This window comes from Daucus carota, chromosome 7 (genome assembly GCF_001625215.2).
Source record: "Daucus carota subsp. sativus chromosome 7, DH1 v3.0, whole genome shotgun sequence".
In the NCBI taxonomy this organism is placed as follows: Eukaryota; Viridiplantae; Streptophyta; class Magnoliopsida; order Apiales; family Apiaceae; genus Daucus; species Daucus carota.
In genome coordinates, this window is record NC_030387.2 from 2026583 (window position 1) to 2097068 (window position 70486).

Consider the following 70486-nt stretch of genomic DNA (forward strand, 5'->3'; position numbering starts at 1 on the left):
ATACACAAGATAATGATGAGATTCTTGAATGTAAGTTCTTTGACACTCGTCTGACTTTTCTGGGCTTTTGTGAAGGCAACCACTATCAGTATGATACCTTGCGTCGTGCTAAACATTCTTCAATGATGCTTCTCTACCATCTTCACAATCCAAATGTTCCAGAATTTGTTCCTCTATGTCAAGTCTGTCGTCTTAATATTGAAACGGGTCAAGGTTGGCACTGTGAGACATGTCCTGACTACAATATGTGCAGTGCTTGTTATAAAAAGGATGGGGAAAGTAATCATCCTCACAAATTGACTCAGTACTCCCCAACCGTGGATTTGGATGCACAGAAGAAAGAGGCTAAGCAACAAAAGGTTAGTCGTATGAGAAAGATGCATGATCTGCTTGTGCATGCTATTCAGTGTCAAAATTGCCCGAACCCTGGTTGTCACAAGATGAAAGGCCTTTTACAGCATGCTGCACAATGCATAACACATGAGACTGGTGGCTGTTTTGAGTGTAAAAGAATCTGGTATCTGTTTAAACTTCATGCTGCAGTTTGCCCAGTATCTCAATGTCATGTGCCCTACTGCAGAGGTCTAAAGGAACGCATGAGGAGGAAAAAGGAGCAGGCTGATTCTCGTGATACAGAGGGGATGAGACAACTGTCTGCTGAGGTTTCTGGCGTATGTTGATGTAAAACGTGGAAGATTGTTGATCGGCACAATTGTGTTTGCTGAAGTTCATCAAATGTATTGACAAGAATTGTAGCTTTTTCAATATGAATATGTTTATTTCTGGAAGACTCACTTCTGTAAATGTTGAATGAAATGATGCTTAATTCTTAAAATGTAGCTTTATGTTCTACTGTACTATTATCTAGTATCTATATGTGTGGAGATGCCTTATGCATAAAGCTGTGTTGCTCTACGTTATCTCGGCTCTTCATTTTGCTTCCACTCGGACACACTCTGACACTTATTTTAAGTCAAAACATGTAAAATGTTAAAAATAGAGCTTACTGCACTTTGCAACCCTCTACTTTGCTCGAAAAACACTTTGGTACATAGACTTCTAAACGTGTCAGTTCGCCGTCCAAACTTCTAATCCGTTAGCAGTTTGCCCCATGCCGTTAAATTTTCCGTTAACTTTGATGTTAAAAATAGTTTACAGCAGTTTGCACCCCTAACTTTATATTTCGTTTTAGTTTGCATCCTTGAAACATTTTTTCATTAAAATTAATCATATTTCGTTAAAAACAGAATCAAGTAGTATATTTTAATTTAATAGTTTGTATCTATAAAAAGAATTTTTATAATACAATAATATCAAAAAAAATAATATGCTTAAGTTTGCTAATTAACTAATTGAATAACTGAGCAAAATATTTGAAGTAAAAAATCGTCACTAAAAATACGAAATAAAGACTAAACTTTATTTTATTATATTATTTGACAATGCAGACTAAAATTTATCTGTTCTAATACTTTTCAGATGAGCCAGAGTCGAACCTGGGGTCTCCCGGGACAACAGATATTATAAAAATTATTATAGAAATTCTTTTTATAATTAGAACAGATAAATTTTAGTCTGCATTGTCAAATAATATAATAAAATAAAGTTTAGTCTTTATTTCGTACTTTTAGTGACGATTTTTTACTTCAAATATTTTGCTTAATTATTCAATTAGTTAATTAGCAAACTTAAGCATATTATTTTTTTGATATTATTGTATTATAAAAATTCTTTTTATAGATACAAACTATTAAATTAAAATATACTTGATTCTGTTTTTAACGAAATATGATTGATTTTAATGAAAAAATGTTTCAAGGATGCAAACTAAAACGAAATATAAAGTTAGGGGTGCAAACTGCTGTAAACTATTTTTAACATCAAAGTTAACGGAAAATTTAACGGCATGGGGCAAACTGCTAACGGATTAGAAGTTTGGACGGCGAACTGACACGTTTAGAAGTCTATGTACCAAAGTGTTTTTCGAGCAAAGTAAAAGGTTGCAAAGTGCAGTAAACTCTTAAAAATATTACCGAGTGCACGTATCCGTATCTGGTTTGGACACTTTCAGCCGAGTCCGGCTAACATAGGTGTTGCTGCAGTGGTTAACTAATGTTCATCCGAGAAAGTAGATAAATAGTGCACAAGTTAAAAAGAGTTGTAACATAATGAAAAAAGAAATTACCTTTTCACAAATAAACTTGAAATATGCTCTACAAATGCCTTGAAAAACCCACAATCCTAATAAGCCTACATATAACAATGATACCTTTAAAACAAGAAACTGGCTATGTCTAGGAGAACTATATGCCCAGACGTAAATCTAATTCTCATATGCTCAGATTATCATCCCTTGGTAAGCTCTGAACAGTGTCTGACCATCTCCCCGGAGAATGATCACTGCTATTAGAAGACACTTGTGCTTCTGCTCTTGCCTCTTTAATCATCCTCAAGACCTCCCTCATTTCGGGCCTGTTATCCGGTGTGAGTGCAACACAGGCCATTGCAATGTTCAAAAGAGCTGCAAGTTTCTCCTCTGATCCCTCATTGCTAGAGGCAGGGTCATCACCGGACTCGGTCTCTTCTTCTCGGACTGAACGAACCCAACGTGGAATGTCCTCGCCATGTTCTTGAACAAGGTCTTGGAACGGAGTTTTCCCTGTGAGGAGCTCGAGCAGGATGACCCCGAAGCTGTATACATCAGCCGGTTGAGTGAGGGGGCGACGTGTGTCACGATACTCAGGGGCTCTGTAGAAGAGTGCAGAGGCGCTAGATTCTTCAGCTGAATCATGATTTCGGAATGTGGTGAGACAGTAATCAGTGAGGCAGGACTCAAAGTCGGATCCTAATAGCACGTTGGAGGATTTGAGGTTTCCATGTGTCAGGCCTGGGTTTTGGTGAATGTAGTTTAGTCCGGTGGCTAAATCTTCTGCTATTTTCAGACACGAAGTCCAGTGAAGAGGCTTTCCCCCAGCTGAAGTTCTTGATCCTGCACAACATTAATTATACTACTGTTAACCTAAACCAAACATACTTGCTATGTCAAGGATACATGTTTTACATTTATTTTTTTTCCGATAAACAAGTACACAATACAGTGTTTTTCAAGATTAATGCTACACAACGCTTGATGTTGATGTCTTATATTGTACAAAAAGAGATTATATATTTAAATCAGGTAGCCGAATTCATTGATACAACTCAACTATGAGGTCCAGAGCTTTCAGATGATAAAGTTCATGGAACAGGAACCAAATCTAGGTAGTATATTTCAACCATATCTAGGTGAAGATGATAGCTTGATAATGAAAGCTGATAGAGAATAATTGAGCACATCACAGCCCTGGACCGACACTGCTTTAACCAAATTTTATGATTTACACATATAAAAGTTGTCCCACTTTTGATTACACAGTGTATATATCAATAGGGGCCCTTGTATAGTTATATGAAGTATTGATAGGAAATAATTTATATGTTTCATTTCGAGTATCTCGATTTGGCTAAATGCGTTGCACAGTCTACGCTACGCTGGGTCAGGACCTTGTAGCAGTACGATGAAAAACTCAACTACCAGTGTCATATTCCAGCATTCCTAGAATTCGTACTCAGGTATACAGATGTGAACAGATGCTTGATTATCGCGTCAAATACAACAACGGAAAAACTTGAATACTTAGAGACAAGCTTATGTGAGTTTCTAAATTAAGAAAAGTTGTTGCAGTGATTATTAGAGTAGAGAGGTCCACTCTTGACAAGTACATAAAGGTTTGAATAACAACTTGAAAGTTAGGTTGTGTGTGGTGCAGAATTACATCTGATATTAAATATATGAATCTTGATCATGCTGATTAGCTCTTGTACTGATTGCTTCAACTTAAAGCTAGTGCGGAGAATTTTTGAATAAATATTCATTTTATTTAATACCCCACCCCCATCAACTCATCTAATCATGTTCTGGAGAATTTTATAGTAATGTGACACACTACTGGAAATTCTGGGGATATACATTTACAGCAGAATGTAGACTTCGAAACTAGCAGTTCATCCGTGCATAGCTTGTGGCCAAGGTTAAAAAACGACGAAGCAGTCCAGTTTAATCTTTGGGTCTCCTCAGACCGATAGCATAACGAAGGAGTTTAAATCTTTTTCTCCATCTAGTTAGCTTGATAGCATAGCGAAAACTTCAGAATTCTACAAAGTTAAGTGTTCTGTGTACATCTGACACACTCGAGATAGGGTATAATGCGGATGCAATTAGTTCTAAGGAATGGCAGTTGAATCGTAACACCTAAACTTATTTTAATGTTTATTGAGCAACAAATTGTCTAAAAATAGACCCTTTAGAGTGAAAACAGTTTAATGCAAACCTGAATTGTATGCTTAACCATACTACATTTGCCGCGATAACCATTTGCACCGGAATATCAAATATTGTAATCGGAAATTATAAACTGACCAAAATGAACCAGGAGAAGCAAGAAAAACATACCATGAATGAGAGAAAAGAGACTGCCATTGGGGAAGTAATCAAATACCAGAAGCCTTTCTTCTTTAGCCTGGAAGTAAGCCCGGATAGGCACCAAATTTGGATGCCGGAGCTTCCCGATCACCTCCATATGCCGCCTGAACTCCTCCACTCTCGGATATCGAGCATCCTTCAACCTCTTCACCGTCACGATAAACCCGGATTCCATTACAGCCTTGTAAGTACTCCCCATTGTGCCTCTCCCTAATGTCTCTGCAGATGCTTTCAGCAAATCCTCTAAACTGTAATTCATTTGTTGATCACCTGGCCCACAAAACACTAGACTCCCAATTCCCCCATCTCCTTCCCAGCTAAACCCACCTCCCTTACCACCTGCACTACCGCCGGAGTCTTCCTCCGGTGCCGGAGCCGCCGTGTCACCGCCGGAAACAGCCTTGCTCCGGTCAACCCTTGTCTCATTTTTCCCCCTCTTTCTCATACAAAATAGTAATAACCCCACCAAAATACACAACAAAAGGACCCCACCAACACTTCCGGCCACAATCCATATTATTTTCTTGTTTTTCCGGTGCTTTTTCTCCGTAACTCCGGGGCTCAATGACGGCGGAGCACTGACCACACTCCCATTACAAGGGACACCAATTTGCTCCCCACATAACTCCACATTCCCGGAAAATGACGACAAATTGAACCTAACTAACGCCGGAGTCGCCGGAATCTCGCCGGAAAGTTGATTATTCGAAACATTCAAGTATCTAAGCCCTGTTTGATTAAACCCCGGAATGGGCCCTGTCAAGAGATTATCCTCCACATACAAAACATAAAGCCGCCTGATATTAACCACAGACGCCGGAATCTCGCCGGAAATTCTATTTTGCGACAGAACCACCACTTTAAGCCTGTGCAAGCCGGAAATAGTCGCCGGAAACTGGCCGGAAAACTTATTTTTATTCAAAAACAAAGATTTAAGATTTTGAAGACCGGAAAGACTCGGGATTTGACCCGAAAGCGAGTTATTCTTAAAACTAAGAACTCTAAGCTGATCCAACTTATTCAAACTCCTCTCATCCAAATTCCCACTTAAATTTAAGTGCTCTAACACAAGCTTTGTCACTCTCCCTCTCAAGCATTCCTTGACACCACTCCATTTACACACATTTTCACCACTCCATTGCAAAGAATTCAATGGATCAATCGATGATTTCAAGCCCAAAAGAGCTTCAATATCATCACTACTACTTGACCCATCAACAAAAACACAAGAAAAACTCAAGAAAATCAATGAGAAAATTGAAAAATGAGTGACCATTTTAGTCTAGTGATGAAAAATGAACAAAGATCAAAACTTTTCATTTGGGTCCAAAAAGTATTGACATTGACAAGAATCTTGGTGTGTGCTAAACAAATGTAACATTTTTTATTTTTGAAATTTTTGAAATTTTAGTTGTAAAAAGTGGGCTTATGACAAATCTCAAGATCTGTATATGCAAGTGATGATTGAGAGATGTGTGTGAAAATTATTTATATAGTATAAAATGAAGATGTAATAAAAGACAAAGGCGCCAATTAAGTTGTCATTATCATCATTTTACTAGCTCACAAGCATTTTGACTAGCTAGCTAATAAACGTGACATGATTAAACCAAATATACTTGATGCAGGTCAATGTAAATGTAGATCACTAGATCAGTGTGTGCACATCAGTGTAGTAAAAACTCTCAGTTAATCTAAGGTTAGATCACACAAGAAAATACTGACATTATGACCCCCTCTCTTTGGGAGGTGGTTTGGTTCATGTATGAATTTTGATCATTTCGTACTTACAAGTACATGTCTCAAATTTTTATTCCTCGAAAATCATATCTCAAATATACATGCATGAGATTTTCATATCTTAGGAAAAAGTGGGTATAAAAATATGGATGTGAGAAATTATTATTATTTTATTTATATTCACCACTGTTTATACTATTGCATGTAAATTACTAATATAAAATAAAATTGATGGAAAATTTTTTTATAAAATATTGACTAAAGAATATTTTAAATTAGTTACAAATAATCATAAAATATTTCAACTCAATCATATTCATCTCATATATAAAGATGAAACGTCAATCCTATATCACTTTAGCATGATTTCTATTTCGGATTAATTATCTAATTGGTCACTGAAATGGAATTAATATATCAAATTGGTCACTGAAGTGAAAACGGTATCAAGATGGTCATTAAAGTCATCATAAAAATCAAACAAGTACCTCGAAATATGAGTTCAAGCAGTAAAAATATTATTCATAGAATTTTACACATTATTCTTGAATGTTACCACAACCAAGTGAAAGGTTATGACTTCTAATATTTATGATAATATATTTAGATTTTTTTCAAGTTTATTTATTATTTATTTTTAATTAAATAAATAATGATTTTAGATCAATATATTTTATAAAAAACTTAAAATATACTCCCTCCGTCCCATTTAATTCTATACACTTTCCTTTTTTGGATGTCCCACTCAATTCTATACATTTCAAAACTTTCCCAAAATAGTAAAATTTTATAATATAAAAACCCCACCCACCCACTGCTTTCAACTACTTTTCCAAATCTATCACTTATATATTGATGGGTCCCACTACTTTACCCACTTTTCTTTCTCTTTCTTCTTACTTTACATTATTTTATACACTTTTTTTAGTCTCCGTGTCCAACCCATACGTATACCATTCAGAGGGACGGAGGGAGTATGTTAGAAAAATATAAAATCATGTAAAAATGAGTATGACATAAGGTAAAAATGATTGCCGTGTATTGTAGTGGTGCCCACGGAAGATGGTTTACCGGAAATAAGTAAAATAAATTCGTGCGGATTTCATCCTGCAGAAGAAATAAGGGTTTTTATAGTGTGTGTCCATGAGCACATGTTAAATACGGAATTTTATATGTTTAAGAGATTTTGATTGACGCGGTGGTGGTTGTATATGCAAGGGTCCATCATTACTAAAATATGAGAGTCAATAAAATAAATCAAACATATAAAATTCCGCACTCAGCATATGTATACGGGCGCACACTAAAAAAACCGAAAAAATAATAGGAATGGAGATGGTTTGTTGGGTGATATTGGGTAATGTGATAAGTCGAAGTAAAATGATCACAAAAATCACGGACACATGGCTGCTTTCCATTCACGTGAAATTTTCAGGCCCCCGAGTAATGTACTAGTCGCCATTTATTAGTTTTTGTTGCTTTTGTGATACACTCATTGTTCAGTTGAATCTACAATACATCTGGTATGACAATATCTAGGCTTCTGCATAGTCTACGGAAACAAACAAATTTACGTGTGAATACATTCCTCATAATTTCACATTCTTATGCATTGTATTGTGATACGAGGCATCGGTGTATTTGTTTTCGTATTAAGATTGATAAAAAGTTGAACGTGCATTTGAATATGCCGATAAAAAGGTGAACGATTTTTAGTGGTGAAAATTTTTGTGTAGGTTAGGAATCATCATTATTAATAAGATTAAAAAATAGGACACCTATATTAGTCAAATACTGAAAATTATATTTTTCAATAATTACTTAAAATTTATTCTGAACAAAAGAGAGATAAATTTTTGAAACATTTTTTTCCTCAAACATTTAAAATGGGACTGACAAATTACGATGATACTTCCTCCGTCTCAATTTATAGATCCATTTTGGAATAAACAACGCATATTAAGAAAAAAGTTGGTTAGATAGAATCTTATCTCATGTATCATTAATTAGTGCATTGAAAAGTGAGAATATAGTTGAGTTTCAAAAAATCACAATAAATATAGGGATTTAGTGCATTGAAAAGTGAGAATAATGTTGAGTTTCAAAAAAATCACAATTAATATGTAGATAAATTTGTATTGAAAAAAGAGAGGGACAAGTATTTCAGGACAATTTTTTTTTCCAAAATGGACCTATAAATTGAGACTGAGGGAGTAACATGATTTTAAACTGCGGTGATATTGAAAAGTGGGAAGACAGTAAAATAATGGGAGCGGATCAAAAAACAAATTTGTCAGCAATTCCTCGGAGTCTGGGAAAAACCTTGGATTCATCGGAATGCCCTGCAATATTGACCACTACTACTGCACCACTAGGCATGGGTAGGAGTACTAGTATTATTCTCCATTTTTAAATATTAACTGGTTAAATTAATCAGTTTATAAATAAATATAACCTCATTTTTATAAAAACTTTAAAAATCTAAAGTATATCTAATTTTTATGAATATTATTCTTTTAATATTTATAATATATAATAGATATGTGTAAATTGAATCTATTTAACTGATTAAAAGCGTAGATAACTATTTTGAGATGGAGAGAGTAGTATTTACGGCAGTATATTGCCGCATTTTGGTTGATCTGTAATTAATAGTGGCAGACTGGCAGTGTGTAAAGGAACAGTAGGACAGCAAAATTGTGAAAGAATGTAAGTGGAGGTGAAACAATTAAAGAGGGAGAGAAAATTGAAGGAGAGACAGGGAGAGCAGAAGAGGGGTTGTCTTAAATAAGGTGAGAGATGGGTCATGTCATCTTACTCCCATCTGATCCTCACTTTACAGCCTTTCTTTCTTACACAACAGCTGAGATTATTCAAGATGGTAGAGGACGAGTTAGTGTTCCACTTGATTTCTCAATTTTATCTTGTTATTATTGTCTTCTTATTAAATGGAGTGCTGTACTGTGCAACTCCACTCTGCCTTTGCATTTATGCATACATTAATTTCTACTAGTAAATTTCTTTACTATTATGAGAATTTGTATATGTATTACTAAAATAATTCACATAAGAGAGTATTGGAAACAAATTCAACTAGTTGTTAAATTTATATGATTTTATTTTATCCTTTGTCATCCCGAAACAGCTGAATTCGACTCTTGCTCATCTAGAGAAGAGAAATATTAGAATATGTACTCATTTCTAAGATGTATAAGTCTAAATTGTGAGACAACTTTTCAGTTCAATAACTTTTAGCTTAGAGCATCTCCAAGAGGCTCTTCATTTAGGCTCCTAACTTGAGATTTGAGGAGGGAGAAGCAAAATGTTGCTCCAAGAGACTCTTAAGTGGCTCTTAAATCTTAAGAGTCTCTTGTTTCTCTCTCCTCTCTCCTCAAAGTTAAGAGCCACCACATGGCTCCTAACTTATTTTTTCACAATAAAAAAATCCTTCCCTCCAATCAATCTCCATCTTTCCCTCTCTTTTGTTATAGTGGAGCCCAATATATGAATAAAATATGAAATAGAGAAGAGATATAGAGAGTATTGTTGGAGTTTACACTCTTAACTTTGTCCTAAATTACTAAGAGCCACATTTTTTATATTATATTTAGGAGCCAACAAGAAGGCTCTTGGAGATGCTCTTAGTAAAGTAAACAATTGTTCTACATATAAAAGTAAAAAGCAAATACAAATATAAATAGACCTTCAATGGCCTCGACCCTCATTACTGTAAAATATCATATATGATATATCACTATCACCATCGCCTCCATAATTTCAAGGCCAGTAGCAAATTTGGATGTATGAAAACACCGCAAAAGATGAAGGGGCTTCAGCAACTCTTTCCATTTCATTCAAAATTATACAGAAACGGTAGCAGACAACTGACATTGCCATGAGGTAAAAACCATCAAGGTGCCTGTGAAGCTTTGGCTCGAGCAGCAGCTCTCTCCAGGGCCTTTAACCTGTTAGCTTCTATGCGAGCTTTTAGCTCCTCTGAGATCTGATCTTCAGCCGAGTTACTTCCTGTGTTACCTGCTTCTTGATTTGGTGGCTCTTTTGGAGTAGATACAGCAGTAACTATGTCATCATGTAAAGCTTGAGATGGATCCTACACAGAGTTACATTAATGAGATGACTGTATTGGGATGCTCAAGCAAAAGGTTGAAAACTTCGAACTGGAACTGGCAAATTACCCTAACAGACTATGCATGATAGCTGAAAAACTTTAACCAGATATTTGTTTTTTTTGGACAAGAGAATTAGATATTAAAGACTTCATCAGGATGGATAACTACAGCATTAACAAGACTTCATGTCTGTGACAAGCTTGTAGTATTAATAGGCATATACTTAATCATGGAAAAATAGCACCAGTATTTATAAAACCACCAGTACAAGCAGCAATTTAACTAATAATATATCACTTTAAAGCTTAAAGTGAACTATTAAAAAATTGAAGTACGATTTTACCCAATCTTTTTTATGATGTCCATTATCAGCTACATGTAAGATTAGAATGAAGCGTTTTAGTCAAGTTAATTAAGAAAGATAAGCAAGTCATAAAGTGCAGAAATTGTTAGAAGTAATGTTACTGGTGCACTCCGACAACTAAAACAGGAAACAGGCAACTTTACTTCTTTAATAAAATTGTACATACTTCAGATGCTTTCTCGAACATATCATGAAGCATAGCATCCTGGAAATCATCAACATCCTGGACATCGTCAGCACCCTGGTTTTGCACAGAGCTATTTGGGAACGGACTTGGTTCCTCTATGTTTACAGTTTCTGCAGCAGCGAAAAAGTTTCATGACAAGTTGTAAATTGACCAATAACCAAATGCATCCTTGATAATCACAATGCACATATGCACACTACAGTAACTCACATATGACGTTGGAGCAAGAAGTCTACAGCATATAACACGAAATCCTTTATTTTTGTATAAACAAAATGCAGATAAATTTAAACATGCAGGCATACCCTCAAACTCCTTTATAGCCGGAAAATATAAACACCTTAGGTAGCAAACCACATCAAGGGGATATCCAATCCTAAACAAATCCATAATCACCTAAGCGCTCAGAATATTATCAGCACATATAATGATGGCTTCAGCTATCACCTAACTATCTTGTTGGGACTTAGGAGCTTCTGACAAACTGTTGTAAATGTTAAATAGAAGCAAAACCTAATAAGCAAGAACTAAAATTCTTAATAAATTAGAGAAGAGCCTTTACTGCCGAAATTTTCCTCTTTCAATAGCACCATCTATTTTTTTTTACAAAAATTAATGCACCGTTTTTTTGATCACACATCCTGCCACTGTAGGATTGTTGAGTCGTTGACATTTTCACAATAACTCGAAATGTAACTTTACCTCACCATTTAAAATCATACCAGACAACATTACAGATCTTTAAATTTATTTCTTACAAGCATTTAAAGGAACTTAGAGTATGCGGCCGAATTTATTTAATCTAAGGAATTATGGAAAAGATCTCAAAAATTTATCCAGTCTGGAAGGAAGATTTAAGCAGTTTTTACTACTGATCAAGATCTCAAGAAATGCTGCATTACTATTATTTGCAGGAAATTCTAGAAACACTTGATCACAAAATCCTCATCAGTAAAGTGATCCAATCTGAATCACACATTACAGCTTAGTGTTTACACATAACATATTATCTTGAAAACATTAGTCATATATAGTACTTGAATATTGAGCAAGTAAAGTGATATAATTGTATCAACAAAGATACTTTTGTGAACACTTGTTATTTAACTTTGCGAGCCAAATGATACCTTGTCCCTCATTCGAAATTTCATGTGTTTCCTGCTGATCTGGGTCTTCACGTAGTTTAGTGGGATCCCCTCCATGGGCAACTCTATCCCTCAAATCTCTAAGACATACCTATTACATAGTAGGGATCAGTTTAAGAATATATATAATCCTTGATATCAATTTGAAGAGGTATCAGATGGTGGTATTATAATCAGACTGAAGCATTGAATTAATTGCTGCAACAAATTCAAGTAGCAGTATGCTTTGCACAAAGCTAGATGAGTGTAACTAAAAAAGTACCAATTGCCCAGTTCAGATGGACAGTTAATTTACCTTTTCTGAAAATATATTAGACTATAGTGATTTGGGGAAACTTGTCCCAACAATCTGTATGACAAGATTATTGCAGCTATACGTAACCTGACAGCTGACAATAAAATCACATGATTTCAGTGCCTACAGTTATTTATAATGTTCAAGCTGCAACTTGATGCAAGATATGAGTTGAGCAATATAAGCATCTTTAGTTAAAAAGGTCTTTTGTGGAGACTGAACTATAATATTTAATCTTTTAGGCAACTAAATGACAAAATTTGAAATAGTAATTGAACATGACCTATGTGCATGTACATTATTCGTTAGAGTAATCAGGCAAACAAAAGACTTCATTTAAAGTGTATTCCAGGGAACAAAAAAGCACAAAATTAATTAAATACCTTAACACGTTTTGCCGAACCAACTTGTTCGACCTTATGAACAAACTGATCAAAGGTGTAGTAGGGAAGCATATGTGAATGCCATTCAGCATATAAGCCAAGTAGGTTCCCCAAGTCTTGAACCTGCAGATGAAATGCATAATCCCTAAAAAAAGTTCTGATAAATTCATGCAGGCATCATCATTCGAAAGGAGTTGTAAACACATAACAAATATGCCGGAGTTGTACAGACTCACTGTTCACAGGACAGTGAAAGAGAAAAAAGCGCATCGTCTTGTGCATACGCTATAGCAACAATCTAAACCAAGACCTTATATAACTATTCAAATCTTTTTAAAGAAAGTATTAAACCATCAAGCAATTGGTTTAAGGTTTAAAATCCTTGTCTGGAGAGAGTGCCCATTAGACAAAGCACATTCACCTCTCACAGTTTCACACATACTATCTGTTTATTATCTTAAAGAAAAGGCATGCATATTCCACATTTAATTACATTAAAAATGATGAAGCAGGTAAAACAGAACACATTAAACAGGAAGAACCACTAGAGCATATCAAAATAGTATCTCAAATTCGGTAGAAAAGCAATGGATTACATTTTAAGCTGACAATCGGAGTAAGGTATCACATATGTTTACTGCTTGGTTGATTGCTAAAGCTTAGACAAAACACTTCTCTCTTCCGTTTATCACACGATTAACAAAACATGTCTCTCACATTTCATACACAGGCTGCAATTAAATCTCAAACACAATAACATACTGCTTTTATATTAATCTTTAATAGCCTGCAAATTGCATTTCCCATTTTTTCATATTTCTCCACATAAAAAAAACCGAAGAGCAACTAAACTCAAAACAAATCCAGAATTTACTAAATTCAGATCACATCAAACAAATCTAACCGCAATAATCGAACAAAGTTCCATTTCACAAATCAAATCACACAAACAAATTTTATAAATTTACAAAACCTAAAAAGAATCTGATACACAATCACGAATCACGATTAACTACCTCATGACCACGTCCACGAAAAAAGCCTTAAAATTATGATAATATAATATATGATCCGTGTAAGCCCTCCTACTAACACCTTGAGCACATCTCCACATTTATTATGCTAAATGAAATAATGCAAGTGAAACAGAACACATTTACAGGAAAGACCCACTAGAGCACATCAAATTAGTATCACAAATTTAGTAAAAAAGCCAATAGTTTACAGCTTTAAGCTGACTACCTAAGTAAGGCATTAAATGTGTTTAGTGATTGGTTGATAGCTAAAGCTTAGACAAAAACCTTCTCTTCCATTTTTCACACGATTAACAAAAGATGCCTCTTACATTTCATACACAGGCTCCAATTACAGCTCAAACACAACACCGCACTGCTTACATATTATTCTTTATTTACCTATTACTTGAAAACAACATTTCCCGTTCCCTTTCTTATTTCTCCACATAATAAGCCACCAATTCCAAAGAGCAAATAACCTCAAAACAAATCAACAATTCACTATATTCAGATCACATCACACAAATCAAACTGCAACAATCATATAAATTACTACATTTTACAAATTCAATTTTTTACGAAAGCTATAAAAGATCGATACACCATTACAATAAACTACCTCATGACCGCGTCCGTGAAACTTAAAAGCCTTAGGAAAATGCTTCAGAACATATCCGATCCCATCGTTCGAAAGCAGGCTCTCCACAGTCAGTTTCGGCCTCGTTTTCGGCACTTTCTTCGGCTTCTCGCCCGATTTCACTTTACCAGAGCCCGAAGCATCTCCGCTCCCAGATTTAAAACCGAATTGCGTTGATTTCGAGGCGCTGTTGTTATTAGGGTTCGGATCAGTCGATGTAGCTGAGTTAGGGTTTGACGGACAGTCTCGGGACCAGTGACCTGGCCTGCCGCACTTGTAACAACCCGTCGGAGCTGCGCCGCCGCCGCCGCCGTGATCCATGGCTGTGAAATTGGGGGATTTGATGAGGTTGTTGAGTGATTGTGTGGGGTTTGATTTTTGTAGGGGGTTTTGGCGGGAAATAAAAGGGGGGAAATTGTGGATTGTTGTTGGGCTGGATTGGGTGTTGGTTTTGGGCTGGGAGTCCAGTATGGAATGATTTTGGAGTGAAATAGCTTTGATAAGTTTTTGAAAGTCTCAGATCATTTGATAAGCTTACAAAAGTCCATGATTTCATGAATTAGTGATAATATACATTTTTTCATAATATTATAATCGAATTCAAGCACGGTGGAAAAAGACTAAACAAGAAATTTATTATACTTTATTTTGTTTTAGCTCTTATTAACGATCACAATATGTTTTTACGACAAGAAATTAATTTAATGAAAAAAAGATATACAACATTTACAAACAATCAGATCAAATAAAAATAAATTAAATTATTAGTGTTCATGAAGAGGCGACAAGACGACTTGTCGAAGTTGTCAAAATTGATATATGTATATAAATTGAGCTATCGATTTTAATTAAAATTTCATACATAGAATCAAAATCTTGAATTGAGTAACATTGAATTAGATTAAAACACACAAAACTCATAAAAAATGGATAAATAACAAATAAATTGAGAATAAAATTTACCGACAACATATTTTATTAAAACAATCTAAAAGAGCACGATTGGATAGCACAAGTGGTGGGTTTATCCTCTGTTGTCTCCGGAGACCCGGGTTCGACTCTGACTCATCCGAATAGTATTAGAATTTAGAACAGATACTAATTTGTAAGTCATATAAGCCTCCATTGTCAAAAAAAAAAACAATCTAAAAAGAAGGAGATGACGAGTAACATTTAAAAGAAAATAAGAATAAATTTAAAAGAAAATAAGAACAAATTAAAAAGTTACTCCCTCCGTCCCTTTTTATCTGTCCATTTTGGAAAAAAAAACACATACCAAGGAATAATTGATTGTATAAATTTTTTATTAAATACCTCTAATTAATATCTTGAAAATGGTGGAATACCTCTCCTTTATGTCTTGAAAACATGAATTCAACCAAGTTTTAAATAAGTCAAGCCTTGAAAATTGAAATTATGGAGATATATTTGAAAAACTATCATTAAATTAGTTTTGAAAGTATAAATGGACAGATAAATAGGGACAAACTTTTACTTCCAAAGTGGATAGATAAATAGGGACGGAGGGAGTAATTCGGATGAAAAATTCCGACGACAAAAAGAAATGGAAAAAGAGAGGAGTGGGGTATCTTTTTGGAATTTTAACGTACACATTAAAATCATAGAATTCAAATCTTTGGAAGTTCGTTAACCAACTACAAAGTTGAAGAAGTTCCATAATATCGACTCTTATTTCCTTCATTACGAAGACATTTTTATGACTTTGAATTTTTCCAACTTTAATATCGGTTGTGACGTGCGTAGCTTTCTGTTTCTGTTGGGAGACTTTCTTAATCTTAGTTGCTCTAGCACATGCACGTACCTTGAAAATGTGAGAAATGGTTTTCTACGTTGCTAGGGTCTTAGGGTGGTTGTTAAAAATTGTTGTGCAGTTAGAAAAAAATGATGGTAAAAAAAATGTTGTCGTAAAAATCAGATAACTGTTTATTAATATTTATGATATTTACTTATTTTGAGTTATAATATAAAAAATAAATTTTTTGATGAGGTTTAGTAGTGAAATTTATAACAGATGTTGCTATTCAAAAAAATTATTTTTAGATTTATCAAACAGTTTTTCATCTGCTTTTCATTGCTGTTGTAATCCCAAACAGTATCTTAACGGGAAACTAGAGCAGCAGAAACTTATAAACCACGGATAAAATCAAGTAAAGTGGGTTTTAATCATATTTATAATTTCCAGAGAAATTAAGGATAAAGAACAAAATAATAATTAGAAAGTCAATCTATATCCTTTGTCGACTGATTCGTATCTTCCTGGCTGTATTTTATGTGTAGCAGTATTTTTAAAGCCGGGTCCCTGTTCTTGCAGCTATAATTGAATCTACATCGGCTGCTGCATGCAGGCTGCAGTTCATTTATTTGTTTATATATTTACTCAAGTCAATCGGACACAGGGTGTAGTTGGAATTTCGGGTAGTATTTGAATTTATAAAGGAATCGTCTCGGAAAAAATACATAAAAATTGCTTATAAAAGAAAGGAAATTGGATATATAATATTAATGAACCAAATTTTAATAACATAATGCGCTTGTTTGGCTATTTTTCAAATTTAAGGGCAAATTTTCTTTTGAAAAAAGTATCTCTTTGTAATATTTTTAGATATGAAAATCAAACATGTGTTTCATATTCATTATTTGACAAAGATAAGTGTCTGATCACGGGTGTAAAAGGTGAGAATAAAATTTAATCAATAGAATCACGTATCAAGAATTAATTAGATTGATCATAAATTAACTGAATGATTAATTAAATAATTAGATATTTAATCATTTCGATGAATTTTAGAATATATATAAATTAATGAGCGACTAATCATTAGAACAAAAGTTGTAATACAAATAAACACCGTAAAAATTTATGTAATGGATTAAATAAAGAATCGAGGTCTCTTTCATGTGACCAATCAACAGAGACACAAATATTAAACCATCGACAGTATATTTTTATTGATTAAAAGAACTGATATATTTAATTTAATAATATTATAGTGGTTGAAATTTCCGATGTCTAAACTAAAAAACATTCTACTAGGAGTATATGGGTAGCACTCCATAGCATACCCTCTTATCTTATATGGAGTTACGTAGCACACCATTACAAATATATACATAATATATATTCTATTATATTTTTTATGAAATATAATTGCAAATTTTGATTATTAAACCGAAAACGAAGTTATACAATTTTTTTATTCCAAAGATCATCTAAAATTATGCAATATCTCAACATGATTCTATAACAGAATAATAATCATCCAGAATTATTCTGTTGTAGAATCAGTTTCGAAAATATACTTTTTTTAATCAAATTTTAAGTGTTAAATTACTTAAAATAGATATATTTTATAGTATTCTATATTAGAATCACGTTTTATATGTATTCTATAACAGAATTTATAATAAAATTGATGATTTATAGTGGCGCGCTATGTAACTCCATATAAGGAGTCCCTCTCTGGAATGTTGGCCTATGTATGTATATGAAGGAATTACATGATCTGCTTCAATATCTGTTAAGAGTAATAAGACAATTATGTCAACTGCGCGTTCATGCGTAGGGTTTTCAAAATATGAATAAACAGGCGGCGCATTCAATAAACAAAATAAATTCGAGCATGACCTTTGCCAAAAAAAAACTCAATCCAGTTCAAGTTTTTTTTGAGAAATCAAACCAGTTCAAGTTAACACAAAAGAATAGAAAATCCACCTACATTTCTTACACTAATGTGTAACTCCAATTATGTGGATAAAATACCATTTTGAAGCTCGTTCTATTCTCCTAAAAATCTCCTATTTGTCCGACTTGTACTCATCCAATTGACCTCCGCTTCATCCTCTCAATCGATTCGATATTTTAAATTTTATTAATCGCCGCAAATAAGTCTAGGATGACACTCATTTCTTCACAAACTTTTTACATTATTTAACAACACGTATTTGTAAGGTTATAAAACGTATTTGTCAAAAAAAAAACACGCATGTTAAGATATATACTCTCTCGATCTCGATCTCGATCTCATATTATGTGTCTTGTTTTGACTATTGAAGAGTGAAATTGACAAGACTTTGACCGCAAATTACATATATTATCCGATTTTAAAAAATTAAAAAACTTATTTTATTAGAAAATATAGCTAATCCCTTTATAATCTAATTTTTAGATTTTTAAAATAATTAATAACATTTTTTTAATTAGTGATCAAATTTTGGTCAAATTAACAATCTAATAGTCAAAAGAAGACACATAATATGAGACGGAGGGAATAATATAATTTATAACAACTTTACAAAAGTATTAAAACACGTGTGAAGTTCTCGTCTCCACCGTAAACAAATTAGGAGGACAGAACGAATAAGTTATATCATGAATGAATTAGATCAATATATTAAATTTCATTCTAACATTATAATATAATCTAATTTTATGTCGATTAAATTTTAATTATTCCCAATTACCTGATTATTTAGGATAATATCTCAATCGATTAGTTCCATATTTTCGATTAATTTTAAAAATAATACATAAATATAGGGGCCGTTTGGGTGAGTTTAAAATAAGTGTTTTTTGCTTAAAATAAAAAAATGAAGTAGAAGTCAGAAGCAAGTTAAGACTTATAAGTGATTAAACTGTTTGGCAGATAAGCAGAAGTCCTGAAACAAAACCTAATAATCCTAGCTTTTTTTAAGTGCTTCTCTAATTTTTACACAAACGATACAAATAAGTGCTTATAACTTATAAGCCTAGAAGTTGGTTTATATTTGCCCGCCAAACACCACCATAATTTTTTTTCTCGAAATAAGTCAATCAAGATTCGAGCCCATCAGCCCAACATCCTCTTCAAACATAAATGTCAAAAACCCATAAAGACAGGGGAAGAAGGGAGGGCCGAGGAGTACGAGGCACAGACAAGGTGTTTGAATATGGAGGTATTGGAGGATGAAAAGAGTAATGGTAATGAAGACAGGTCCGAACTATAATTATCATTATGACGGCCCGGCGTAGACCGGTGACTTTGTGGCTTTGTGCAACTGTCACACCTCTTCTTTGACCTTAATATTTTAACCTTATTTTTTGTTCTTATTATTTTTCCGTCTCTTTCGTATCTGGTCGATTACTTTATCCTCAGAATATCTTTGTGCCAACGAATAACGTTGCAAAGTTGTTAGACACATGAATTTGGTCAATAGCTTCGGGCTTTCGGCAGCTGTTTGTATCATTGTGATTATTTGAAAAACTTTTAGTTTTTTTTGATAAACGAGTCAATTCAATAATAAAAAGCCATACGACATCTACATAAACAGTCACGTCGAACAAACAAAATAGAGAAACAATCACTGATTAATCCATTCATCTTGAAGATAAAATCACGTGATTTGTTGAAGATGATATCTACACATACTTCGCCACTTTCGCTTCCGCCACAAACAGTTTGAGCTATCGACTGAGAATGCAATCATTGACATTTTCTATTACTAAATCAAACATCATACTCACACAAACGGTGAGAAAATAACAAAATTCACACAAACGGTGAGACAGCAAAAAAATCAAAACCAAACGTGATAACCTAACAAGCAAATGCGTAAATAAAATATTGGTTAAATCAAGGCAATCTTAGATCTGGGGAACAAAATTCACAAAAACAAGATAACTCGGATCACTTTCGAGGATAAAAGCACCGGGAAGAACGAGAAATCCGTAGTTTCGTGGAATTGAGATCTAAGAAAAAGAAAGCCAAATCGGAAAATGCTTTGAATTCTTAGATTCGAAAAAACAAATGCCAAAGAAGTTTTATTGAAAGGAAAAAGAAAACACAACTGAAGAGAAATAAAAGGTTTTGAGGCTTTTCACCGGTAGAGATCTGGTGGAGGCCCTCACCGCTACTAAGCAAAAGAAAAAGACAGAGGAGGGGAGATTAGGGTTTGCGGAGGATTAGTCCTCTATTAACATATAGAATCTCTATATAAAAGTGAGTTGACATATAAAAATAAAAAATATAATCCGTAAAAAGTCACAAGTCGGCTCAAAGTTAGAAATAAGTGAGAAACTGATTTAAAACCACAAGTTAGTTTGAGATACTATTTTCGGTGACTTAATTTTATTAAAAAATTTTCAGTTAAAATTACTCTTAAGTCATAAGTTACCGATAAATCATTTTCATTTTTATTATTATATTTTTAATAACTCATAAGTCATTAGTAAGTCAAAATTATCCAAACAGATATCTTAAACTCCCAACTTATCAGATAAGTTACATTAAGTCATAAGTCACAAGTCATAAGTTCAGCCAAACGATTTCCTTATCTATAATTTTAGCCAAATTTTTGTGGATAGTTATATTTGTCGGACAGACCTGTAAGAAATCTGTAGTAAGATTATACTTCATTCGTTACCATATTAAGCTGATATATTCTATTTATAACAAATCGAAATATTAATAACGTATTATTTTTAAATATAGCGAACCAATATAGCCGATACCATCGAAGCTTAATGTCTTACAGGTTCAGCAAATTTTACCCAATATTTTACTGTTCTAATTTAGTCAACGATTATAACCAAGCTCAATAAAGATGTTCTTATAGATCCAATTTAGCCGATATTTATGGGTTAACGCCGTTGTAAATGTTCTTATTTATTCTTGTCATGTAATGTCTGTAGGATTATTATCGATTTTTAATTTGTGTACAAATATCCAAGTATCATAACTTCTATGATCTCATTTATATCAATTTCCACAATTTCGATGATTTTATTAAAGTATTAGACTTTTAAACATAATTTAAATTAATATCTTGATTCTTTTCTTTTCTAAATATATATTAATGGATACTCATATCAAAGAACATAGAAATACAGATTTCGGTCAAAATTATTTAAGTTATACGATTACGTGGGTGTTTGGGCGGGGCTTTTAACCCCGACTTCTAGAATTTTAAGTTAGAAACTCTTCTGTTAAAAAAAAAAAAGTTAGAAACTCTTATTCGTTTGCGTAAAAAGTCGAGAATATTTATAAAAAATTAGGATTTCTAGTTTTGTTTTATGACTTCTACTTTTTTCTCAAACACTTTAATCATTTATAAGTCCACCGAAAATATCACTTATTTTAAGCTCACTCAACTCAACAGGACTTATAAAATAAAAATAAAAACCTACTCATATGAAGTTTTTCAGTTTAAATAAACTTCCGAGAGCCTAACCACCAAATAACTCATAAGTTGCTGGTTTACAAGTGGACAAGTGGTAGTAACTTTGAGCTTCAAGTAAATACATTTATTTATTTAAAATATCATGGTACAGTTTTCTATGGAGTGAGAATACGAAAAAAAGATTTATGATTTTAAATAGACTTATTTGATAAATTAAAACATAAAATTTAAGGTATTATATATTTGAATAATTTTACAGTATGAATAATTTATAATTTATTAAAATTAGAGTTAAGTTCCATGTAGTCCACATATTTACTCTAGTACCGTAGACCACGTATGTTCTGCAACTATAGAATGACATAAAAATATTGCAAAATGTATGAAACTTGTTATTTTGTGAAATACATTCTATAAATATCACTATTTCATGAAAAAATATTGAAAATCATTTATGTTCGACAAGTAGAACACAAATTTTATGTAATATGTAAATATGTTCTGCAAACTTAATATGTTTTGCAGAATAATGTGTTTTTCACTATTTAACTTGTAGAATGTTTAAGATTGTCAAAATTTTTAACAAAATAATGATGTTTATAGAACATGATTTGCAAAATAACACATTTTGCAATGTTTTTATGTCATTCTATAGTTGCAGAACATACGTGGTCTATGGTACTACAGTAAATATGTTGAAAATTGATGAATGATATAAATATGTCTCATCTAGAATCATATTAATAAAATAAAATTTCTCCCAACTTTGAATTTTAAATGATTTATCACATTTTTTCAACTTAATATTAAGCCGCTCACCTATACATATCCAATGTTATGAAATACGCAAATCGGTTCTAAGCGGTGGAATTTTAAACGGGTCAATAAGCTGATTATATATATATATATATATATATATATATATATATATATAGATAATTAGTTATAATATTAATATATTTAAAAATAATATTATGTTGTGAAAAGAATTTAAATTTATAATTTTTTAATAGAATATATATTTTTAATACTTTAATATAATTATGGTTATAATATAAAAATAATAATATTTTAAAATTAAGAAAAATTAGCAAGCCAACATCAATTTGACCGCTTAATCCGCTTATTGGCCGCTTAATCCGCTTAATAGCCCGCTTAATTTTCAAAAACGCTTAATAACCTGCTTAGTACAAAATCGACGTGTTTTAAGCCCGATTCCGCTTAAGCCGTTGCTTAAGCGCCCACTTAATGCGCTTTTTACAACACTCTATATATCCCCTCCGTCCTTTTTTTTTTAGAAAAGTTTTTTTCCCCTCTATTTTTGTTCAAATTTGAATATTTTTTCATACAAGAATCTTAAAATATAATTCCTAATATTTATTCAAGTCAATAAAATTTATTATATTTATTAAGAAAAGAAAGAAAACCTAACTACCCAACTAACATTTTTGGTTAAGATGAGTGATGTTTTTCAAAGTTTTCAAAAATGTGCTAGAATAGATGGCAGGAGAATGAAAATCAAATCAGCATTTCACAAGTCAAAAGGCCACAAAACATGAAACAAGAGAGGGTAAATAAGCAATACAGGAGTGGTCCAAGTCATCATCAAAAGTCTCATAATGTTTCCATCACTATCCTCTATCTTCCCACCACCCCCATACAATTTGATTTATTTCATTTGCTAGTAGAATAAACCCCTTTTTCTCTTTGCTTTTGCATGAACTCATAAAGATTAAAACAAGTGAAGGAGATACAAAGATCCCATAAAAATCCAATCTTTTTTATTCTTTCTTCCATCTTCTCAATTTGCCCCTCCATTTCATGTTTTGACAGGTTTGTTTTTGTCTTCTTTCTCCACTTTATTTATTCCAGTTCTTTTATTTTTGGGCTTGTGAATTGTGATCTCATTTTTGGTCATTTTAGCAAGATGGGTTGTGTTAGAATCATGATATTTGCCTTGTTTTGTTGAGCCTTTGTGTGAATTTTTGATTTTCTTGAGATGGGTGTGTTGAGAGTGTATGTGATCTTGATTCTTGTTGGGTTTTGTGTGCAAATTGTTGTGGTGAATTCCCAGAACTTGACATGTAATTCCAATGATTTGAAGGCATTGGAGGGGTTCATGAGAGGTTTAGAATCAAGTATTGATGGGTGGAAATGGAATGAAAGTTCATCTTTTTCATCAAATTGTTGTGATTGGGTAGGCATAAGTTGCAAGTCTTCTGTTTCTCTTGGACTAGATGATGTAAACGAGTCTGGTAGGGTAGTAGAGTTGGAGCTTGGGAGGAGAAAATTGAGTGGCAAGCTTTCGGAATCAGTAGCCAAGTTAGATCAGCTAAAGGTTCTTAATTTAACTCACAATTCATTGAGTGGCTCTATAGCTGCATCACTGCTGAATTTGAGCAATTTAGAGGTTTTGGACTTGAGCAGCAATGACTTTTCTGGATTGTTTCCAAGTTTGATCAACTTACCTTCGCTTCGAGTTTTGAACGTATATGAAAATTCTTTTCATGGTCTCATACCTGCTAGTTTGTGCAACAATTTGCCCCGTATTAGAGAGATTGATTTGGCAATGAATTATTTTGATGGGAGTATTCCGGTGGGGATTGGAAATTGCAGCTCAGTGGAGTATCTTGGTCTTGCTTCAAACAATCTATCCGGCAGTATTCCGCAGGAGTTGTTTCAGTTATCAAATTTGTCTGTATTGGCTCTTCAGAACAACAGGCTCTCTGGGGCATTGAGCAGCAAACTTGGTAAACTTTCCAACCTTGGTCGTTTGGATATTTCTTCAAATAAATTTTCAGGGAAGATACCAGATGTTTTTCTTGAGTTGAACAAATTATGGTATTTTTCAGCTCAATCAAATCTTTTCAATGGTGAAATGCCTAGGTCATTGTCGAATTCTCGGTCTATTTCTTTGCTTAGTTTGAGGAACAATACATTAAGTGGTCAGATTTATCTTAATTGCTCTGCAATGACTAATCTTACATCACTTGATCTGGCTTCCAATTCCTTCAGTGGATCCATCCCATCTAATTTACCCAACTGTCTGAGATTGAAAACCATAAATTTTGCTAAAATCAAATTCATCGCTCAAATCCCAGAAAGTTTCAAGAATTTTCAGAGTCTGACTTCTCTTTCTTTCTCAAATTCTAGTATTCAAAACATTTCATCTGCCCTAGAAATTTTACAGCATTGCCAGAACTTAAAAACTTTGGTGCTTACCTTGAATTTTCAGAAAGAAGAATTACCATCTGTTCCCAGTCTGCAGTTCAAAAACCTTAAGGTTTTAATAATTGCCAGTTGCCAACTTAGGGGTACCGTTCCGCAGTGGCTGAGTAATTCTCCATCATTGCAGTTGTTGGATTTGTCTTGGAATCAGTTGAGTGGAACAATTCCACCTTGGTTAGGCAGCTTGAATTCCCTCTTTTACCTCGATTTATCGAACAACACGTTTATCGGTGAGATTCCGCATAGCCTCACCAGTTTACAGAGCCTTGTCTCCAAGGAGAACGCTGTAGAAGAGCCCTCACCAGATTTTCCATTTTTCAAGAAAAAAAACACAAATGCCGGAGGGTTGCAGTATAATCAGCCTTCGAGCTTCCCACCTATGATAGACCTTAGTTATAATTCCCTCAATGGGTCAATCTGGCCAGAATTTGGGGATCTGCGGCAGCTGCACGTTTTGAACCTGAAAAACAATAATTTGTCAGGAAACATTCCAGCCAACTTGTCAGGTATGACTAGCTTGGAAGTCTTGGATTTGTCCCATAACAATCTCTCGGGTAATATACCTCCTTCCCTGGTGAAACTTAGCTTTTTGTCAACGTTTAGCGTTGCATACAATAAGCTATCGGGCCCAATTCCCACAGGTGTCCAATTTCAAACCTTTCCTAACTCGAGTTTCGAAGGGAACCAAGGTCTATGTGGTGAGCATGCTTCCCCATGTCATATTACTGATCAATCACCCCATGGATCAGCTGTCAAATCAAAGAAAAATATACGAAAAATAGTTGCAGTGGCTGTTGGGACTGGTCTTGGAACAGTTTTTCTTCTCACTGTTACTTTATTGATTATTCTGCGGACAACCAGCCGAGGAGAGGTTGATCCCGAGAAGAAGGCAGATGCTGATGAAATTGAGCTTGGTTCAAGATCAGTGGTACTTTTCCATAACAAGGACAGTAATAACGAGCTCTCACTTGATGACATTTTGAAATCCACTAGCAGTTTTAATCAAGCAAACATTATCGGCTGTGGGGGCTTTGGCTTGGTATACAAAGCCACCCTTCCTGATGGTACAAAGGTTGCGATCAAACGACTCTCTGGTGACACTGGTCAGATGGATAGAGAATTTCAGGCTGAAGTTGAAACGCTTTCAAGAGCTCAGCATCCGAACCTTGTCCATCTTCTGGGGTATTGCAATTATAAGAATGATAAACTCCTAATATACTCATACATGGATAATGGTAGCTTGGATTATTGGCTGCATGAGAAAGTGGATGGACCTCCTTCATTAGATTGGAAAACCAGGCTTCGTATCGCTTGAGGGGCAGCAGAAGGACTGGCTTACTTGCACCAATCATGTGAGCCCCATATTCTTCACCGCGATATAAAGTCTAGTAATATCCTTCTAAGTGATACGTTTGTAGCTCACTTGGCAGATTTTGGTCTTGCTAGACTCATACTTCCATATGATACTCATGTTACCACTGACCTAGTTGGAACTTTGGGGTACATTCCACCCGAATATGGACAAGCTTCTGTGGCAACATACAAGGGGGATGTCTATAGCTTCGGAGTGGTTCTCTTAGAGCTTCTTACTGGTAGGAGGCCAATGGATGTGTGTAAACCAAGAGGAAGTCGAGATTTAATATCCTGGGTTCTACAAATGAAGACAGAGAAAAGAGAGAGTGAAATATTTGATCCCTTTATTTATGACAAAGACCATGCTGAAGAAATGTTGTTGGTTCTTGAGATTGCTTGCCGCTGCTTAGGTGAAAACCCTAAAACAAGACCTACAACACAACAGCTAGTATCTTGGCTCGAAAACATTGATGTCAGTAGTTAGCATTGTCCTGTCATTGTTTAGTAAATCAAAACAATTGGCTCATTAATAGATCCTGGCAATTTGCATTGCTCAGCTTGAAATAGTGTATTAATAAGTTTGGTGTATAGATTATACATGAGGAAGTTTCTTTCTTTCAGGAGAGTAACTTAAACATTGCTTCTTGAACATGTACAGAGTTGACAGCAGAAGTTCTTTTCAATTATTTACCATACATGCTATACATTTTTCTCGAGTTAGATCATTTGTTTATGGGAAATGGTCCAGTATAATCGATTATAAGCAACATACTTTCAGCGGAAAAAAACTTATATGGTGATTTTTCCGCTGAAAGATTCAATAACCTGCTGCATTTTCATCAAAATCTAGAATTAATGTCATTTAACGAAAAATACTCAGCCAATAATATGCCTGGACCCTTATATATATCCCTTTTTGGCTTCTGCAGACAAGGGTGAGAGTATGGACATAAAAGCTACATTGTGTTGTTTCCTCCGGTGTTTCTATTTATAGGTTCTGTAAGTTACTAAAATAAAAATGACAAAAAAGTATTCAAAATATATTATAAAGATAACAATTATTATTTTCAGTATACAAAAAATTATTTTGAAGCCATAAGTTATTACTTTGACAATGTAAGACTCTTCAGCTTTAAAGTTACTACTGGCAATCAAACCAGTAGAATTGAAGTCAGCCACAGGTTACTATTATTTATTTGACAATTTAGAACTCCAGTTTTAAGTTACCACTAGATAATCAAACCAATAGAATTGAAGTCAACTTAAGCAGTCTCCAAATGAAGCTTTCAAGAGTCTAGAAAATCAATAGTCTCTGATCATAATCAAAAGGAATTAAGGTTCTGGCTGTCAAATTTGGAAATATGACTTGAAATTATACATATAGGTGGAATCAGTAAGCATAGACTGTTGACAAGTGATCAAGTGCCAAACTGAAGTAGTAATTCAGAAACACCAAACACTGTTATATGGTTAGGCTCAAATGCATTGCTCTGGTACATGCAGGCGTGTCAAAGAAATAATGAGATACACCATTTTCAGGCCGTGTGGAAACATGCATTTCATTTCAAATGACGGGATTTGAGTTGTCATTTCAAATTTTCAGATTTATTCTAATATTTGAATGTGTGGATTTCAAATGAAATCCAAATTTCCAAACAGCTTATTTGATCAAATCCAGAATTTCAAATAAAATCTAGATTCCCACACAAGCCATACTCGAATTTGCTTTATAAATGTTCCTTTAACTTTGCACTGTCATTCAACTTGGGAAACAAAAGCATTCAAACAAACATATCACACAAAATTACATCAACATGTTTGGTGAAATAAAATTGTAGAGCATGGAGCTAAACATCATGAATTGGATTCTGCATCATCTTCCATCTCATTCACAGCTTGAAGTGGGCCACTACCATGAACAAATGCACTATCGGAAAAGCTTGTCATAGGACCATTCCCGAATAAGCATATCTGGGGCTCTATCTGATTCAGGCGGTTCCATTCACTATCAGACAATGACCAGCTGAATATGTCTATGTTTTTTCTTATACGGTCAGGCTTTACGCTACATGGCAGTACACTTGTCCCTCTTTGAAGACCCCACTTCAAAATAATCTAAAAAGATCATAATAACGATTCGTGAGTTATAGTTGCTATAAAAATATGTTGGGGACAGACTTTATGTAATAAAAACATAAATGGAGAGATTTTCATCAAATTTAGTAACATGCTGTTTAAAGGAGTAGTTCCAGGCTTGCAGCCACTTTGAAGGATGGGGGGCCAACAGATTGAGAACCTGACTTGTGCCTTTATATGCATTGACATTCCATTGGACTTTTTGATGCATAAGATTTTCTAAATAGATAAATTTACATATGCAAAAGCAGCAGTTTCTGAATCTAAAACAATAGTGCAAAAGAATGAGCAAAAAAAGGAAGGTAAGATGGGTTTCGTGATTGTAACAGAGATTTTATATGTTCGAAAGAAGGCCCGGCCATATAAGACATTGCAGAACTCCACAAATAAGTGATTTTTAAGTGTTGAGTTGCCTCTAATCTTCACCATATAGTTGCAGTTCAAATCATGTCACTACCTACCAAGTTGTGCATATTGTCTCCCTGGTTAAAAAATCTATCATGCTAGAGCAACACATATTAGAAGACAAACTTATGTACCCCAGAGCCCTTCTTATCCCAATCTATTAGACAACCATCACTGTATTCAATATGCATAAATATCAATCTATTCTAGCACTTCGCCCATTCTCACAGTTGGACAAATGAATAAGTGGCTACAGACCTACAGTGGCACACTAGTAGATGTCGAAGATGTGTGATCTGATCTGAGAAAACATGCATATAAAGCTAAAGAAGGGTCAGTGCCATTACTTGGCCAGGGATATTCAATGGGGAGGGGCAAGGATTAGGAACAATCAAATAATAGGTTCTTTACTTCAAAACAGGAATACAATATCCGCTCATAGAAAAAAGGAAATTTAATTTTGAAAACCACAAGTGATGCCTAATTTTGCTGCATATATGTGAAAATTGAGATCACCAGCATTTTGACTTCTCAATTTAGCAACATACAGTGCATTTTCCAACTCGAACTGCCCAACAATTTTTTTAATGCAAAGTAAACATAGAATACTACTTGTAACTAAATAAAAAAGTTTTATACAATATAATTTTAAACAAAACTAAATTTTTTACTAATATACCAGTTCCCACCATCCTAGATCATATGTTTCCATTATATTAATCTGAATATCAATATGATACCATTTAAAAATTATTATCATGATTATATGGGAACATCTTGGAATGTTTGTGATAATCCGGAATTTTATGCAATTATTTATTTTTTTTAATTAAATTCCTAGTCCAGTGAAATATCGAGAATTTTATTATTTAAAATATTATGTGGATAATATTTTCAGGTGTAGTTTGAAAAGCTATTGCAGTTATGTGATTTAACTGTGGTTCATGTTAAATGTGCTTCTTATTTGGTTATTTTATTTGTGTGAGCAGTTAGTTTAAAATTTTGATTTATTATATCCTTTTTAATAAATCAAATTTATCCTTTGATTTCGAAATCAAAGTTTGTTTTATTTGAGCCTAATGATTTTATCTGATTTAAATTACTATAATATTTAAACACTAGTATTTCTATATTTCTGTCGGATTCAGAAATATTTGGAAGTTTCAAATGGTTAATTTAATTATTTGTAAATTAAAAATGATTTTTGAGAATTAGTTTTAAAAATAGAGGGAGGCTGTAAAAATATTATTTTTACAGTGCAGCTATTTGAAGATTTATGCAATTATGTGATTATTTGATTTAATTATGGTACATGTTAAATGAGCAATTTTATTGTTTATTTTCTGTCCAAGTGGGCAATCTAGAATTTTGATTTATTTTATTGTTTGATTAATCAAACTTTGTCTTTTGATTTTGAAAATCAAAAATTATTTTAGTTAAGGCCAACAAAAGTTTTATTTTAAATTTCAGGAATATTTTTTAGCCCCTAATTGTTAAAGATAGCCTTTATTTTAATTTGGGGGTGTGAATTGTAGTATAAAATAAATAAAATTGTGGATTTAGTTTCTTTGGTTTTAAAAAAAAAAACAAAAGGAGAAAGCCACAACATATCCGGGGAGCAACAGGCGGCGATAGAAAGAGAGTAGCGGGGCTAGGGTTTCAAAAGAAAAGAGGGAAAATCAGAGAGGGGAGAGAGAGATCAAATTGATTGGGGCAAGGGTTGTTTGTATAGACATATAATCGTGTGTATGGTGTTTGCTTGAGTTATATGTTAATTGATGTTGGTTGAGTTTGGTCTCGCGCGGCTTGAGTCGCCGGAGACGGGGTAGCGATGGAGGATTGCGTCTCCGGTGGTCGTGATTTTAAATAATAGAGTGACGCCGACGAGTAGTGGCGGGCTGTGATTTTAATCCTATGGTGGTTGTACAACAGGGGTCAGCGGCGGGGTCGGTTGTGACTATGTCGCCGTAGCAGTTTGAAGGGGATGGCTGTTGAGAGTCGAAACTACAGAGATTGCTTTGAGTTGTGGGTTTTGAAAAGAAGGCCTAATGGAGTTAACGATGAGGTGGGTTGAAAAGTTGTGGCTCGAGATATTCTACACAGCTTCTGCCAAGGTTTTGCACAGGTAATTCGGGGAATTTAATAACTGATTTTGTTGAAAGTTTCTTAATGAAAGTTGTTCTATATCATCTCAGGAATATGCATACTAAAAATCATATCCCTTGAATATATGAGCAGAGAGTTATGATTATTTTAGTGAAGGAGTGCAGAGCAGAAATTCTGTGACTCTATTTTGAGTTTGCAAGGTTCGTTTTTGAATATAAAAATTGAGGATAAATTCAATATTTTTATGGTAGATTGATATGATATTCAGGAAGATTCTGTAGAAATATGGTACTGAAATATTTATTTTTCAATTTATGAAAAATGTTTGAGCAAGGTATGTGCAGTAGAGTTGTAAGAAATTAATCTATAATTGTTAAGTAGCTAACTGTTGTTGAGACCAAATCAGTGTATATATGTGAATTATGAATAATGGTAAAATGATTATTGAAGTTTATGTTAATTATGTGATTTAAGTTAATTGAGGGTTCTTTAATTATCAACTTTTCACTTGAAAAGGCAGAAGAGAATTGGTTGTTTCTAGTAGTAGGTTTAGTAATTGGTGAGTTGGATACTTGAATAAACAAGATTATACGATCAGGTATTAAAGCTTTCGGTTTGAGATTATGTGTACTAGTGTGATGGTTGCTTATATGTACATATATAGGTGTGGTACGTGCCAATTAAGTATGATTTTGATAAATTGAAATAATTAGAAAGTTTTGGAGCTTGCTATATAATCAAGTTTAAATTTATAGTTGGTTGTTGGTGTTACTGTAGTTTAAAACAGGTGGATAGTCTGATAAATAGAGGAGATACTGTCGAATTTTTATTAGAAATTAAGTGTGTTTTTTTTATAATGGATACTTGATAATTAATAGTTATGGTTGGATTGGAACACATGTTATGCTGATTGTTTCCGGATTTTGATATTTGCCTGACGGATCCAACATGTACAGAGTATTATTTGAATATTTATGTAGATTCATATATATTTTTATATATTACATATAGAGATATGCGAAGGGTAGTTTTTGGCGGATTATAATAGTATTCAGAATTAGTTAATCCGCCTGATTCAACGGCACGGCTGAAGTATTATTCTATTATCGTATAGGGCTGATCGAGACGTGTAATTTCAATGGCTTTTAAATGTTATTGAAAAGTGTTGCAAGTCGAATTAAAAATAACTGACAAAACAATGTTGTGCTATGGAAGCTCGATGAAAGTTGTCAAGCAGAAGGAAACAGTTGTGCAATAGATAGTACTATTGAAAATCTGAGTGAGGAGCAGGAGTTAAGGCAAGTACTTCTATTCCCAACTTATAATTATTGCAAGTATTTCTATCTATCTTTCTCTTGCAGTTAACAAGTATTTCTATTCTCAACTTGTAATTACTGCAAGTAATTCTATTCTGCATTTATATTGAAAGGGCAATCATTGCTATCTTTCGCGTGTGATTAAAGATAAGTTAAATATCTCTACTGTTATATCGACAGTTGACAACATTGCTAGAAATATATCATGTTCTTTAAAGCTGAGATAGCTACTTGGTTACATTGAGTTACATGGTGGTGATTTGAAATAAGAAAGGAAGAGTTTTAGAATATATCTATAGTTGTAAAAGAAATAAATACATATTGTGAGGGGCTAGTGAATAGCCGGGGGCTAGTGAATAGCCGGGGCTAGTGAATAGCCAATCAGAAAGGCCAGCAAGATGCCTATTGTGTACACAAATTATTGTCACCGGGAGGACTTTAAGTCCGGGGCCCGGGGCACCAATAATTGTCACCGGGAGGACTTTAAGTCCGGGGCCCGGGGCACCAATAATTGTCACTGGGAGGACGTTATGTCCGGGGCCCGGGATATGGATTCTATTGTTCGGGAACTGTGAAAGTTCATTATCCTATTTAAATAAACATCTGTATGAAGATGGTGTTCAGATGAATAGACAATTTAATGAGATAGATTTGAAAGTTTCTATGGAAGATAGTTGGGAATATGAGAAAAGTAATTGATTCTATTTAAATCCAAAAATGCCCGTTCTATTTTAGCATATTGATCACTTTAAAGTGTTGCATATCATCTGGCTCTCACACGTATAAATTTATGGGTTCGAGGAAACTTTGAATTATAGAAATTGTTTACAGGAGTATTTACTTTTACTTCAAGGCCTTTCGATTGTACCTCTCTTCTTATATATATATATACTTGCTGAGCATTATTGCTAACTCTTGCCATTATTTCTAACCATTTTCAGATAGGAATTGGGATGGTCACCTGTATGAGCTGCGCGTAAGAGTAATGCTAGGCGAGAGTGTCAGGGGTTTAAGTTTCAGCTTGATGTTCAGGTCGTGCATCGAGGGAGATGTCCAGGAGAATAATTCTGGTTAGAATTGCTCAACTTTAGTTGAGTTATATAGTAGATTAATTTAATTTGTTTCCAGCTATTCTTCTCATTGAAGTCTACCTGGTAATGTAGTTTAAGCTGTAATAAGATTTGATAGCAGATTCTGATTTCAATGCTGTAACCTGTTTGCGATCCTGTTTTAGGGGTTCAAAGTGATTTTGATTTAAATCTTTTTTTTAAATGTCAAAATTTTTAAATATATGTTTTACCTTCTATTACAAATACAGGTGTTAAATGATTTTTGTCTTAGTGGCACCAAATCCAGACCCCCGGATTTAAGGGATGTCACAGTTGGTATCAGAGCTGTAGGTTATAAGTTATTGAAATCAGAATGTAGATTGTAATAGAAGTGTGTTTAGTGGAACCTCATATAGAGGTAAGTTGAGACTATTGGGTATAGTCTTGGTCAATGAAATTTAGATTGGAGTATTGATCCTGAGAAATCATTTTGGGATATATTTGTTTCCAGTTCTGGAACTAGTGAGTTTGTGTCTGAGAAGAAACATGATAGAATTTCTTTGAGTTCCAATCCTTCTTTAAAGCTTTTATAATTAAAGCTAGCTGAGGATATACCAGTGGAAATTTTCACATAGTATATAGTAATCTTTGCTATATAGTGCAAAATTTGGAGAATTACTTATTGTCTTTTATCAGGTATATCGAAGTAGTAGATGAGTATGAGAATTGTTGGGTCAGAGTAAGGAGCTAGGTGTGGAGTTCTTGAACTAAGAGTTTATATAAACTTTATGTAGAATCCGTGCTAGATTATTCGATATAGTACCTATAATTAGGTTAGAGCGTCAATGCTCTACAATGCTGATTGTATAAAGCTGGATATGACTTTTCACTTCGCGGATTCCGAGGACGGAATCCTTATAAGGGGGGTAGATTGTGATAATCCGGAATTTTATGCAATTATTTATTTATTTTTTAATTAAATTCCTAGTCCAGTGAAATATCGAGAATTTTATTATTTAAAATATTATGTGGATAATATTTTCAGGTGTAGTTTGAAAAGCTATTGCAGTTATGTGATTTAACTGTGGTTCATGTTAAATGTGCTTCTTATTTGGTTATTTTATTTGTGTGAGCAGTTAGTTTAAAATTTTGATTTATTATATCCTTTTTAATAAATCAAATTTATCCTTTGATTTCGAAATCAAAGTTTGTTTTATTTGAGCCTAATGATTTTATCTGATTTAAATTACTATAATATTTAAACACTAGTATTTCTATATTTCTGTCGGATTCAGAAATATTTGGAAGTTTCAAATGGTTAATTTAATTATTTGTAAATTAAAAATGATTTTTGAGAATTAGTTTTAAAAATAGAGGGAGGCTGTAAAAATATTATTTTTACAGTGCAGCTATTTGAAGATTTATGCAATTATGTGATTATTTGATTTAATTATGGTACATGTTAAATGAGCAATTTTATTGTTTATTTTCTGTCCAAGTGGGCAATCTAGAATTTTGATTTATTTTATTGTTTGATTAATCAAACTTTGTCTTTTGATTTTGAAAATCAAAAATTATTTTAGTTAAGGCCAACAAAAGTTTTATTTTAAATTTCAGGAATATTTTTTAGCCCCTAATTGTTAAAGATAGCCTTTATTTTAATTTGGGGGTGTGAATTGTAGTATAAAATAAATAAAATTGTGGATTTAGTTTCTTTGGTTTTAAAAAAAAAAACAAAAGGAGAAAGCCACAACATATCCGGGTAGCAACAGGCGGCGATAGAAAGAGAGTAGCGGGGCTAGGGTTTCAAAAGAAAAGAGGGAAAATCAGAGAGGGGAGAGAGAGATCAAATTGATTGGGGCAAGGGTTGTTTGTATAGACATATAATCGTGTGTATGCTGTTTGCTTGAGTTATATGTTAATTGATGTTGGTTGAGTTTGGTCTCGCGCGGCTTGAGTCGCCGGAGACGGGGTAGCGATGGAGGATTGCGTCTCCGGTGGTCGTGATTTTAAATAATAGAGTGACGCCGACGAGTAGTGGCGGGCTGTGATTTTAATCCTATGGTGGTTGTACAACAGGGGTCAGCGGCGGGGTCGGTTGTGACTATGTCGCCGTAGCAGTTTGAAGGGGATGGCTGTTGAGAGTCGAAACTACAGAGATTGCTTTGAGTTGTGGGTTTTGAAAAGAAGGCCTAATGGAGTTAACGATGAGGTGGGTTGAAAAGTTGTGGCTCGAGATATTCTACACAGCTTCTGCCAAGGTTTTGCACAGGTAATTCGGGGAATTTAATAACTGATTTTGTTGAAAGTTTCTTAATGAAAGTTGTTCTATATCATCTCAGGAATATGCATACTAAAAATCATATCCCTTGAATATATGAGCAGAGAGTTATGATTATTTTAGTGAAGGAGTGCAGAGCAGAAATTCTGTGACTCTATTTTGAGTTTGCAAGGTTCGTTTTTGAATATAAAAATTGAGGATAAATTCAATATTTTTATGGTAGATTGATATGATATTCAGGAAGATTCTGTAGAAATATGGTACTGAAATATTTATTTTTCAATTTATGAAAAATGTTTGAGCAAGGTATGTGCAGTAGAGTTGTAAGAAATTAATCTATAATTGTTAAGTAGCTAACTGTTGTTGAGACCAAATCAGTGTATATATGTGAATTATGAATAATGGTAAAATGATTATTGAAGTTTATGTTAATTATGTGATTTAAGTTAATTGAGGGTTCTTTAATTATCAACTTTTCACTTGAAAAGGCAGAAGAGAATTGGTTGTTTCTAGTAGTAGGTTTAGTAATTGGTGAGTTGGATACTTGAATAAACAAGATTATACGATCAGGTATTAAAGCTTTCGGTTTGAGATTATGTGTACTAGTGTGATGGTTGCTTATATGTACATATATAGGTGTGGTACGTGCCAATTAAGTATGATTTTGATAAATTGAAATAATTAGAAAGTTTTGGAGCTTGCTATATAATCAAGTTTAAATTTATAGTTGGTTGTTGGTGTTACTGTAGTTTAAAACAGGTGGATAGTCTGATAAATAGAGGAGATACTGTCGAATTTTTATTAGAAATTAAGTGTGTTTTTTTTATAATGGATACTTGATAATTAATAGTTATGGTTGGATTGGAACACATGTTATGCTGATTGTTTCCGGATTTTGATATTTGCCTGACGGATCCAACATGTACAGAGTATTATTTGAATATTTATGTAGATTCATATATATTTTTATATATTACATATAGAGATATGCGAAGGGTAGTTTTTGGCGGATTATAATAGTATTCAGAATTAGTTAATCCGCTTGATTCAACGGCACGGCTGAAGTATTATTCTATTATCGTATAGGGCTGATCGAGACGTGTAATTTCAATGGCTTTTAAATGTTATTGAAAAGTGTTGCAAGTCGAATTAAAAATAACTGACAAAACAATGTTGTGCTATGGAAGCTCGATGAAAGTTGTCAAGCAGAAGGAAACAGTTGTGCAATAGATAGTACTATTGAAAATCTGAGTGAGGAGCAGGAGTTAAGGCAAGTACTTCTATTCCCAACTTATAATTATTGCAAGTATTTCTATCTATCTTTCTCTTGCAGTTAACAAGTATTTCTATTCTCAACTTGTAATTACTGCAAGTAATTCTATTCTGCATTTATATTGAAAGGGCAATCATTGCTATCTTTCGCGTGTGATTAAAGATAAGTTAAATATCTCTACTGTTATATCGACAGTTGACAACATTGCTAGAAATATATCATGTTCTTTAAAGCTGAGATAGCTACTTGGTTACATTGAGTTACATGGTGGTGATTTGAAATAAGAAAGGAAGAGTTTTAGAATATATCTATAGTTGTAAAAGAAATAAATACATATTGTGAGGGGCTAGTGAATAGCCGGGGGCTAGTGAATAGCCGGGGGCTAGTGAATAGCCGGGGGCTAGTGAATAGCCGGGGGCTAGTGAATAGCCGGGGGCTAGTGAATAGCCGGGGCTAGTGAATAGCCAATCAGAAAGGCCAGCAAGATGCCTATTGTGTACACAAATTATTGTCACCGGGAGGACTTTAAGTCCGGGGCCCGGGGCACCAATAATTGTCACCGGGAGGACTTTAAGTCCGGGGCCCGGGGCACCAATAATTGTCACTGGGAGGACGTTATGTCCGGGGCCCGGGATATGGATTCTATTGTTCGGGAACTGTGAAAGTTCATTATCCTATTTAAATAAACATCTGTATGAAGATGGTGTTCAGATGAATAGACAATTTAATGAGATAGATTTGAAAGTTTCTATGGAAGATAGTTGGGAATATGAGAAAAGTAATTGATTCTATTTAAATCCAAAAATGCCCGTTCTATTTTAGCATATTGATCACTTTAAAGTGTTGCATATCATCTGGCTCTCACACGTATAAATTTATGGGTTCGAGGAAACTTTGAATTATAGAAATTGTTTACAGGAGTATTTACTTTTACTTCAAGGCCTTTCGATTGTACCTCTCTTCTTATATATATATATATACTTGCTGAGCATTATTGCTAACTCTTGCCATTATTTCTAACCATTTTCAGATAGGAATTGGGATGGTCACCTGTATGAGCTGCGCGTAAGAGTAATGCTAGGCGAGAGTGTCAGGGGTTTAAGTTTCAGCTTGATGTTCAGGTCGTGCATCGAGGGAGATGTCCAGGAGAATAATTCTGGTTAGAATTGCTCAACTTTAGTTGAGTTATATAGTAGATTAATTTAATTTGTTTCCAGCTATTCTTCTCATTGAAGTCTACCTGGTAATGTAGTTTAAGCTGTAATAAGATTTGATAGCAGATTCTGATTTCAATGCTGTAACCTGTTTGCGATCCTGTTTTAGGGGTTCAAAGTGATTTTGATTTAAATCTTTTTTTTAAATGTCAAAAATTTTAAATATATGTTTTACCTTCTATTACAAATACAGGTGTTAAATGATTTTTGTCTTAGTGGCACCAAATCCAGACCCCCGGATTTAAGGGATGTCACAATGTTATCTAATTAATCCCAACAAAATTCATGTTATGAAGATCCGTCCGCAGCCTCAATACCTAGAGACCTTGCAAGTAAACACATTGCAACTAACAAAACGCGTGTTTTTCCTTTTCTTTTACAAACATGCTTCTAACATGTATATCATTTTCCCAGTCAACAGAAGATTTTAACTTTAAAAAGGATAAAGAACTCTACAGTGCCTGTGTCATATTAATCTTATCTTCCGGCATAATTTGCTTACGTGACACTGCTATATACTCTGTTTGAACCTCAAGCAACACATTGAAAATTATGACAACTAAGATTGTTCACATTACAAAAGAGTTTCCAACCATATGGACAAGTTTGTCTTTTTAGGTCCATAACAACCGAAAAAAAATAAAATGTATAGAAATTCATGAATGAGGTAGGGCCAGATAACAAATATATCTATACTATACTATAATAAGCCAACATGGGTATAATTTGTAGTCCAAGGTTTTAGTTATATTTTTTGGTTTGGTACTCTCCTTTTGGTACTACAACTCTACAAATGTGGAGTCTATTAGTATTATAAACAGTTTCAAATACTAAAAACACTCCTAACAATATATTATCATATAATATTTCATTAAAAAAATTATAATGATGTTATAAATAAAATTATAAATATATAATTTTGCGATGTTAAAATTTAAATTATAGATAATAAATTGCGAACTATATACCCGCCCGTGCTTCGCACGGGTTAAATGCTAGTATTTATATAGAAAGACAATTACTTTAAGAGAAGTTGTAATGCTCGCCCTCAAAATGAATGAAAAGGTCAAAAGGGAGCAATGGTAAAGTAAGAACTAAAAGTCTCTAAAATTCACATTCTAGAACCAACATAGAACATGAATATGATATTATTTTGAAACAAAGCAAGCAAAACATTAGAGTTAAGGTATAATATAATCAATTGTACCTGTTCTGGTGTTTTCTTATGCTTGTCTGCTATCTCGGCAACAACTGACAATTTCAACATAGGCCCGTGCACTGATCTTGACCTTCTAAAAGAAATGCGAGGGGTTCCAGGTTCATCTTCCTCACCTGATCCACTTTCGGAGAGAGCAGGACTGGAACTTGGAACTCCCAATGGTGTGTGAGCAGATACATGTATACTTCTTGACTGACAGAACTTAACTAGTTCATCTTGCCTCCAAAAAGGATGCAACTCCATCTATCATGCAATCAGAAGCCAAATCACGATATGTATAGGTTCCTATTCAAAGTAATAAAGTACGCTAAACAGCAGGACAGGGGAACATCAAAGAGACAAACAATAAACACTAAACCCTAAACATGAAAAATGGAGTTTGTTAAAGGCCATATGACCATATTACCTTCTTAGTAAAACAAAAACTTATAAGCTTACACAATTTTGAAAATATTTTGAACAAAAAAAGACAAATGCATTAATAAATATGTTCATATGTGTCTTTGTACTCTGCTATTCCAACTCTTCAATTCCGGCCTTTCCTGCCCATGTCAACACCACAACAAACACGGGATGCAACACACTATCCAAAATGGATTCTTTGTTATAATTAAAAACTGCAACTATAAAGACCATACGAAGCATGATGGAGATAGATTCCAGGTGATTATAGAGATTGCAGGGAAGATTTCAGGTTGAGTTATAGCTTGAAGGGGAAATCTGGACTCTGGAGGCTGTCACAGGGGATGGTAAAGAGCACCGATAGTCTCGCCTTGAATTCTTGACTTCGAGATACAAACAGCATACAACAGGGGAAGACGATTTATCCATTCTTTGGCCATTGAGCGTTTTAGGAACCGTGTAATCATTCTTATCTAACATTTTTATCATACATAAGTTGATATTAAATTTTCTAATGGAGAGGAGTATTAGGGGGGTTACAGCGGTAGTTAACAGAATGAAAAACAGTATCAGAAACCAATTTATAAAATTAATTCATCTCTCTGGTTATCAAGTACTAAAAGTTAATTTCAAACAATGAGAATTCTAGGAGGGTCTGACTTATTTTCAAAATGATAGGAAAATGAGACGGACCATAATCTGGAATTGTGCTATCCTAAACACCGTAGACCAACCCTCAAGAGGTGGCCTAGTGGATGTGGAGATTGTTTAGAAAATTTGTGATAGAAAATTCGAGATCAGGGGTTCGATCTCCGTGAGCGGCAAAAATTTCTTGGGGGCCACGTACCAGTACATAAGCACTCGATTTACCTTTTAACATTTCTCGTGGGCCACCTACCAGTGCATAAGCACTCGATTTACCTAGTTTTGGGTAACTAAAATGTAGTGATATGGAATTGCACAAAAAAGACTATATATCTCAATAATATAACGCATATGCATTAAGAAAACAATGTATGAAGCACATTCTACCAACCTGATTAACTGCGGGTATTATTTTGGAGAATTTAAGCAATTCTTCCATCTGCGGCAGACTGAAATTGCTAACTCCAATTGCTCGAACAAGTCCCAACTGTATTAGATCTTCCATTGCTTTCCATGTTGATTTCAATCTATTCAAGAATTGCCTATATTCACTGCTGGAATGTGCAGGAGGATCAGTAGCATCCCCAAATGCAGAGCTTTCAGGCCAATGCATCAAATAAAGATCCAAATACGACACTCCGAGGTTCTTAAGCGAAACTCTAACAGATTTTTCAATTTTATTAATCGAATTCAACGTACAATACAATTTAGACGTCAAAAAGAGATCCTCCCTCTTTAATGAGCCTTTAAAAGCTTCGGCCAAGGCTTCCCCAACTTCCACCTCATTCCCGTAAAGATGTGCACAATCTATATGACGATAACCGACAGATAATGCAGTCTTCACTGCTTCAACACAAAGGTCACCACCACTTTGCCAAGTCCCCAGCCCTATAGCCGGAATTTTAGCCCCGGTATTCAGCACAAAGTAAGTTCCTGAAGTCCCAATCTTTCCCTTCATCCTCCCAAAATTCACAAATTCAACAACCCTAAAACATAAAAACACAGAATGACCGAATAACCCAAGATCACACAACAGCCAAATTTAGCCCAAACCCAACTGGAAAAAAGCCTAAAGTTCCAAACTTTGAAGTGTTAGATGCCAATCAGATAAAAACCCAAGACAGATAAATACACCAAGAATCTAAAAAATATATACATGCATAGTACACAATTTATTTAGCACTAAATTATAAACAAGAAGACAAGAAAACATTCTAGTCAGAAAAAAACAACAATCTAAAACAAAAGCAAGAAATTGACAGAATGGTTTGTCAGTACAATCATCTAAACAAAAACCCAAACGAGCAAACAATCAAAAGAAACAACAAAAGCTAAAAAAATGATATAATAATCATAACCCAAGAATTAAAACTGCATCAAATTAATAAAGCACTGACCTTTATTTACAAGAGAATCAGACCCCTAATATGACTGTTGTTGTGTGTATATATTAAAAATGAAGGGGCTGGTCAACAATGGCAACAGATGGGAGTAAGAAATGAATCAGAACAGCAGAGTTACCAAATTTTCCTTTCTCCCCTACTCAGTTAGGTTCTAATCTATTGGGAAAGAGAAGCATTTTGTAATCAATTTTTTATTTTCTCTCCTACTCAGTTAGGTTCTAATCCTATTGGGAAAGAGAAGCATTTTGTAATCAATTTTTTATTATTGGCATCATCATTGTTTTTAGTATTAGTTTGCTTATTTGATCACTTTATTACTTAACTCAAATATTACTAGAAATGCTCAAATGCATGATTATTATGTTAGTATTTTTATAAAAGTAAAAATATCAAATATTTGAATAATTTCTCATTAAAGTGTTCATATTATATAATTTTGGTTATTTAATACATTATTATTTTTATAAAAATTTATAACTTTAATTGTTCCGCAACAAAACACACAAACATATATTATCTTTTTTTTTACATAACATATACACTATTCTGATATAAATTTGTTATAATATTGATCTTAAAGCAATAAGATTTTGATTAAATTTTGCGTCATATCCATATAAATTATTATGGTCTTATTCGCAAATTACGTGTGACATAATTTTTTCTGTTAGTGAGACAAAATTTAAATTTTTTAGACAGATAACACTTGTAAACAAAATAAATGAGTGCGGATAAATTAAAACAAAAACAATTGTGAAAGAAAACACAATCATGTCGGTATAGAAAAAAAGACAAAACTAAAATGAACCAACCCCTACCTAACTGGCATCTACCAAAGTTACAACGACGTTACACGTTGTGTGTCCAAAGTCTAAAATGTTGCACTCTTCCCTTGTCTTCGAGCAAAATGTGTCAATATTTATTCTTTTATAAAATTTCGTATTGTAATGAGAGAAACAAACTTTTCTTAATTTAAAACTTTTACTATTTGCAATCATGCATAACTTGTTAAATTCGGATTGAGCTAAATTTCAAATCAATTATAGAAATCCGAGCCCACTCATTATTTGATACTATTATCAACTAATATGTATTATTAACAAGAGATATTTGCAGTTTTCACGCATGGGCAACCAGACCTACAACACATCTTTTTTGATGAGACTTATTTTTTCAGTTATTTTATTAATTTCTTCTCAAAAATTTAGAAAAAATAAATGGAGGATTTTTAGAGGCACCATGCATCCTCTTATATATATTGATGATTGATGATTGATGATTGATTGATGATTACTATGAAAAAAAAAACTTGAAACATATTATTTACAAATGCATCTTCCCCAAACACATGCATGGCGAGTATATCAACAATAGGAGTAGTGTCACATCCACAAAGGTACAAACATGACAATTAAAGTGAGATATTTTAACTAGTGATCAAAACTTAATCCATATTTTTTTAGTGAAAATTTTTATATCCAATTTTGTGTAATAACAGTGATAGTTGGCGCGGTGTCCTTGTTCAACATTATGTTTCATATGCTGAAATTTTTGTTGCATGAGTTGTTGGTATGGCTATTGATCCATTCGAAGAGATTGATGTTCCAGACTATGCACACCCAAGTTATAAGTGTCTTTTAGTATATGATGATTATCTTGGGTTTCTTTATCCATGAGACTAAGCTGTCTAACTAACAATGCAACATCTTGGTTGAGACAGTAATGATTTGAAGGCTGTTAATTGTTTGATGCAAGCCGAGTTAGTGAGTCATAGGATTAATTTTAAGCTGTTAATTAGCAACGGAATTATCAACGAAAATAGTGACAAATGAAGCACCAATTTACCAACGGAAATTCCGTCGCTAATTCGTAACTAATCTGTTGGTATTCCGTTGCTACTCTTTCCGTTTATTCCGTTGGTAAATTGTGGTTGGTGATCTGTTGCTGACTGTTTGACCGCAGCCTATGCTAAAATTGGTCAGCATTCTGTTGGGAAATTGTAACGGAATTGTTTCCATTGGTAAATTTGGTTGGCAATTCCGGGAATTTTCTTGTAGTGATTACAGTTTCACTCCTAGTAATTTGAATTCCTTCACCTTGAGTACACATTTTAGTTACTGCATCTACAATAACAAATTTGCAGATTTGAAGATGTTGATGGAAAGGTTTTTCTGATTTCTGCTCGTTAGTTTATTGTTTGTTCAAGAATTATATAGCTCGTTACTTTTTTTGATTTCTTCCTGTTGGTAGTGTGATCATTTTTTTAAAAAAAGTTGACTCAATGTTTACGTAGGATCCACGTGTAAGTGGATTTGGGATCCCTTATTTGGGATGTTCTTAGATCGATGTTCGTGTGTCCTAAAAAAATTTGTTTAGACACCTTAACTGAGATGAGTGCTGGGTATGTTTCACAAGACTAGCTAGCAGAGGGCTTGATAAGCTTCTATAGGCACAAATTGTTGAGATTAGGAACAAGTGAAAGTATTCTTACCAGGGACTTTTATGCACACTTCTAAAATTCTTGAAACACATATGCAAAACACATTTCATTTGATTCCTACAATTTCAGACATTACATTATCTATTGTGAGAATTCGGTGGAGTAAATGTCATGTGAATCCTTAAGAATAGGCTTGGCAAGGTGAGGATGCTAGAAGTTGTCCACATCAATTGTGAGAGCGGCATATAGTAGCTAGAACAATTCTAATAGTACGAGCCTTTGGAAGATGCCCAAAAATAAAGTCGTGTGAATGAGGCTCAAAGCAGACAATAGATGAGCCTAGAAAGTGGTGGATCGGACTTCTAGAATGGGCTTAGGGGAGCCAGATCACACACCAGGGCAGAAAACGACATGCTATACCTAGAATATAATTATATAAGCAACCAGAGGAAGAACTACAACTACACTCCTCTGCCACCAACAATTTTAGGAGACCGACATAGAAAAACAAGCAGAAGGCACATCAAAGAAGAACAAAAAAGAAGGTCCATTCTATAAGACTCCTTTAGCGAGATCAACCAAACTTTTGCTTACGAAGTATCCATTACTCTCCAGAAATTATGAGCCAAGTTTAGTGATCGACAAAGGTGGACTATGAGAATAGTTCTGTAAGATCTTCTTTCCACCAAATTCTTTTAGGCTTAATGGGTGTGTACCATACAGTCTCAATGTTTTAACTCGACCGATTCATTCCTCCAAGTATTCGATATGTTCCGATTAGCTCTCATACTGAGATGAAGCCAAAAAAGGTATATAACGGAGGGTAAACTTGAAATTACTATTAAAGATAAGTTTGCTAGTTTCTTTTAACCCTTAAAAAATACATTTGATGTTCCTTTTAACCCCATATTAATCCTCACGAGTGTGAAACGTCATGATTGTCGATCCGTTATATACCGTTTTTTTGGTATGAGGACTGATCGGAACAATATCAGATACTTGGAGGGCTGAATCAGCCGAGTTAAAACATTGAGACCATATCGATACACACCCTAAACATTAGGGTTAAAAGGGTATTTAGCCATTCTTTTAATAGTACTGTAATTAATTACCACTGTGTAATTGTGTTTTTCAATTTTAACATTACTTATCACCACTTTTCAGTGTTAACATGTAAATTTATTTGCAGATATGTGCTTGTACATGTTGGTATGGCATATGTTTATGTGGTGTAACCAGACTAAGCTAATTGGAGCAAAAAAATGAAACCAATGGATTAGAAAAAAATATGTATGAGTTTACACAGAGGCTCGTTGCTCGCAGGAGCTAGTTCTTGTCCAATAATAAAAGTGCAAACACTTTTAATCCACCAAGATTTTGCATATTCGTATTTGATCCTCAATAATTCTCTAGGGACCATCTCCTTTTATACTCATATTATGCTGTGGTCTAAACTTTTATCCAAGCCATTTCTTATATGTAGTTGCTCTTTTCCTTTATAGAATATCTACAACTTGTTGGATCTTAAGATTGAAATGTTAGAGGGATTAACTTTGGCACGCTGGAATATAGAATCTTTAGGATATTATAGGTTGTTGTAATGTTTAAAGATGATTTTATAGGATGTTAAGATTTTTGTATATATGTGGTTCATCTATATGTTTTTGGGCAGCCGGTCCAGAGCATAGCATACGAATGTTACTGGCATACGTCCATTGGAAAAAAGCGTTGGATGTGAAAAACCCTAGAATGAAGCAATTTTCCCCTAAATGATACTATAACACCCCCTGCACATACATCAAAGACTCAAGCTTAAGCTGTTCAAAGCTTTTTTCCGCTGAATGTATACTACTAACATACATATGTCAGAGACCTGGACCTATGTTCTTATCTCAGAAATCAGTAATTTTGGTTTTAACTTTCTGTACAGCTCTCTGTCTGCAGTATTGGCACCTGTTAGATGGTTTCCAGACATTTTATTGCTATATTGACTTTGGAATTTTGATTGAAACATGATATATCTGTCCTGGTTTAGAGCACGGTTTAAGATTTTGAATTTCTACAGATTGATGGGTGCATGATCATTAGGTTATTAATTAAACTCGACTTCTTTGTTGCCTAAAGATGAAAAAGATATTGAATACCACATCCAGTTACTCTTTCTGCTTGCTTCAGAGTTTGCAAGTGCTGAAGTTCTTACTTATATTGAAAAGTATATACACTGTTTTTTCTGCTCAAAAGTAATTTCTATGTCCATATTATGCATAACTGGCCTATTGTGTATATGCATTAATGCATATGTGAGATTCAGATATTCTGATTCTTTATATGAGCTCATTTATGCTGAGGTATATACTTCTGGACACAACTTTTTTACTTGTTGATTTTTCTTATGATCCGCAACTTGCATAGAAACTGCTTTTTTAGCTGGTATGTGATATTTTGCAGTACAGAAGCAAAATTGCATCAGTTTTGTCTTACCTGTCATAATCATGTTAGCCGCTCAGCAATTTGTCCTTTCTTCTTTCGAATGCTTATGGATCCAATCACCTGCACGATATCATGGAAGGCTCAAGTCAATTGATCAAACTGCGAGAGATATTTTTATAAGCACCACAATATGAAAGGTAAGCGTTTATTGAGCTTTTTCTTTGCTTTATGTTCCTTCGGGAAGAATAGTTTCCTAGAAAAAACATGTAGTGGACTGGACCATTTTTGTATCTGTTATTCTCTTTTCTCTTGATGTCTCTTTCTTATATCTATGGAAAATCAATGTCTACGTATAACACGAGAGACTTGAAAATGCCTATATATAAGGCAGCAGTGTTTTCCATATTATTCACAAACTTTCTGGAATACCTTAGGTAACTTAAATCTCGGCTTCTCCTTAGTCCAGGCTTTTAACATGTCATCGGCAAGTCCTATCACTCTTTCTTTCGTTAAGTTTTTAATGAGTGTGTATCTTTTTGATTCTGTACACTTACAGAATACAGAGTAATCTTATGCTACATTATATTCAGCATCGTTTTAGTAGTCTAGATTTTTAAAGTTTTTTTTTTTTTTTTGCTGGTAAAGTAGTGTTCTAATACTGTCTTATATCAGACTGTTGAGATGATGGTGCACATGGATTGTCCTGGATGTGAAAACAAGATCAGGAAAGCTCTTAGGAGGCTCGACGGTGCATACCACTATTTACCTCTCATCATTTTCTCTACTCAATGAAGAACCACAGACATGTCGTCTAATTAATGTGATATTTGAAATTTAATTTTGCAGGAGTTGATAATATTGAAATAGACATGGGCATACAGAAAGTTACCGTGACTGGATGGGCTGATCTAGAGAAGGTCCTCAAGACTGCCAGAAGAAACGGAAGGCAAGCTGAGTTATGGCCAGCTCCTGGTGAACCGGAGTTTGAAAACGTTGATCATTACTACAACACTGATCAGTATCAGTATCAGTATCAGCATCAGCATCAGAGCCATCCTAGTGTTCATACATCATCAGAGGATGAATATAACTCCTCGTACAACTATTATGAGCAGTATGGTCATGAACACGGCTATCGTTATCAGCCAGCTCACACAACCATAATGGATCGACAAGCCAGTGCCTACTTCAGTGATGAAAATACCAGTGCTTGTTCCATTATGTGATGATATAGTATCTGCAATAGTCATATTGTATCTTCAGTCATTGTATTCCTTTAATACAATTTGCTCTTTTCACTTGTCAATTACAACTGCTTTAAGATGCTATTCTTTGAATAAAACTGACACCATGTTAAGTCATATAAGTTTGTGGGTAACTTCAAATATAATGTGATTTTCAGGAACTGAATGTAACATTACAGTAATCTAGAATTATATTGCAGTGTAAATGCTTCTTCATAAGAATTTATATGTAAATTATGTACTCTCTCTTTTGAAATACAGGTCGTTTGACTTTTTGACACACATTTCTAAATTCTTTGATCGCATAGCTAAAATTATTTTTTTAATAAAATTAATATATGTCATCATGAACTCGAAAGATTATGGAAGTACTTTGAAGAACATTCTAGATAATTAAAACAATAAACTAAAAGTTTGGTTTATAAAACTCAATCAGAGATATGAATACATGCATGCTTATGAGTTATGACGCAACACTTTGAAGCGTGGGGAGGGCGAATATGAACCATTGACCTTGTCATGGGAGAAGGATCGTGAATTAACCTTTACCAAATACTAACTTTTTTTAACAGCAATCTGACATTAGAGGGTATATTTTCCTTTCTGGTATTATCTATGGCTATGAAACAGTTCGATGATATTCTGCAACGAGTTCCTTTTCACTTTTTGTCTAAGAAATATTTTGTATATTCAGTAGCATATTAGTTCTCGAAGAGCATCTCTAACGCTATTGACTATAATCATTGGCTAAATTGAACCTCGGTATTGACTATAATCATTGGCTAAATTGAACCTGTAAAACATTATTTAAAATTTGTTGAACCTATAAGAGCATCTCCAACCATACAAAACCCTTAGGTAAAAGATGAGTTGGCATGCCAAATATAAAAAATTTAGCCAACCAGTTGAAAAAATACCAGTCCAACCACGTTCATCTGTTGTCTATAATTTTAGCCAACCTCCTATGGATGGCTATATTTGTCGATCCGCTACAGATCTGTAAGAAATCTGTAGGAAGATTACACATCATTTATTACCATATTGAACTGATATATTATATTTTAATAATCTAAAATATTAATAACATACTATTTTTAAATTATAACCAACCAATATAGCCAATACCATTGAAGCCCAATGTCTTACAGGTTCAGCAAATTTTACATAATGTCTTACAGGTCCAATTTAGCCAACGATTATAGCCAACCCCGTTGGAGATGCTCTAAGACATTGTACTTGAATGATATTGGCTATATTGGTTGGCTATAATTTCAAAATCAAATGTTATTAATATTTTAGTTTGTTAAAATAAAATATATCAGTTTAATATGATAATAAATGATATGTTTCTTACAGACCTGTAAAGGTTCGACAAAAATAGCCATCCACAAGAGGTTGGCTAAAATTATAGATAAGGTTCACGTGGTTGGAGTATGATTTTTTCAACAGATTGGCTAAATTTTTTATATTTGGAATGCCAACTCACTTTTTAGCTAAGGGGTTTGTATGGTTAGAGCATCTCCAACGGAGTTGGTTATAATCGTTGGCTAAATTGGACCTGTAAGACATTATGTAAAATTTGCTGAACCTGATAGACATTGTGCTTCAATAGTATTGACTATATTGGTTGACTATAATTTAAAATTAGTTTGTTATTAATATTTTAGATTGTTAAAATAGAATATATCAGTTCAATATGATGATAAATAATGTGTAATCTTCCTACAGATTTCTTACAGACCTGTAGCGGATCGACAAATATAGTCATCCATAGGAGGTTGGCTAAAATTATAGATAACAGATGGATGTGGTTGGAGTGGTATTTTTTCAACAGGTTAGCTTAATTTTTTATATTTGGCATGCCAACTCACCTTTTAGCTAAATGTTTTATATGGTTGGAGATGCTCTAAGTCATCATATAATACTTTTCGATTTATGAAATTCAGGCAGAGTTGAGAAAGCTCGGGATGCTTTGTAATCTTTGGATTTTATTTTATACGGTTTTTCTATGGTGTGCCCATGGGCACATGCTAAGCGCGGAAAATTTTGTGCTTAGATCATTTTGATTGGTTCTTCTCTCTTGATAATGGTGGACCCCCCTGCAAATACATTAACCACCCCAATCAAAATCTCCCAAATACAAAAATTTCCGCGCTTAGCATGTGCCCATGGGCACACACTAGACAAACCGTATTTTATAATATGAGATCGACAATTAATTAATAATCCCGAGGACTTTTATTTCATGCATAAACTAGGCTCATTTTGTGCAGACAACTAGACAAGCTTGATCAGTAATCTTCACGCGTATACAACTATTCAACTGATTGCTTAAAAGTTGCAACCTCCTGCTTTTTGTCAAAAATATAATAAACCACCTCATGCTTGGAAGAAGCTTACAAGAAAAATATAATACTTCAAGTTTCACGTGTAAATGATCTTCAGATCAAGAAAAAAAATTCAATTAAATGATATATTGATTAAAGAGCTCTACACAAATCCATTTTACAAACAGACACGGCTCAACTTAAGATCAAACTATTCGCTGACAGCCAAAGATTGTCCCATGACTTGATACATCTAACAAGCTCTAACTTTCCATCCTCGATAGGGTAAAACTTCGGTATAAAAGAACTGTATTCATCTACACAGTCATCCTTTAGATAACTCGAGCTTATAATACACAATCCATGATCTTGTTAGCGAATAGGGTGATACTGCGTGATCCCTCTCTTTGGAGGCAACTTTCTCAGAATGAAAAGGACTAGAATGGAAGGCAGGATCTCCACCAACTGCCAGGTTGTAAATGAGAATATAATTGTTAATAAGCCCAAGAGATAGTCTGTGCGAGACTAAGAAATTCTGCGAGGAACATGTAATACCCCCTTAACCAGCTAAAACCAAGGTTCTTTCAGACAATAGGTCAAAGACATGCAAAATAGTAATCATTACTTATCTACTTAAGTCAATAAAAACAATCAGCATTTGAAAATCATGATACAACTTAGGCAGGAATTGGCACACCATCAAACAGAAACACGCAAGAGTAGCTTCAATTTTTTTCATAGATGACATTCCAAATCTTTGATCCCAAGATAACAAGATAAGTACTTCTAGTATTTATACTTAAATGCAATACAAGCAGGTTTTGTTTAGATTTCTCATTCTCATCCCAATAATTCTCCCCACTCCTTAATATTTATCTAGCAATGTTTAGGGCTACAAGAATCAAAAGACGTAGGCATAACCTTATACCCCCTCAATTACTATATTTTTGTCATTCAAAAAGAAATTACACATCTAAATTGAATCGTAGATGACATTTTCTACTTTTCCCTAAAATCCTAAGCAATCATAAAACTACCTATATTAAAAAATAATACAAACGGCTTGAAACCTACATTAAGAAAGCATAAAAAGGACTTATAAAATGCAATTAATGCTAGGACTGAAAATGGGTAGTGTGGGGGACATTATTGAATGAACCTAAATAGGAAAGGCAACAGCTTATTGCTTTTTTCCCAAAACCAATTTTTTTTGGAATGAAGAAGTATAAAATTTGGACATCAGGGCATAACCTATAGGTTTTATCATATACAAGGTTGTAAAAATGTTGGCTTTATTACAGTGTCTCAGTCATAAGCAAACAGGGGACACTATAGACGGTATTCACTTAGATTTGTTGGATATTTGGGATAAAAGTGTCACTATGTTGAAAAAAGATTCAACATGTATAGCATGTTCTTCACCTACTAAGACACAAATGACACTTAAAATGTGCAGTGGCAACCCTTTAGTTTCAACTTTCAAAGTCCACTTCAGACGCCAATTTTAAGCACAAAGAAGCCTTTGCGTTTCACCTCATACCTATTCCCGGAAGATTTCAAAATTACAACCCCGTGTCAAACAAACACAGCACTCCTTACTGGGTGCACTTTGAAATGCAAGGAACGTCTTACTCCCGAATATATAACTAATAAGTAGCTATATAAACTGGTATGCATTCATAAATATCTGCTACCAACATTAAATATAAAACGGGTGCACTACTGAGCTTTAACAGGTACTCACCAAGTAATATATGAAGTTTAGAACAGGGTGATACAGAACATCAAGGTCTGCCGCTTTATCAAATGCATTGAAGCACATCTGCACATAAGATGCGATAAGACAGGGAATAGTACACAAGCAAGTGTTTTTTTCACCAACTAGAAAAAGAAAATGCATGTTGCCGAAGCAAAAGAAATATTAATGAGTAATCCACTTACCATAATGCATCTGATAAGGAAACATGTAAAGCATATTGTAGTAACATAGCCAACCTAAGAAAGTAAAATACAACAGTAAGTTAACATTTAAACATGAAAACTTAAGAATGAACCAAAAAAATAACAGTTAAATATAAGCACCTCCTGTAGCTTCTTACGTCGACCTTTTGATTCTACAGGAAATCTTTGCAACATCAGGAAGAGCCTGCATATCAATTCATATATGAGGTAACAGGGATAGAATATAGAATTGTGATATATAGAACACATGACAAAGCTTAATATAAGCACATCCTGTTTCTCTTACTTTTCCTTTTTTTGAGGGGGAGAGGGGGGAGGGGAGTTGGGTTGAGTATTTGGAAGAAACATATTGTGAAGGTTACTAGCACTCGACTGTTTAGATAGGGTCTCAGATGCTTTGATGTTCCAAAATAGGGCTTTGAGTTAAAGAATATTACCAGTGACAAATGGGTATATATGCAAATTGCGGGAATATATGAAAACAAGAGTTACCTTCCACCGTAAAGGAGAAAACCCAAGGCTGCAAACAAGGAAACCCCTGCCAAGGATACATAATATGTGTTAGCAATAGCATCAAGAGGTAAACAGTTTTCAGTACAACATAATTAGCAGAACCGTGAAACATAAAAAATATATGTTTAATCACAAACCTGCGAAGAACATCTTTGACAAGATAACCAGTGCCGGGATAGGATTCCACCATATAACTAACCACAGGACAATCTGTAAGATATTCAAAAAAAATTAAAAAATTAAGTATAATCAATCAATCATGAGAAAAAGCAGCTTCATAGGTCAGTCTAGACGCTAATAATATGATAGGCTAACATTTTTATCGGTTTACAGTAATGGAGTTATATTGCATCTAATTTAACAAAAAGATGCATAATTATGAGGAGTCATCAAAGTTAACTACTAAGGGAGGAGTTCTTTGGAATTCAAAAGACGATTCCTATAATAGTTTTATTAACAAAAGCGTTCAATATGGCAGCAATAAAGTTCATTACAAGCACCACTACAACAAAATGAGACACCTTTTATCATAATTGACATCGGATCACATCACAGGTAATTATGAACAAAATATAGTATTGTATGTAGAGATGGAGAAGACTTCTTGATCAACAGAGTGCTAAACAGCAGATTAGTTCTTAGTAATATCACAAAAACATTATACAATTTGCTACAGACTCCATAAGAAGATATGCTAACCCTCAACTCACTGATTCACCAAACAGACAAGGCATATGCATTCAATTCTACATTTTTTAAGTATAATGTGAAACTACTAATTTAATGATAAAAGAAATAAAAAGAGGCACAACAGGATATGAACAAAACAAAAACATTTTTTCACAAAATAAAGCACAATTCCCTTAAGAACTTATTTAAACCCCTGGATTTTAGCTACCCGGCTAAAAAGAAAAGAGTTAACCTGAATGGCATACACCACTCCATTTATTGTCAAGAAACTTGGTCTGAGCCCATCAGTGGATACAGCACGCGCCTGTATGATTATTTCATCAACATCAGATTAGCAAACACGAGTCACGCATATAAGTAAGGTGTGAGACTCTGGAAAAACATACCTGATAGTAAATTTCTGCCCAAAATAAAACCAACAGTGCATAAGTTGTGAAAAATGCAAGACTTGGCACATCAAGCACCATATGCCGTACAATCTGAAGAAGAACAAAGAAGATCATGATAAGCTATGACTAGATACAATCTCAAGATATACACATGATCAGACAAGAATTCCAGATAGTTCTTATAACCTCTGGTTGAAAGTTTTGAACATCTCTCCGAAACACAAAAACCACCGCCCGAACTGCAAATAACAAGATTGTAAACTAACAAGGTAAAGAAAAAAAACTAAGATCAAACCGGAGAAAGTATTAACACCTCAGAACACGAACCTCCATTTACCAAGAAATTGAGAAAATGAAAGACCTTCTGAGTAGTCCATCCATACTCAGGTACTCTTAATTGTATCCGAACCAATTGTACCTGAAACATTGAAAACCTAACTAGTCACTACTACGTCACAACCTCCGCTCCATTCCACTTACACAATATACACACATCGCCACTTGTTCCCTACGCAACCAAGTAGCTAACAACTTATCTGCCTCGTAACAAACATTTTATCTTACAACAAGAACTCAAAACACTCCAAACTAGAACGTCTCTTATTCACCTTAACTAAAATCAAACCCTAAATTCAATCAGTTACACATAAATCCCCTCCACTCGACATATTTCCACATCAGACGCTAAGATTCAACTTAAAATCACAACATCTTCAACAAACACATAAATTATAACAAAATTACACGAATCAAAGCAAAAGCACAGAATCGATATCGAATTCGAAACCCTAAGCACAAAACTAACACATACAAGCTACAATCAAACATGATACACATATACAAAACTATATAAGCGATGGAGAGACGAAAGTACGAGAGCGATAGCGGCGACGAAGGCGTAGAGAGCGGCGAGAAGGTGATAAATCCGGTTCTGCCAAGCATCCGAATAGTTAACATGATTCCACCAATTAGATGCGTCCTGTAAAGTGTCGTAATACGACGTCGTCACCGACGGCCATAGTATTCCCCGAACCATCGCCGGCAATCGGAGTTGTTTTCCGGCAAGAAAATAATCAGATTGAATCAATCTTGTTTATCACTGTGTGTAATTGTGTGTGTGTGTTTTGTGTGTATAGGTGTATGTATAGGTTGATTAATTTTTGCGAGATTGATGAAATTTGAATAGGAAGAGATGGCCGGCGACAAGTGGTTGTGTTTGTGTGTGGGAGAGGTGCGTTTCGTTTTATTTTTATATTTTCCGCTTGCTTTTGTCTGCACGATTTAAAAATTTTCATTATCATATTGATTAATCCCTCCGTATTTTCGATATGTTTATTATTTACACATATTTCGAGAATTAATAAGATACTCTCTCCTACTAGATTCTTTATGGTTTACTCTTTTGAACGCCCCACTTATTTTTTTTACATTACAAAACTTTCCTAAAATAACTAATGGGTCCCACTATTTCCCCACTTTTTCTTCTTTATTTCTCTTTTATATATTAAAAATCAATGGGTTCCACCATTTCACCTACATCTCTTTCTCTTTTCCACTATTTTATACGTATTTCTTAACCCCGTGCCCAAACTCAATGTAAGGAACTAAGAGGGACGGAAGGAGTATAATTTTATAATATTGTTTTTGAATTTTTGAATTTTATTATAAATGAATGTTTGATGATGAAAATATAATTTAGAAAATTTTAAAGAAAAGGTGAAAAGAAAATAGCATGTACAATTTATTGAGACAAGGAATTTTTAATTAATTTTTATTTTTATTATTTATGATAAAGTTCTTCTATCTGCGATTTTATAAGTTTGTATATATTTAGTTTGATTTGATTTAATTTAAATATATCTGATTTAATTTAGTTAAGTAATTTAAATTTAAATGCAGTGAACAAAGACAGCTAATTGAACGAGGTTCACGCGCCTGCTTACTCACGTCCACGTGCTATGCATTATTACGCACTCCTTTTGGTTTTCTGTTTGAGTGTTTTGTGTTAAACTATGTACTAGTTTTTACTTTGATTTAATTTTGTGTTTTTTAGGTAATTGGTTATTAAATAGTTTAAAGTATTTTAGTCTCTCTGATAAGAGAGTGTATACGACTGTGATGTTTCAAAACTTTTGGGTGTGATGTTTCATTAGAGCTGAAATTCTAAATGGCGGATTCAAAAAATTTTATACTAGACGCACAAAAAATTTGCATAAACATGATATTCATCTTTTGGATGTTTTCTTCAAAGTTGTTTTAATCCCCAAATCCCAAATTGACCGGCTAAGAGCAGCTCCAACAAGTTCTTAAAATTTTTGCTAAAAATAATATGATTATTTGCCTCTTAGCAACTTAAGATACAAAAATCACTCATCAGCTCCGACAAATATCTTTATTCATCTCTCTCAAGTTGTTTTTTATTATTAATTGTACTTGCAGCTTTTTAAGAAAGAAGAGGAGAATTGGTGCAAGGTTAAATGTAGGTGATGCATATTAATAAAAAATAAGTAGGGAGAGGAGAGAGAGTCTTAATTATGAAGAGGATGAGGAGCTTTTAAATATTTGAAGAAGTTTTAAGAGCTTGTTGCAGTAGAATTTTGTTACATTCTTCTCAAATTTTCACTTTAGGAGCTCACGGAGGAGCTTGATTTGCTCTAACATGTGTTCAGGTCTTTGGTCGTATACAGAGACAAATACAGAATTTCATGTAAACAACTAAACAAGAGTAAAGAGAGCTACTCAATCTATTTTCAAATATTTGACGTTTAATTTTTTGATACACAATTCTAAGAGTTTTGACTCTACATTTAGAATTATTATTTTTAAACTTTTTTTTGATAAAAATATTAAATTTGTACTTTAATTCACAAAAAGAAAAATTTAAAAGTATTAACAATAACTATGCGGTCAATGAACTTAAAAATGTGTGCACAAAAGTCAAACGTCAAGTATTTGAAAATACTTGTTATTTTTTTGCCAAATTTTTTTTGTACTTATTAATACTCATGGACACGAAAGTTTGTATCAAAATTAGAAATTGTACTTATTTTAGATCTTGTAGTTATATCTTCACAATTCACAAAAATATTTAGTTATTTTTACTAATTTTTGATTAATCTTAGTCATGTTGCCACATAAGATATGTGTTAATCATGGTTAGTCCATGTTAGCAATAAGTAACTTGATTAAATTTTTTCATAGATTTATGTATTGTTTGGCGTTGCCGTTGTGGATAGTAACAACAGTTTTTTGCTGAAAAGCAAGTGAAAAACTGTCTGATAAATCTAAAAGCAGTTTTTCCGAACAACAGCTTTTAGCTGAAAAGATGCTTTTAGAAAAAGTAGGACCTCCCATGTTTTTGGATAAAGCTGCTTTTCATCTTTTGTAGAAAACTGTTACAGATTTTACTATCAAATCTCACCAAAAATATTATTTTTTATAGTGTAAAGTTTTTTGGAGTCATCATTTCATCAGAGTCGTCAATTAAAACTTACGATCATAGCCTAATAATAACTCATTCTTTTTTTTTTTTCTTTTTTCTGATTTTTTATTCTATCTTTTTCATTCTTCTTCCCGCTTCCATTTCTACTTCGGAAAGATCCACTACTTCAAACCCTTCAATTATATAATATATAATACAAGGTATCAGACTCGATAATAGATATAAATTAAACTATAACAATTTTCATGTCAAGTGACTTCAACTAATTTTTCAATTTTTATCAACTTTTAATAGCTTCGATTTTAATTCAATTTCTTGCTCCGCCGAGATTCTAAACTAAAACAAACCCTTATGCTTATGCAACTAATGTGGACCTCAGTGTTAGATTACTGGATTATAAAATCTATGTTGGGTTGTTCCTTCACTTTGCATCCTGGCCCAAACTTTACAGCCCCATCTTCATAGATAATGTTCTCCTATTAAAATATCGTTGGTTTGGGCCCTAGACTTTGTTTTATACTCCATATATGCCTGCAGTATACACCATGTGACATGTCACATTATCACATTTTCTGAAAATCCATCAATGTTTTTTTTAAAGAAGAAAATCCATCAATGTTGAACGAATTACAAATTTCATTATTCAGAAAATAATATTTCATGTTCTCTGTGTTCTATCTCTGTTTATGGTAAATTTGATAGTAAAACTTTTAACATCTTTCGACAAAAGCATAAAATTGAAAAAGAGCATCTGTTTTTCTAAAACAGTTTTTAGCTAAAAGCTACTGTTCGAAAATCTATTTTAGATAATTAGATTTATCAAAAAAGTTGTTCCAGTAAGAGCAATATAAAACTGTGCCTCAATAAAGATATATGCCGATTACCGGTATTTTACTTCATTTGTAAAAGGGTTAATTATCTGGTTGGTAACTGAAGTAGGTCTAATGTTTCAAATTGGTCACTGAACTCAAAACAGTATCAAAATGGTCACTGAAGTGGCTATAAATATCAAACAAGTACCTTGAAATATAAGTTCAAGCAGTAAAAATATTATTTATAAAGTTTTACACATTATTTTTGAATGTTACCAAAACAAAGTAAAAGGTTATGACTTCTAATATTTATGATAATATATTTAGATTTTATCAAGTTTATATATTATTTATTTTTAATTAAAACAAAAAATAACTATTTAATAAAATATAAATTATAAATAAACTTGATAAAATATAAATATATTATTTTAAATACTAGAAGTCATAACCTTTTAGTTGGTTGTGGTAATATTTAGAAATAATGTGTAAAATTTTATAAATAATATTTTTACTACTTGAACTCATATTTCAAGATACTTGTTTGATATTTATGGTGATTTTGGTGATCATCTTGATACCGTTTCGAGTTCAGTAACCAACTTGATACATTAACCCATTTGTAAAATGTTGCACATTATTGGAAAGAAGTCCCTAGAAAGAATACAGGAGAGTCCGAACTTTGAAGAAGGCAATGATACATGTAGAGTCAAACTAGTCGAGCTACTACTTGTAACAATTTGTCCAGTTGCACACATGAGATTGAACAATCAAGAAAATATACCAATCATTTTTACACATAGGCATAGTCTAGTACAACACATGCATCATGCATGTACATGTAGTGTGTCCAATAATTCACCTCAGCAGCCCACTGCAGTTGTTTTTTCCTAAACAGAGAAATAAGAACATCCACAAAGTAGCTGCTGGGACTCTTGGACTTGTCTCAAACCTCTGAGACTTACTTTTTTTTTTCCCGGTGTCCGGACTAGCTTGCGCGCACCTCGACTAATCCGGTTAGGCTACTATAGCACACTCATGCCCCCGAGCATGGTAGCCTGCTTACTTCCGGAGTGCCCAGAGAATCGAACTCGTGACCTCAAGGGAGCAAGTTTTAAGCGCCACTGTCCAACTATCAAATCATTCGTAATACATTACAAGTAAATGTAGCATAAATATGAACTGCGGTCTCATAAACTGATTTTTACTAGGTCCGCGAAATTCGGGATCCTTTTCCTAATAGGAAATCAGCTTACAAATTCAAACCTAGACTGAGCTCTTGGAAATTTTTCAATCATCTTTCTTTGTCAATAAAGGAAAAACCATACCAGACACTTTACTTTAGGTTTAAGATTTGTCTAAATTATACTAAAACATTTAATTGATAGGTCATGTCCACAGAATCAAATATAACTTCCAATACAACTGCAAATCACCCTGACCAATCACTTTCTTTGTCTTGCACTTTTCTCAGAGTCACTTTTTATCTGTTATCCATTTTTTTCATTGGGTGCAGGTAAAATAATTAATTTTATTGTGTAAAATGTTCTTTTTCACTTGCTTCTAGTAAAAGCTGGTTTTTTCATGGCAAGAACTAGAATGTGTTACATAAATTATAAATCAAGCAGTACAGAAGAAGCTATTGCAACAAGAAGATACCTAAATTTTCATACGCGGTCTTATCTTTATTTTTGATAAATAAACGGTTTTAAGGGTTCAAAGTTGCGGATAACAGGTAGACACTTGATTATGACGTAGAAGGCATCCGTCGTATTTTATTCTCTAGTGATGTGTTTTTTTATGGCTTCAGAATTACAGGAAACTTGTCAGGGGAAGTGCTATTCCGGGGAATAAGTTTCTTGTTTTCTGCTTGGTTTACTGATAGGATAAATGTAAGAATAAGTGGGGTCTCAAGACATTCTGAGATAAGTTGATTTATGCTACACTACATAGACTTGCATACAAAGTACAAACATTCTTCTCTTATCCCAATTCACTCTTTTCATTCAGAGGGTTAGGTGTTGTGTTCTTGTCTAGCACATGTTCTTGGTATCTGATTTCTGCTTATATCTTTGTTCTTGAAATGTACTGAAATGCTCATGATCATGTAAATTTCTTAATTTGATCAGGTGATTATGATTGAGGTAGAATAGTCCAGGTACAGTATAAAATGGCTGGAGACCTTAGAGTGAAAGAACAGTTTGTTTTCGATTCAAGAAACAGGTCTTTAGACGAAAACTATTCGTGTTATGATAGTTGGATTGATGGTATGAGTGTTTCATCATCAGTGTTTGAGGTTCAGAATCCTGACCGGTCTCCACAGATAGTTCCATTAGGCCCTTTCTCAAAAACAGCACCTTCTAAATGGGATGATGCTGAGAAGTGGATTGCTAGTCCTACATCTAACCGGCCCAAGAATGGGCAGCCTCGGGAGCATTGTGGAGTTGGATCACACAGAAACAGTACTTTTGGCTATGGGAGCAGGCAGACTTCGACAAAGATTGTTGCAGGAGTGCCAATGGAGACGATGGCTGTTTCTGAAGAGCCCGACACAAAGTGGATGAACTCTAGCCACACAAGCAAGAAGATTGGAGCTCAGAAGCTTTTCGGTAGGGGAAGTGATGCAAATCTAGTTCCTGATTCCTGTAACAAGTCAGTAATTATGGTTGATAGTTTTTCAGACAAAAGAGCATGTAAGACTTCATTCATACTGGTTCATAGTTTTCTTCGGATTCCAGCTTGCTAAATTGCATTTTGTTACTTGTCACAATTTTGATTAGCTGATTTTTGGTATTGTTACTGAGTTTCTCTAAATTTGTGATTTTGTGGCAGGCAATTTTAGTCAATGTGATTCACCACTGTCCATCCACTGTGCAAGTTCCGTTACTTCACCTCTTACGACAGCTAGATCAGTATCTATGAGAGATATGGGCACAGAAATGAGTCCTATCAGTAGCAGAGAACCTTCCAGGACCGGAACTCCAAGAAGAGGTGCATTAACGTTATCTCAAGTAATTTCAGCACGCAACAAGTTGGATCTGAACAGAACAGAGTTATCTGAGAAGGAGGTACAGATGAAAACTAGAAGGGAGATAATGCTTCTTGGCACTCAACTAGGAAAGATCAATATCGCTGCCTGGGCTAGCAAAGAAGAAGAGGACAAGGATGCATCAACTTTGCTGAAAAATGAAGAATCGGAAAAACCAGCACTAAGTGCAATTGAGAAACGTGCAAAAGCTTGGGAGGAGGAAGAGAAAGCCAAGTATATGTCAAGGTAATTTGGCCACAACCCTTCATTTCATTTATGCCTATGCAGTATACTGGTCTCTGTTACTTTCAGGTTTATATATTTAAGACCGCAGGATGACTCTGGATTCCTATATCTGAATCCCACTTAGTGTTCTTTTTATGTTTATGTATCAACCGACTGTGGTTCCAAGAAAACGCATCATCAAAGCTTGACAGTAAGAAGCTGAAGTACTTTTGGTGTCTGATCAATCTAGTTAATAAGCTTAACTTGCAATGGATACTACCAATGACTATAATTGGTTCCCACATCATTGTAGTGAAAATAACATACTGATATTTACTCTATTTTTCAGATTAAAACGTTCAGAAATCAAGATACAGGCATGGGAAAATCTTGAAAAGGCGAAGGCTGAAGCAGACATGAGAAAAACTGAGGTGAGGTTAATGCTTGTTACCCCTACTTGACTCGAGTGTTTAGCTTTGTCTGTGACAGCTTCTCTTTCTTTCTTTTATGGTTTATACGTGCACTTCTGCAGTTGGTCCTTGGTGTTCTTATGTGCTCAGTCATTTATTTGCATACATTATCACAACATATTGCAATAACAAAAAAATCAGAACAGTAATCCATAAACATGCATACTTGGTTTCTTATGTGCTCAATCATTTATTTGCATACATTATCACAACATATTGTAATAACAAAAAAAATCAGAACAGTAATCCATAAACATGCATATGAAACAGACATGACTGATTCATCCTTGTCTTTACCTTAAGGTCGAGGTGGAGAGGATGAGAAGCCGAGCACACAAAGAGCTCAAGGGCAAGCTAGCAGCTGCCAGGGACAAAGCTGAAAAGAAGCTGGCAGCCGCAGAATCCAAAACGAGCCGCCAAATTTCCAGAACAGCTAGGAAAGCAGAGTCCTTCCGCAGAACTGGTCATACACCATCCCCTTTTTTCTGCATTCGTTGGCTTTGAAAGCCAGCATTGCATTCTGGCAAAAGTCTAGTAGTTTGAAGAACAATTTATAATAAATGTCATCTAAATTATTAAGAACAGGAGCTACTTAGTTATAGCAACTTTTAACATGTAAAAATTGTAAATTTGCTGAGGATCTGGCTCTCATCAATTTGTATCAGCAAATTCAAACACAAAAACAATGCAATTATCTACTTAAAGCATGCAACCTGAACTGAGAACAAGAGGGAGCTCATTTTGTGAGAGAACTAAGAAATGTTATGCCTAATAACATGAAGCAATCAAAACAATAGAAGTAGTAGTACCAAATCGTTTCTTATTGAAACTCTTTAAAATATAAAATTGCGGCAGGCACAATTGACCAACTCAAATGAAAAAAGGCTGCAAGCCTCAAATCTTCCCATGCAATCAAAACTTGAATGCATGGGTAAGTATTCTATTAGTACATGAATAACAGACATTAATTTACTTCTAGGCACAGAATGATTCTGTTGCAGATCCAAACAACCGACACCAATACTCAGGTTGCACTCCATTAATAGGCAAGAGACGGAGTAATCTTATTTATCAGTCTCCCCTCGTTCATGAATAACTAACTCCCATCTTCTTTGCAAAGTCATCTGCATCTTCTTCTTCTTCATAATATTCATCCCCAGGATCCAAGTTCTCACCTTCCTCCAAATTGTAATCTTCGCCATCAGCCTGCTCGTAGTCAGAGTAACCTTCTGCCTGTTCATATGCTTCAGGGTCATGATTCTCCATCTCTTCATCACCAATCAAACCTTCTTCAGGCTCCGACTGTAAAGATGACTGATCACCAGTTGATTTCATCTTTTCACCTGCTTCATTGATGTCGGCCACTGCATGTTTAGGTTCCTCATTCCTTTCAACAAGACTAGTCTCCCGCACAGGTAAGGAGGAAAGTACATCCTCAGGCTTTTTAGTGTCCTTGGGAATCATCACACTTTCATTAGCTTCCTTGCGATAATTATCATTATTATTCCTTGAAGTACTGCCATTTTCATAATCAGCTGATGTAACACCTCTCTTTCTCTTCAAAATTTCACTTAGCGGCTTGGGCCCTTCAAATGAGATATCACCCTCACCCTGTTGAGGAGCTCCATCTAGTTTTGGATATTTTCTTTTCCCAAGTAATTGACGATCATTTACATGCTGCTCGCTCTCGCTCTTCCCAACCTTCAGCTCTGACAGCCTTTTAGGACCTGTGAATGGAGCACCACTCTCATTTATATTGTTTTTAGACTCAAGTCTCATGCTTGGATTTCTGATACTTCGGTCTTCGTTATTAAAATCCTCTTGCACTCTTCCTTGCATTCTCTCTTTAAGCCTTCCATGTAGTCTTTCTGGTGACATTCTGCCCCTGTACCTGCCTCTATCAGATTCCCTTTCTGACCAGGAACCAGTTCTATTATTAGGAGATGTTGATCTCCCCGGAATCTTAATCCTTCCACGCAGCCGACTGCTAATCACACTTTCACGTGCACGCATATGGTCCCTTTGAGGAGGCCGGTAAATACGATCATCAAAACGGTTTTCACGGGAACGAGAATGACTGACAACGGATCTTGAATTATCACCCCGCTTTTGCTTCAATAAATGATGACGTAGGTCTGATTCATCAGTGCGATCTGCGCTGTCAGCTATAAGGTGTCGTCTTCTTTCTAAATGAGCTGATCCTGCTAACATCCTGTCTGATGACACTCTGTGCTCCTTCCGGCCATAATGGTCATAAGAGTCATAACCACGCGGGTCATTATACATATCTCTGTCACCATCAGCCATTGAACGGTAATCAGACGTGCGTTCAATTTCATAATCATTAAGAGGGTTCAAAATTCTCTCATTACGACCTCTTACTCCCCCAAATTGATCTTCATCATGATAATAGTCAGATTCTCCAAGTTCACCATCTACAAGTACATCAAATCCAGGCGAATGATCTCTTGAAAACTCATCAGCATCTTTACTATTCAAAATACTCTGGTTTTCTACTAAATCAACCTGTTGACTATGATTTGACCTGGCTGACTTCCCAGTAGCGGCAGAATGAACATTTGCTGGTTTGTACCTAGGAAGCTCATCATCCAGGCCTGCATACACTGTGAGGGTTTTGTTTGCTGTGATTCCATTTCTCAACGGAGCCATTTGAGTTTCAGTTACTGACTTTACTTGAACAGGTACTTCAACAGGCTTTCCGATGTTATTTTGTGAATTCTTCTGTTGTGTAGATTTCTGAAGTCCACCAAAAGTCTTCTTGTATGATTGAAATTCAGTAACAGGGGTAGCTACTGCCAACTGAGCAACTTTATCATTGGAAGAGAATGGTGCATGCATGAAGGGGCACATGTCACCTTTTAAACAGTAACCCTGTTGGAAAAAAATGCAAGGGACTGCTTGTTTCCCAGGAACATGAAGGGCTTGTGCAGACGGTGTTGGTACACCCTGCGTCAAAGGGAAAAATTGTCCCACAGGAGGAGCCACCTGAGTTCCCAGTAATCCATCGAGAGGCTGAAACGAGAGCAATATCAATTATAAATAACTTAAATAATCTGATAATTGACATGCAAATACAGTGAAAGCACAAAACTTACAGGGTGACGGAAGGCGCACTTTGGATTTGTGCAATTATTGTTCAGCCAGTAATAACAGTCCCTGGGATTAAGCCGTGCAGCTTCACTATGGCGGTACTCACATTCACTTCCCTGATGACAAGAAAAGTGGAAAATGTGAGATTTGATGCAATTTTCATTAAATAGCAAACGTTAAACGTGGCAAGCACTTTAAACTTTAACTTCAGTTAGATAAATTTGTGACGACTAATGAGAACCAATTCCTACACAGGAAAGTTCCTATGTGCAAGCTTTGACCCTGACCTAAGAATTACAACAAACAATAACAGAATGCGAACAAATGCAACATGACGCATCTCCAAAGCATTCTCTGCACTACAAGATAATATACAGTAAAAGTATATCTTCCGTCATCTCTCAAGTCCTTCCAACGCACCATGTCAATAGTACGTATGTACAAGGAAATATAATTTGCACAACTTTCCTTGCTAAACCAGGCAAATTTAACAATCTAGAAACACTAAAGGCTTGATCTCTAAATTAAAATCCAGAGCATCTCGTACTCATACAAAATATAACTTGATCTGAAAGAATCAATTTACCACTACAAATTCATACATAAACAAACAAGCTAATAGACAGTTATATACGAAAATTACAAATAGCCCCCAATTCAAGATCTAACAGTTAATTAGCTATCTAACCCTAGATCCCAAATCAATATGAAATTTTAAATCAATAACAAACAATATAAGACCATCAGCTTGGCAGACACAATCAAACACACACACACACACAGAGGGAGGGAGGGGGAGAGAGAGAGAGAGAGATTGAATCTTTACCTTCTTACAAGTCAAGGGAGAAGCAAGAAAATAGACACAATCAGTATTTCTCCTCAGGGCTTCATCTTCAGCTGAAGTTCTTGAAATTTCAGGCTGAGATTCTTGATTCTTCTCCAATTTCTCGTGACCAACATCCAACATGGTGAACCCCCAATTCAAGAATCAAACAAACACTAATCTTGAAATCAATCTAGAGATTCAATTATTCAAGATCTTAAAAAAAAACAGGGCCTGTCAATAATGAGGGAGAATAAAAATCCAATCTTTAACTATATACCCAAGCAATTGGATCAATTGGAAGTGATAAATGAAAAAGGGTAAATTGTGGGTTTTGTGGAGTGAATTTGAGGGGGCAAAGAGATCGATATGTGATGATGATGTTGGTTTTTATTTGGGTTGAGAAAAGAGGATTTGATTTTGGCCAACTAAAATTATCACCGCAGGGTTACGAATTATTTGTAATCAGGTTAACTCTGCAATTTTGTAAATCGAACTTTGTAACCCCAGACATTGGCTCATTAGCAAATCAGATCTCATAATTTGAAACGTGATAGTTTGTACACTTAAGTTTTAATTAGCTTCCGGTTGGTAACCTTGGCCCACACATCCGTTAAAAACTGTCGTTAATTTTAAGTGTTTCACTGGTGACAGCGTGCATATTAGTTTCCAACAGCTACTTTACCATGTGACCCCTCAAAGTTTATGTATTATATTTTGAAATTATTTCCGATCACACGCAACGATGTAAAAAAATTTAAAATAATTTTTCTATGGTGTGCTCATGGGCACATGCTAAACGCGGAAATTTTTGTGTTTAGATCATTTTGATTGACTTCTACTTCTTAATAATGGTGAACCCCCATGCATATACACCAACCACACCAATCAAAATGATCCAAATGCAAAAATTTCTGCTCTTAGCATGTGCTCATGGGCACATACTAGACAAACCGCTTTTACAATATTTAATGTATAAAGTGGATGTAGTATGAGTTAAGTGGTGAGACCGATTAATATTTAATGTATAAAGTACCACTTTTGTATTCTTAAAAACAACGTGTAATAATAATATTGTTATAAGGAATTTTTTTCATGGTACACATTTGGAATTAACTTTTCCCGCGATGGTACCATCACATTTTTTAATTCTATTTCTATTAACCCTGTACCATATAATCCACTCATTTATGTAAAACTTAATTGAATTGATTTCAGATTTTAAAATAAATTATATATTTGAGATCTTTATTAAAAAAATACTCCCTCCGTCCCCTCCAATTCTTATCATTTAGAATGGAGTGTTCGGCACGCATTTTAAGGCTAATATAAAATATAGTTCCATAACGTATTTTTAAATTTTTTTTTTCTGAATAAAAATCTAATGTTTAAACTTTTATACAAAAAAAGAAATTTATAAATATAAGTTATATAACTATATTTTATATGAGTCTTAAAATGCGTGCCGAACACTCAATTCTAAACGATAAGAATTGGAGGGGACGGAGGGAGTATAAAATATAGACCGTTGAATCAAATAAATCGGAGTTAAATTGCGCGAGATATATTTAAAGTTCATAATGGAACTTTGATCATTTATATCTTACTTAGTTTGACTCCGATTTATATGATTTAAATATTCAATTTATTTTAAAATCTAAAATTAATTCTATTAAACTTTAGATAACATGAGGGTATTATATGCGGGAAACCATAAATACAGGGTTACTAGAGATAGAAGTAAAAAATATGATCATACCATCGAGAAAAACCAATTCCACGAGTGTACCATAAAGAATATCCCGTATTATAGTAATATAGAATTATTTATTCTTGATTAATTATTGTTATAAGAGTCGAATTAAATCCGAATCCAAACTGAAATTTGAAAAAACCTCACAGATCGAATTTGGATATTCATTTTCAATACCCAGATCCAAATCCGAACTGAACCGAAATACAATCGATCAGATTTAAGAGGTCAGGAAGCAATACATTACTTTTAATAAAATCGAAAAATAATTTTGAAATTTTTTGTGAAATCTTATTTTGTTTTGTCATAATCACTTTCACGTGGATGAATTGTACTGAAGTAAAATACACGTAAAAACGAAGTTCTTTTATTCAAGAAGGTTTATCGTCTAATCGAAAGCATGCAAAGATGTCCCAGGACATTTAGATAATAAAACATTCATGTCCGAAAATTGAACTAATGGATCTTAAAAAAATAACAAAATTGGTATCAGAACAATATTTATATCAAACTAAAATAATAATCATAAAAATAATTAAATAGCTCCCATTATTAAAACTCTTTTTGAAAAAATAAAATAAACAATTTCGTAAAATAAAAAATGATATATTTAATAAATCTAACCAAATGGGATTCCCTTTGGTCGGATACGGACTACGAATTTGATAATTAATATTATAAAAATATAAAATAAATATATGTAAATAATATTCAACATCTAATTACAAAAATACTCACATTAAAAATAAATATATTAAAATAGTTGTTCATAAATAATAAATTTAAACTCAATAGTTATATTAATGAAAAATATTTGATATTTATATTTATATATACAAAAATAATTTAAATTAGAGCCAACAAGCGGTAAGTGCAATTTAATAAATTGAATAATACTCTAAATAATTATCAATAAAAAATAATAATATTTAATAGACATCAAATATGACACCAAAATAACTCTTAAAGCCACAATTATGCCAGCAATTATGACCCCCAAAAATGATAATCAGACTATTAAAAGTCACTAAACAAGTCATGAGGCTTGATCGCCAAGATATAGTACTTAATTATCTATCGATCTCCACTAATCATACATTCACGAATTTTATGTATATTAAAATTCATTTATCAATAGTAAAAGAAAATTATATGATATCTATAAAAATATGAACATTATAAATTTGTTAGCAAATAGATAGCCATATATAATTAAAAAACATTGTCTTAAAAATATTTATTTTATATATTATAATGTTTTTCTAAGACGTTGAATTTTATACTTTTACCCAAAAAAAAGGAAAATGAAAATTTATATTTCAGGATTGAGGAAAAGACCATAGTGAGATATTATTCAGCGAAAGGAGTATAATTTATTTATTTTATTAAATTGAGTCCGATGTTACAAATTATTGTTTAATCATTATAAAAAAAATTTAAGTGATTTCTTACTTCACAATAGAGTAATATTTGAATTTCTTTTGAGTTTAAATACTATACTCATATTTTAATTCGATATTAAGAATACTAAAATTGTCTTATATATGATCATGAGTTTTTCTCATGTAACAATTAATAGTTTCTTACACCCAAGAAAATATAAACAAACAAGATTGTAATAAAACCACTTGTTTATATCAACCGTGTGGTTCAACTATTAAACAAAAATATAAAAAAACTAGTAAAACTGAATTGGAATTTGTCCAGCAAGAGGATCAGCTATTGATGAAAAGGCTTGCTTGGAGATGGCAATAAACTTAACATCCGGGGCTACCCAATGATCCACAATCTTTACTTCAATACTTTTGCTACCAGCCTTGCATGGATATTGACCACCAGCACACGAAATGGTCAAGATTTGACCACACTTGTATTTTCCTAGCTTCCATAAGTCTTCACTTATAGCTGCCACCCATTGTCCCTGATTTACTTTGCCAAAACATGCTGTAGCTGCAAACAATATAGCCAACAACAAAATGATACGTATATGTTATGTTTCACGACAACAATTTTGAATACTGATACATACATATACATAGAAACCTGAATTAAGGACCTTTTATTAACTAGTAATAAAGAACTTACGGACTACTGGTTTGTACCACATTGCTTTTCCGGTATCTGCGGAACTTTCGGAAATGAAACAGCTGAGAACAACTGTGAAGATGAGGAATGAAACGATTTTATCGAAACTCATATTGATTGATTGTGAATTTTGTAAAATGTCTCAAGTTTGATATGATAAATTGATAACCAAGTTGCGGTTTATATAGGCTGTCATTGGCTCCTCGATCGTGATAATCACTAAGAATGATGTGGAATAAGAATAATAAATCCGAGATATCTTTTTAATTGTTATATATATATTTGCATTTCAGTTATGGAAATGGGACCATATATACTAATATTTTATTATTATAAAAAGTATCAGATCTGTCAAAAGGGTATATGTGGTATTGGTATTCACAATATATCCCTAAAATCTGAACATTTGATGCATTTTAGAATTATTATTGGTTTAAAAATGTGAAACGTTTATTTTTAGTTAATATTACAAAAGAATCTTAAATTATTGTTATGTAGTAGGAAACATATTGAATCTCCAATTACATGCGACTATTTAGATGTTACAGATATTTGTCACATGCTTGTAACTCAAAAAAAAATCTCTCAAAAGAATCTGAAACTATTGTTATGTAGTAGGAACCATATCGAATCTCCAACTACATGCGACTAGAAGTTACAGATATTTGTAACTCACAAAATCTCTCAAAATATACTATTTTAAAAAATTCAAAAGAACAATTTTGAACAATTTTAGTAATTCTTGTTTGAATACTGTTGAAATTATAAAATTCAAATTAAAGATGTCCGTTAATTTATATTTAAAAAAAGCTATAATAGAAAGAAAGTCTGTATGAGCTATTACATGATGTATATGACGTATTTTGATTCAGTATTGTTTAAAAATAATAAGAAAATAATTTTATAAACTTGAAAAATAATTTAGAAGATTTTTATGAAATCTTGGTAGAATACTCTTGAAATTTTAAATTAATATATGATATATGTATTAAATTTATCAAAAACACTATCATAGAATAAAGGAAAACAATAATTTTTTTAATGAAATCGAAAAATAATTTTAATTTTTTTTGTGAAATCTTAGTTTGTTTTGTCATAGTCACTTTCACGTGGATGA

At 33.8% G+C, this 70486-nt stretch overlaps 8 protein-coding genes, 2 long non-coding RNA genes and 1 pseudogene across 20 annotated transcripts in view; 6 read left to right on the top strand and 5 right to left on the bottom strand.

Moving 5' to 3' along the window:
- Positions 1-828, top strand: part of LOC108194402 (histone acetyltransferase HAC1) — a 2561-nt gene extending 1733 nt beyond the window's left edge. The window contains exon 1 of the mRNA XM_017361348.2: positions 1-828. This exon is cut by the window's left edge and continues 1733 nt beyond it. Within this exon, the coding sequence (XP_017216837.2) occupies positions 1-680 (680 nt within the window). The 3' untranslated portion in view covers positions 681-828.
- Positions 829-2166: 1338 nt separating this feature from the next.
- On the bottom strand, positions 2167-6207 carry LOC108193530 (inactive leucine-rich repeat receptor-like serine/threonine-protein kinase At1g60630). The gene is made up of 2 exons (XM_017360230.2): positions 4493-6207; positions 2167-2989 (listed from the first exon to the last, which is right to left on the bottom strand). The coding sequence occupies exons 1-2, from the start codon at positions 5796-5798 to the stop codon at positions 2331-2333; spliced, it is 1965 nt and encodes a 654-aa protein (XP_017215719.1). The 5' UTR covers positions 5799-6207; the 3' UTR covers positions 2167-2330.
- A 3558-nt stretch (positions 6208-9765) lies between these two features.
- Positions 9766-14793, bottom strand: LOC108194462 (uncharacterized). Its single transcript, XM_017361405.2, has 5 exons — positions 14402-14793; positions 12767-12889; positions 12071-12179; positions 10923-11053; positions 9766-10373 (listed from the first exon to the last, which is right to left on the bottom strand). The coding sequence occupies exons 1-5, from the start codon at positions 14738-14740 to the stop codon at positions 10173-10175; spliced, it is 903 nt and encodes a 300-aa protein (XP_017216894.1). The 5' UTR covers positions 14741-14793; the 3' UTR covers positions 9766-10172.
- Positions 14794-23150: 8357 nt separating this feature from the next.
- On the top strand, positions 23151-26896 carry LOC108193310 (phytosulfokine receptor 1-like; annotated as a pseudogene).
- Positions 26897-27889: 993 nt separating this feature from the next.
- On the bottom strand, positions 27890-41855 carry LOC108196455 (aldo-keto reductase family 4 member C10). 3 transcript variants are annotated; one of them, XM_064081331.1, is made up of 4 exons: positions 41620-41855; positions 40614-41181; positions 39164-39418; positions 27890-28291 (listed from the first exon to the last, which is right to left on the bottom strand). In XM_064081331.1, the coding sequence occupies exons 2-4, from the start codon at positions 41178-41180 to the stop codon at positions 28031-28033; spliced, it is 1083 nt and encodes a 360-aa protein (XP_063937401.1). In that variant the 5' UTR covers position 41181; positions 41620-41855; the 3' UTR covers positions 27890-28030. The 3 variants fall into 3 exon arrangements, with proteins under 3 accessions (XP_063937401.1, XP_017219241.1, XP_017219242.1); XM_017363752.2 differs by having other exon boundaries at positions 40614-41208; XM_017363753.2 differs by having other exon boundaries at positions 40614-41291.
- On the top strand, positions 30346-33365 carry LOC108196457 (uncharacterized). Of its 2 annotated transcripts, none has more exons than XR_001801805.2 (2): positions 30346-30842; positions 31938-33365. It is a non-coding gene; the product is annotated as an uncharacterized LOC108196457 (long non-coding RNA). The 2 variants fall into 2 exon arrangements; XR_010285605.1 differs by having other exon boundaries at positions 33081-33365.
- LOC108196456 (uncharacterized) lies at positions 34533-38057 on the top strand. Its single transcript, XR_010285606.1, has 2 exons — positions 34533-35460; positions 37773-38057. It is a non-coding gene; the product is annotated as an uncharacterized LOC108196456 (long non-coding RNA).
- A 2431-nt stretch (positions 41856-44286) lies between the features above and the next one.
- Positions 44287-47913, top strand: LOC108195587 (heavy metal-associated isoprenylated plant protein 28). Of its 4 annotated transcripts, none has more exons than XM_064080925.1 (4): positions 44287-44733; positions 45255-46692; positions 47168-47243; positions 47342-47913. In XM_064080925.1, the coding sequence occupies exons 3-4, from the start codon at positions 47177-47179 to the stop codon at positions 47719-47721; spliced, it is 447 nt and encodes a 148-aa protein (XP_063936995.1). In that variant the 5' UTR covers positions 44287-44733; positions 45255-46692; positions 47168-47176; the 3' UTR covers positions 47722-47913. The 4 variants fall into 4 exon arrangements, with proteins under 4 accessions (XP_063936995.1, XP_063936996.1, XP_017218055.1 ...); XM_064080926.1 differs by having other exon boundaries at positions 46514-46692; XM_017362566.2 differs by having other exon boundaries at positions 44287-46692.
- Positions 47914-50185: 2272 nt separating this feature from the next.
- On the bottom strand, positions 50186-54928 carry LOC108193218 (tobamovirus multiplication protein 3). The gene is made up of 11 exons (XM_017359789.2): positions 54495-54928; positions 53948-54038; positions 53807-53859; positions 53618-53710; positions 53464-53535; positions 52679-52751; positions 52521-52566; positions 52149-52212; positions 52008-52061; positions 51811-51888; positions 50186-50531 (listed from the first exon to the last, which is right to left on the bottom strand). The coding sequence occupies exons 1-11, from the start codon at positions 54654-54656 to the stop codon at positions 50439-50441; spliced, it is 879 nt and encodes a 292-aa protein (XP_017215278.1). The 5' UTR covers positions 54657-54928; the 3' UTR covers positions 50186-50438.
- Positions 54929-59423: 4495 nt separating this feature from the next.
- LOC108196039 (uncharacterized) lies at positions 59424-62304 on the top strand. 5 transcript variants are annotated; one of them, XM_017363109.2, is made up of 6 exons: positions 59424-59609; positions 59685-59766; positions 60004-60567; positions 60707-61148; positions 61477-61558; positions 61901-62304. In XM_017363109.2, the coding sequence occupies exons 3-6, from the start codon at positions 60045-60047 to the stop codon at positions 62099-62101; spliced, it is 1248 nt and encodes a 415-aa protein (XP_017218598.1). In that variant the 5' UTR covers positions 59424-59609; positions 59685-59766; positions 60004-60044; the 3' UTR covers positions 62102-62304. The 5 variants fall into 5 exon arrangements, with proteins under 5 accessions (XP_017218598.1, XP_017218599.1, XP_063936818.1 ...); XM_017363110.2 differs by having other exon boundaries at positions 59693-59766; XM_064080748.1 differs by having other exon boundaries at positions 59424-59840.
- A 93-nt stretch (positions 62305-62397) lies between these two features.
- On the bottom strand, positions 62398-65993 carry LOC108196038 (zinc finger CCCH domain-containing protein 17). The gene is made up of 3 exons (XM_017363105.2): positions 65535-65993; positions 64714-64824; positions 62398-64630 (listed from the first exon to the last, which is right to left on the bottom strand). The coding sequence occupies exons 1-3, from the start codon at positions 65673-65675 to the stop codon at positions 62684-62686; spliced, it is 2199 nt and encodes a 732-aa protein (XP_017218594.1). The 5' UTR covers positions 65676-65993; the 3' UTR covers positions 62398-62683.
- Positions 65994-70486: the final 4493 nt, after the last annotated feature.

Coding starts and splice junctions, on each gene's coding strand:
- LOC108196455 (XM_064081331.1), bottom strand. CDS start 41,180: ATGAAGGGAAAGATTGGGACTTCAGGAACTTACTTTGTGCTGAATACC. Junction 39,419..40,613: donor TAATACCCGCAGTTAATCAG/GTTGGTAGAATG, acceptor ATTGCATGATAG/ATGGAGTTGCATCCTTTTTG. Junction 28,292..39,163: donor ATAAGAAAACACCAGAACAG/GTACAATTGATT, acceptor TGATCTTTTTAG/ATTATTTTGAAGTGGGGTCT.
- LOC108196039 (XM_064080748.1), top strand. CDS start 60,045: ATGGCTGGAGACCTTAGAGTGAAAGAACAGTTTGTTTTCGATTCAAGA. Junction 60,568..60,706: donor TTTTTCAGACAAAAGAGCAT/GTAAGACTTCAT, acceptor ATTTTGTGGCAG/GCAATTTTAGTCAATGTGAT. Junction 61,149..61,476: donor AAAGCCAAGTATATGTCAAG/GTAATTTGGCCA, acceptor TCTATTTTTCAG/ATTAAAACGTTCAGAAATCA.
- LOC108195587 (XM_017362565.2), top strand. Junction 47,244..47,341: donor AGCTCTTAGGAGGCTCGACG/GTGCATACCACT, acceptor TTAATTTTGCAG/GAGTTGATAATATTGAAATA.
- LOC108194462 (XM_017361405.2), bottom strand. CDS start 14,740: ATGGATCACGGCGGCGGCGGCGGCGCAGCTCCGACGGGTTGTTACAAG. Junction 12,890..14,401: donor TTCACGGACGCGGTCATGAG/GTAGTTTATTGT, acceptor TTTCATCTGCAG/GTTCAAGACTTGGGGAACCT. Junction 11,054..12,070: donor AATTTCGAATGAGGGACAAG/GTATCATTTGGC, acceptor TCGCTGCTGCAG/AAACTGTAAACATAGAGGAA.
- LOC108196038 (XM_017363105.2), bottom strand. CDS start 65,675: ATGTTGGATGTTGGTCACGAGAAATTGGAGAAGAATCAAGAATCTCAG. Junction 64,825..65,534: donor CTCCCTTGACTTGTAAGAAG/GTAAAGATTCAA, acceptor TCTTGTCATCAG/GGAAGTGAATGTGAGTACCG. Junction 64,631..64,713: donor AGTGCGCCTTCCGTCACCCT/GTAAGTTTTGTG, acceptor CTCTCGTTTCAG/CCTCTCGATGGATTACTGGG.
- LOC108193530 (XM_017360230.2), bottom strand. CDS start 5,798: ATGGTCACTCATTTTTCAATTTTCTCATTGATTTTCTTGAGTTTTTCT. Junction 2,990..4,492: donor TCTCTTTTCTCTCATTCATG/GTATGTTTTTCT, acceptor AATGTTGTGCAG/GATCAAGAACTTCAGCTGGG.
- LOC108193218 (XM_017359789.2), bottom strand. CDS start 54,656: ATGGTTCGGGGAATACTATGGCCGTCGGTGACGACGTCGTATTACGAC. Junction 53,860..53,947: donor CAATTTCTTGGTAAATGGAG/GTTCGTGTTCTG, acceptor TGTTATTTGCAG/TTCGGGCGGTGGTTTTTGTG. Junction 50,532..51,810: donor TAAACTTCATATATTACTTG/GTGAGTACCTGT, acceptor ACAACCTGGCAG/TTGGTGGAGATCCTGCCTTC.